Raw genomic sequence first — 53,914 nt, 5'->3', positions numbered from 1 at the left:
GTAAGACAGGAAACCATTAAAATCCTACCAGAGAACACAGGCAGTAACCTCTTTGACATTGGCCATAGCAACTTCTTATTATATAGGTCTGCGAAAGGAAGGCAAACAAAAGCAAAAATAAACTGTTGGAATTTCATCAGAATAAAAAGCTTCTGCACAGTGAAGAAGAAATCAATTAAACTAAAAGGCAACCTATAGGATGGGAGAAGATATTTGCAAATGGCATATCTGATATAGGGTTAGTATCCAAAAATACATAAAGAATTTATCAAACTCAACACCCAAAAAACAAATAATCCAGTTAAAAAAATGGATAGAAGACATGAATACACATATTCCCAAAGAAGACATCCAGATGGCAATAGATACATGAAAAACTGTTCAACATCACTTGTCATCAGGGACATACAAACCGGAACTACAATGAGATATCATCTCACACCTATCAGAATGGCTAAAATGAACATAGGAAATAATAGGTGTTGGCAAGGGTTTGGAGTAAGGAGGACTCTCCTACACTGTTGGTGGGAATGCAAACTGGCACAACCACTCTGGAAAATAGTATGGAGTTTCCTCAAGAAGTCAAAAGTAGGAATAACCTGTGATGTTTACCCAGAAAATATAAGAACACTAATTCAGCAGGAGATACCCAGCCCTATGTTTATTTAAAACAGCCTTATTTACAATAGCCAAATTATGGAAGCAACACAAGTGTCCATCAATAGATGACTAAATAAGGAAATGATATATATGTATGGAATATCATAGACTGTAATGGAATATTATATGTGGTATATATATATACCTGCACATACATATGTGTGTGTGTGTGTATGGAATATCAAGGAATATTACTCAGTCATAAAAAGAATGAAATCTTGCTATTTGCAACAACAGGGAAAGAGCTAGAGACTATTATGCTAAGCAAAATCAAAGAAAGACAAATGGTTGTTTCATTCATATGTAGAATTTAAGAGACAAAACAAATGAGTATTGGGCAGTGGGGGTGTGGTGGGGGTGGTAAAAAGGAAAACCAAGAAACAGACTCTTAACTTTAGAGCACAATTTAATGGTTACCAGAGAAGGGGTGAGCATGGGAATGGGTTAAACGGATGATGGGGATTAAGGAGTACACTTGTGATGAGCACTGGAGATTTTATGTAAGTGTTGAATCACTAAATTCTACACCTGAACTAATATTACACTGTGTGTTAACTAAGTGGAATTTAAGTAAAAACTTGGAAAAAAGATAAATAAAAGATTATCTTGTTTTCCCTCCAATTTCATTAATTTGACCATTAATTTCTAACTAATGTTATGCTAAAATATAGTCTTAAAAGAGGTAGGATTTTGTTGTTTCAGGGTCACACACAGGTAACAACAAAGGGAGCTCAGTCTCCTTTTATAAGTGGGCTTAAATTATATCTGCTTTGCAGTATTATTGTTATCATTAATTGAGACAATACACCATACATCATGGATTTAAACAAATATTGGTTTCCTTTCCTTTCCTTCTAGGTCCTTAGGGATACGGGCTGTGTCTAAATCATTTTTGGGTGCCCACTGTCTAAATCACATTTATAGCTCTAATATTAACCATAATGATGAACACCTGATGCAACCGTTTATTAATTTAACTACTTATTGAAACAGTTTTGCTCCTGTGTTAGCACTTATGCTGAACTGTGAAAGGTGGTGTGGTTTGGAGAAATGAGAAGCATGTGGAGAATCAGTGATGACTCAGTGTGCATCTTTTTTAGTCTAAAGATTATCAGGTAGTATAGAACAAATGAGTTCTATTTTTGTAGCTCAACCCTAAGTCTATTTTACTAGAATTATTTTTACTGTAGTAATTCTATTTTATATTTTACTAGAATAAAAAAATTAACTTCTATGTGTCTTATTTTATCTTGATATAGAAGTAAAACCATATATATCAAGTTAATCTGTAAATTATTAGTAGAGTTACCCGAAACATCAGTGGGTTACTGGAATCAAATTGGCTGCTTAAGTATAATTTATTTTTTTAATTGAAAAAATAAATGTATGTAAGATCCCAAATTGCCAAGTTTGAGACTTGCCTTTACAGAACGAGAAAAGAAAAGTCTTTTTTTGGGATCATGGGTAAGCCTCCCTTCCAGAGGTCATTCAAGAAGCTTATTAATGATTGTAAAGCACTTTGAAAATATGAAGCCTAATATTCACCTAAAATGTGTAAAATTAGATGAGGTACTCAAACACCAGAAATACTCAAGAGCTAATATTCTAAATAAAGAATATTATCCATCAGTTTTTTTTTTTTTTTTTTAAATCTTAAGAGCATTTTACAATGACCTTCTTAGGACCACACCAGGTGGCCTATAATTACTCTGCCAAATCTAATGTATTTGTAATCACAGACTTTTAGAACAAGTGATTTTAGAGATAATTTACACCAACACCTCATTTTATGATGAGGAAAATAAAGCTGATAGAAGTTTACTTGCCCAGTAGCAGAAAGCCAGTCTGTCGTGGAGTCATGACAAGCACGTCTTCTGCTTGTCAGCACCGAATCTCTGTGGATTCCTTCAACAGCAGCCTGGACCAAGTCCTCTGAGCACTAACCGTGCACTCAAACTACACTAGGTGAATGATGTCAACCTCCTGTGAACATTTCAAGCGAGCTCCCGGAGAAATCAAAAACAAGAAGAATCAGAAACTCAGTCAAGTGGAGGCACGTGGGCAATATTTTTATCAGATATTATAGAAACATAATAAATGTATTAAGATGATCTATGGGTCTCCCATGTGTTGATATGGAAATCAATAAACCTTAATTTTTACAACTGAACAAATTATACCTTATGATCTGCAGACCTTGAAGAACTGCTTGCAAGCATATCTACCCCATACTTTTTTAAATATATAATCCTTTATAAACTGACAAGCTTTGGAGTAGTTCTTTCTGCTGGGTTATACCCCCAGTAAGAGGATGAACAGAGCATTTACTAACCTACTTTGAGGTTGGCTTTTCTTCCCAGCTGATACCACCGTTTAACAATCCCCCTCAAGTTATGCAGCCAAGAATGAATGCTGGATCGAAGACTAGAGGTGGGAACATTATCAACTGTTGTTCCCTTTTCTCAGACTCAGACTTGTAACTTTAAGAATGTTACTGGTCCCATAGCGGGTACCGTCCTCCTAATGAGGTCATGAGGTCTCCTTTCAGGTGAGCCTTCTTCCTGTTCTTCAGGAGTGAAACAGAAACCAGTCAAAGGACTTCTCATGCCCTCTCCAAGACAATGCTAAACAACCCGTTGGCCTTTCCTGGAAGAGGTGGTTATTTATTTCCCTGGCAGTCAGGCCTGAGCTGATGTATATTAGGTGACTTTAGACCTGGGCATTAAGGAGTTTGCTGCAGAGTGAAGGTCATTGCTATTGGGAAAACTTAATTAAAACAAAATCTTCTGCTATCCCAATATAGAAGAGAAAGGAAACTGTTTTATTATTGAATAAGAATAAAGCAGAATCCCACGCAATCTGCTAAAGAGATTGGTAAGAGAAATATCACCCTTTTAAACTGGCAAGGAGAAAAAACTCATTCCCTACATGTTCTCAAGGTAAGCAACAGCTAGTCCTTGAGTAGTTCATGCTAAATTCACTTGGCAATTGGAATGACCGTTGTGTTAACCAACTGCCTTTAACCAAAGGACAAATAAACTTCTCAAATCTTTATGACAGGAGGTAGTTTTGCAGTTTGAACTAGGAAACGATCTTCCTTGATGGTTACATTTCAAGGAGATGCCCCTAGGTCCTTGAGAAAGACATTGCTGGGTTGTAAAGGTGGCAGAGCTTTAAAAAAGGATTTACACACATTTCAAGAAAGACTTTATAATGACAAGTTTTCAAAAGTAATGTTCTAAAAAAAGGGGGTCTTTTCCCTTATTTTCAATAGCAAGAATTGTCTCTTACTTTAGTATTCCCACTCGTTAGGGAAGGTGACCAAAAACAATGTGACTACCAATTGACGCATGAGCTGGACCAGGGCACTTTGAAGAATTTTTACCCCCTCCCCTGCCCTTGGAATGTGGGTTTGACTTGCCTTTCCTGCTCTCAGAGGTTGCTCTGAGAACATAGCCTTGAGATGCGAGGTGATGTTGAAAAGGTCTACAAGGTATACACGACTGAGCCAAATTAGGGTCTCTTTATAAACTTTTAAGATTCGGAGGACAGGTGCAGGGATCCATCTGTGTTGCTGTCCATTCGTCTAAGACAAACCCCTTATGTAAGTTTCCCTTGCTATTGTGAAAATTGGCTACCTACCAACGTGGAGTGCCCTCTTCAGTCTCACCCTGCTTCTGTGACAGGGGGCTGGTTTCTGATCCACCATTGAAGTTGGGAAGCTACACCGCTTAGATTACCAGGCTGGCTGCCACTCACCATCCCCCTCCTCAGCCTCCTCCCCTGCGGGCAGAAGTGATCGGGCTTAATTTCATTGAAACACAACTTTATGAACTTATTTTAGACACTTTCTATTAGGAGTCTGTAGAACTCTCTAAGAAAAATATGAAATAGCATTGAGTGTAATTTCTAGACAATGCTTGAGCAAGGCACTTTGTAAGTCTTTCCTTTTTTTTTTTCTTCCATGGGTCGTTTATCTTCTGGGTAATAACCTTGTTGAACTTGGGGCACTCTGGGTGGCTCAGTTGGTTAAGCGTCTGATTTCAGCTCAGGGTCCTGGGATCCCAGGGTCCTGGGATTAAGCCCCCCATCTCCCTCCCTGCTCAGCAGGGAGTCTGCTTCTCCCTCTCCCTCTGCTTCTTCCCCTGCTCATGCTCTCTCTCTCTCAAATAAATAAATAAAATCTTAAAAAAAAAATCCTGTTGAATTTGCTTAATAGTTACGGCCCTGTGGTTCCATTGGAAAACAAACAAACAAACAAACATTATACATTATATAGTGATATCAGGGATTCCCCTTAACTCTGGGTTACCTACTGCTCGGTCTGTAAGTGCAGGACCATAGCAAGCATTTTCTGCTAGTTTGTATGTGCCAGACCCTGTTGCAAGTGCTTTATTATTTTTTTTTAAAGATTTTATTTATTTATTTATTTGACAGAGATCAAAAGTAGGCAGAGAGATTGGAAGGGAAGCAGGCCTCTGGCTGAGCAGAGAGCCTGATGAAGGCTTGATCCCAGGACCCTGAGATCATGACCTGAGCTGAAGGCAGAGGCTTTAACTCACTGAGCCACCCAGGCACCCCGCAAGTGTTTTAAATATATTATTTCGTTTAAACCTGAGAAAAACCTTTTGATGTTAGCACTCTTCATACCTTCACTTCACAGATAAGGAAATGAAAGAAAAAGTTCTTAATTGGTTATGTGACACATCTGTGAGCCTTATAGCCTGAGGCCCGGCAGTCTGACTCCCCTGTCTATGTCCCCCTGACACAGAGAACAATGCAATGGCTGAGAGCTCCAGCCTCAGACCCAGCCTGGGCTGTCTCCAACTCCAGCACTGTTAGCTATTAGCTTTGCAGTTTGCCTAATTGTTCTGTGCCTCAGTTTCTAAATGGGGATAATCATAGTACAAACCACAAATGCCTGTGAGGACTAGGACACATGTAGGGTGAAGAGCACTGCCTGACACACAGAAGAAGGTGAAAAATATTAGCTTTCAGGAGTAATATATCCTCAGGCATTGAATTCGAACCCCATGGCTCCTGCCTAGTTGAAATAACTCCTCACATTTGGAGTGATCTCTTTTTTTCATGCCCCCAGTCTGTTCTTTAGTTGTGCCTAAGAATGCTACAAGTTCTTTTAATTATATTTATGGTACCATCTCTAGAAAATGGCAACAGCAATTTATTTTTCAGTAAAATTTGCAAAAGCAAGATATCCTACCATTAGTGGTAAAAATACTATTTTCATTCCTACCTACTCTCATTCATCTTTGTGCCCTGCACTCTCCTTCCCTCTCAGAATCATGAGAAGGGCCCCAGGTTTTACCAGGCCTTTGGGAAGACCTCTTGGGTTATTCCTTTCCCTTGTTGGCTTGTTCTCTTGAAGTTCAACCCTCTGCCAAGGTACCAAGCTTAGTGCATAAACAGTTAAGCTGAGTGCTCAGTGTCTAGCCTGCCTGAGTGTGTTTTATGGCTCGTCTCCTCTGACTGGTTGTAAAGTGTGGGTCTACCGAAAATGGGACCAATCACCTTTTCTTCCCATGTCTAGTGTAGTGGTTGTGGTGGGAAGAATTTTAAGAGGTTCCCATAACCCCCACCACCTGGTATTCATACCAGATACAATCCCCTCCCCTTGAATATGGATGGGACCTGTGACTTGATTCTAGCCTACAGAATATGGCAAAGGTGAAGGGATTTTGCAGATACAAATAAGGTCCTAAATCAGCTGATTTTTAGTTAATCAAAGGAGATTACGATTATCCTGGGTGAGCCTCACTTAATCAGGTGGTTATCCTGAAAAGAGGGACTGGATCCTCTCTGAGATGAAAAATTCTCCTCGCAAGCTTGATGAAATAAGCAGTTATACTGAGGAAGTTCATATAGAAAAGAATTATAATTGATGTCTAGAAGCTGAGGGTGGCCTCCAGCCAACAGTCAGCAAGCGCTGGGGACCTCAGTCATATGGGTACAAGGAAATGAATTCTGCCAACAACCTGAATGAGCTTGGAAGCAGATTCTTCTCCAGTTGAGTCTCCAGAGGAAAACATGGCCTAGTGGACAACTTGATTGCAGTATTTTGAGAGCCTAGCTTACTTGGATAGTCCTAGAGTCCGCCTAGGACTGTCTAGGACCATATCTAGATTTCTGACCCGTAGAAAAATGTGACATAATGAATATGCATCATTTTAAGACACTAGTGTCATAATATCTCTATGAAAACCAGTTGGATTCCCACCCCACGTTCAGTTTGGATGTCAAGACTGATGATGCCACACACACACACACACACACACGCACACATGAATATAAAAATTTTTATTATTTATGCAGCGAGACTGTTTGGAAGGACAGAGCAGGCTTCCTGAGATGATTTAAATGATTTGAGGGAGAATGTATTATGGGCTAAATTGTGTCCCCTTCAAATTCTTATGTTGAAGTCCTAACCCCCAATACCTTAGAATCTGAGTAATAGATCATCTGTTTTAGAGATAAGGCTTTAAAGAGATAATAAAGTTAAAATGAGCTCATTATGGTGTCCTTTAATCTGATAGGACTGGTGTCCTTATAAGAAGGGGAGCTTTAAACACAGAAATGTAAAGAAAGAAGACCACGTGGAGACAGTGGAAGAAGACACCATCTATGAGTCAAGGAGAGAGGCCTCAGAAGAAACCAATCCCACCAACATCTTGATACCAGATTTCTAGCTTCCAGGTTGTGAAAAAAATAAATTTCTGTTGTTTAAGTCACTTAGTCTATGCTGCTTTACTAAGGCAGGCCTTGAAAATTAATACAGTAAGGAAAAAAGAGTGGCTTGGGATTTTTTATTGCTGTTGGGTGTTGTTTAGGGGTTAGAGTGAGGGTATGCATGTGTGAGAAGGGGTTTGGCTGCAGTGCCAAAGGAGAGAGTATCTGGGCTTTCCTGTCCACTTGCCTAGCTGACCCAAGACACAGGAGAAAGGAAGGGGTGAGGCTTAAAAGCTACCAGCAGTTAAACATCAACAAATGAAGACAGAATTTTGTTACTTGGTGGTAATTTGTTACATTCTAACAGGAAAAAAAAAATACAGTGGTAAAGAGCACAGGCTCTAGGACTAGACTGCTAGAATCACATCCCAGCCCTACCACTTAAAGCCTGTGGATCTTGTGGCAAATTCCTCACCTACTTTGGTATATGTTTTTGGGAATAAGGGAAAAGAATAATAAAAGCCTTATAGGGTTGTAAGAATTAAATGAGATTGGTTGATTGGTTGGTAATGGTGCATCCCGCTCTTAGATCCCGTGGGCCTTACCACTTAAAGGCAGTGCATACACCAACTACAGTGCCAGCATTTCTTTTCTTGAGGTCTTTCACTGAAGCCCTGATGCCAAGCCCATAGGAAAGAAGGGCTGGAGAATCAGTATCTGTGCCTAGCAGTGCTCAGCCATTGAAAAAGAAGTAATGTGTGAAATAAATACTCCAGCTCCCTCATTTCTCAGGTGAGAGTTCTCTGAGGCAAGTCTGTTAGTCCATTCAGACTGCTATAACAAAACACCATAGACTGGGCGACTCATAGCAGAAATTTATTGCTCTTTGTTGCAGAAGCTGGAAGTCTGATGCTTGCATGGTCAACTTCTGATGAGAGCTCTCTTCCAGGTTGCAGACTGCTGACTTCTCCTTGCATCCTCCCATGTCAGAAGTGACGGAGCTAGCTCTCTGGGGCTACTTTTATGAGGATGCTCATCTAATCTCTTCCCAAAGGCCCCACCTCTTAATACCATCACCTTAATAAGTATTCAGTCCATAGCAGCATGTTTTCTCCATTTTCTCCAGAGTGTCTTCTCTGGCATTACCTCTACTTGTCTACAATGTCAGCTAGCTGAATAACTTACCCTGTATTGCCTGCCTCTCTTCCTTACTGGTGATTCCCAAAGTTCCCAAAAGAGTCACTTGCACTGGATCCTTGCTCCCTGATCTGCCTTGGCCTAAGGTGAGAAAGTGAGTTGACACTGTAAGGGCACTGTCAATGCCCTACAGCCAGTCTGCCAGTGACACATCTAGGATTGAACCAATTGGGGTTTTTATGTAGCAAGGAAGGACACACACCATGGTAAACCATGGGGTGTCTAAATAAAAGAAAGGGTGTTAGAAAGAACCTGTTACAGGATTTGGACTTTGGCTGGATGATTAGAGAGATGGTCTAAGGAAGTAGGCGGTTCACTCTAGGTTAGATGCTGTCAGAAAGCAGGGGCAAATCTGTGGAAGCTCTCCGTAAATCTTATCTAGAGGGAAGGGATACCAGAATGAGGTAAAAGCTGTAACTGGTAAAGAAATAGTCACTCGTTTTAGCCAGACAGGTTGTTAGGTATAACAACGGTGGTCTTCTCTTGTGCTTAGACAAAATTATAAAGTTGGCTTGTTTTGTCTCACCTTCTGATCTCGGAGTCAAGTTGTGAGGTTGGTGTTCTGTGAGATGGTTTATATTTGAAAGGAGATTAGCATGGACTACCTGTGAATGGTTCTGAATGTCTGCTGTTCTTTCTCACCACTTTGTTAACTCTGTCACCTACCATCAGGCTGAGCTTGGAGCTTTACATCCATCTTTCAGTTGTCACAATAATGCTGAGTCAGGTATGAAAAGTCACATTTTAGAAGTGAGGAAGAAAATGTGATCTGAGTTTATGCAGCGTGTGAACATACATGACACTAAGACGCAGAATGACGAACTGAAAGTACCCCTTGGCTTCTAACGTGTGTGTTACTCCCTTCGCGAGAAAAGCAAAGGCGGGACCCGAGGTCAAACCGCTTCTGCCTCTCAAAGATAGGGGGAGGCATGTCCTGCGGAAAATTAAAACCGCCCGGAAGTTCCTGCTTTTGTTCCTTCGCCCCCGGACAAGGGAGGCTGAGATTTAAATCCAAGATGTTATTACTCTGATGATGTAAGATCCAGCGCCACACCAACTACGAACTGGACTAGGGGTAGCGGGCGCGGGGCGTCGCAGCGCGGAGAGCAACCCTGGCTCCCCTCTCCTGGCTCCCCTCTCCTGGCTCCCGCCTCCCGCCTCCGGCCCCTCCCCGGCCCCTCCCCGGCCCCACCTCCTCCGCCTCCGCCCCCGCCCCGGCCCCGCCCCGGCCCCGCCCCGGCCCCGCCCCGGCCCCGCCCCCGCCCTCAATCCCCGCCCCGGCCCTGGCTCCCCGCCCAGCTCCGGTTCTGTCCCCCTCCCGCCCCTGCTCCCTACCCCGGCCCCGCCCCCTGACCCCCGCGGGTATCGGGACTGAGTCGTGGAGGTCCAAAATGGCGCTGCTAGGTCGGGTGTTCCTTGTTGGGTACCACGGTCCTCGGCGGGTAAGGCGACGCTGGAGGGACTGAGGGTCCGGCTCGGCTCCAGCGAGCGCCCTGCCCGTGCGGGTCTCCGGGACAGGCTGCCGGGGGCGCGCACAGCGAAGGTCCGGAACCCGGGGTGCGGGGAGCGAGGACAGGGGATTTCGGGGACGCGGGGACGCGCGGGGACGCGCGGTGGGGGGGTGCGGTGGGAGCCGGGGGTTAGGGTTAAGAAGGAGCAAATCATATTCTGCTGTCAGAGAAAGTGTGGTTCTCAGAGTTTGCATGTCCCTGGAAGCTTCAAAACTAATACAAACATATTCACTTAAAAACTTTTATAAAGAAGAAAAAAAACCCCGAAACCCAAGCTACCTAGCCTCCCCTTCCGAGAGCTAAAGCTGGGAGAGGTGTGTCTTGGGCTGGGGGCAACCTCTGTTTCCCGAATGCTTTGGGAGAGACAACTTTTTGTTTTGTCAACTTATGTATGTCCGCCTGACCCAGAGTTCAAATAAAAAATGCAGGTGAAGACAGCTGGAGAGGATAAGAAAAAGAAGGCAGATGTGGAAAAAAGCAGACAGTGCCTTCTCCCAAGCACGTTTTTTTAGTCCAGTAGAAAATGGGCAGCCATGATCTTTTTTGAGAAATGGAGACCGTAGTTCCAAATGTGAACTTGAGGAAATAGTATAAGTCTCTCAAGTAAGAAAACTTTCTTTTAAAAAAGTGGTATTTGTTCAACACTTAAGATTTTTTGGATACGGTTTTCCTTTAAAGATTTTGGTCATTGCAAGAGAAGCCTGTGTTTTCTGGCCTCTTCTGGAACTTGCTCTGTGTACAACAGCTCTGTGAGGTAGAAGAGTCTTCAAAGGTTGTTCCCAGCCCCCCAACAAATCATTAGGACTGTAGTAATAAGGTCACACAGAGCATATCCCAACTCTTTTGACACTATTAGACAATACAGTGTGAGAGGGAGGAAATGAACTCATTTAAAAATTAATTGTAATCTGACAATTTGAAATTGTTTTGCTTAAGAAAAATAGTTTTGAGGATAAGGGTTCAGAGCCAACAGAGACCTCTTGTGGTGTGTTTTGTTTTCCTGGCACATATGCAGCCTTGGGTTTGAACTCCTCTGAGAAATGTCTTCACATCTGTGAAGTGAGAGGTTGTTCCAAGAAACATCATGTTTTTGTTGGCAAATACTAGTTATTACAATTGAATCTCCAAATTTTTGTTACCGAAAGAAATGCTTCATTTGTTCAACAGTCGTACTTATGAAGTGTTACATTAAAATTGTGCTGTTTATGGGTGCCTGGGTGGCTCATTGGGTTAAGCCTCTGCCTTCGGCTCAGGTCATGATCTCAGGGTCCTGGGATTGAGTCCCAGATGGGGCTCTCTGCACAGCGGGGAGCCTGCTTCCTCCTGTCTCTCTGCTTGCCTTTTTGCCTGCTTGTGATCTCTCTCTGTCAAATAAATAAATAAAATCTTAAAAAAAAAATTGTGCTGTTTACCTAGTAGGCCTCAACTCAGTGCAACAAACATTTATTTTGATCACCACAAAGTTCATTATAAAACAGTTTGTAGAACTGGCTGTGTGCCCAGCCTTGGGGTTGCAAAGATGAAAAAAAATGACCTCTGCTCTCAAGTTACTCTCAGGAAAATGTGCAGGCATTCAGTTGCTTATCAGGAAATGCTAAATAAGTGCCTATTAAATGTTGGGCATTCTTTGGCGATACTTGGTTGAAAAGGTATCTGTACTATCATTAAGCCATATATATAATTTTTTCTTTTTTTTTTTTTTTTAGGATTTTTAAAATTTGACAGAGAGAGACAGATTGCGCATGCACGGGAGTGCACAAGCAGGGGGAACAGCAGAGGGACCAGGAAGCAGGGCTCCCCCTGAGCAGAGAGGCCCATGTGGGGCTAGATCCCAGGACTCTGGGATCATGACCTGAGTGGAAGTCAGACACTTAATGACTGAGCCACCCAGGTACCTCAAGCCTCATATATATTTTTCAAGCTATAGATAATCATGCGTAGACATGGAAATCAATTCTGTGGAGCAAAATGAGTTTAAGAAAAATAGAATAGAATATGAAATACCAGAGTTCATCTTAAGTTTACTTTGTGAACTTTTCTTTTTTACTTTACCATTCTTCCTTTTGTGGATTAATTAATTATAAAATGTCTGCGATGCACACTGCCATACTTCTTTTCCTTTTGTTTTTATCAAGAGTAATACTTTAGGATTTTTATAAAAATGATACCTAACTAATATGAATTCAGGTAATATAGTTTTAAAAAGTAGCACAAGACCCTAAACTGGCCACAAGAAATAACCAGGCTTTAAATTTGGTGAACATCATTCTAGGTGTCTGTACTGGTAAAAAGGATGGCTGCATAGACATAAATTTACTTGGATGTATTATGTTTATTTTCCCCTTAGAGCTGAGTTAACATTGTTTTCATTGTCTTCTGACACTGAATATTGTCAGGGAAAAATGGGAGGCCAGTGGATGTTTTTTTTTCCTTGTCTGTTTTGAGTCTTCTTTCCTTCTAAGCTTTCCTATTTGGAAAGCTTAAGAAATCTTTCTGTACCCAACCTAAAATTCCAGAATAGAACCTTCTTGGAGTCAAGGATTTATATCTTGTTTGTTCACTGCTGTATTTCTATGCTTGTAATAGTGCCTAGCATGGAGTAAACAGGTAATAAATATGTTAGATGAATGAATGTGTGTACCGTGTTGCAATATAAAGTGTATTTCTTGCTGTGCTTTATAGAATATATAAATGTCTGAAAAATGGTTGTCTAGTAGGTCACACAGGATGTGAGTAGACTGAAAATGCAGAGGTATGTTACAATACATATGTAAACAAAATGGTGTGTGCCTGGAGGAGGCTTCATGGAGGAGGTGACTCCCAGGGCTGACTTTTAAAGGCAGAGTTGGACTATATGGGGCCTCAAATGTGATGATACCTAAGGAATAGCATATATCAAGAAGTGAGGGAACATAGCCTATTTCTTAAAAAAAAAAAAAAATGTGGCTTAGTGTTGTGGAGTTTAAAATACAGGGTCAGAGGAAAAAAAAAAGTACAGTGACGATGAGACTGGAGAGGTTGCCGGGGTCAGAGTATGGTGGGCTTCACTCACTCATGTGACAGACTGGGCATTTACTATGTGCTAGGCAGTGTACTAGAGATACAAGGATGAGAAAGAGCTGATTTCTTCTCTCTGGAAGTTTATAATCGAATGACATGGTCTTATGTGGTAAGTATTATGATGAGTGTTCTCTATCTCAGAAGAGGTCCAGAAATAAAGCATCTCTCTTCTCCAGTTTGAAAAACAAGAGTAAAGACAGAGGCCAAAGTATCACTTACTACCATTCCCCGTGAGAGCCAGCTGGCCCCGCTAACTGGACTTCCTGAATTAGGCAAACTTGTTGCCTCAAGGACAGTAGAATTGTTCTCTGAAGGCAGCTAAATCTCAGGAGGAAGGCTTAAGAACTACTTAGGCGCAACTATTCTGTCAAAGTCTACCAGTCAGGTAAACTATCTCCGGAGACCAGGAAACTAAGGGTGTGGGAAGAAGCCTAGAGTTACATTAACTGAGCTCCCCTGATGTGAAGGACACATCAGGATTGGGGAAGAAGCCATTTCCCACTCCCAAAGGGAGTTTTATGGAATATATTTTTGGGGTACACATCTAGACTGAGACCTGAAGGATGAATTGGGAGTTATCCAAGGGGAGGAATATGAGTAAGAAGGTTCTATGTGGGAGAGTGGTCTGTGTGAAAAGCCAGGCTAAAGTGTATAGGTAGAGAATAGGGAGACAGGTGGGGCGACTAATGAGCAGAAGCCACTGAGCAGCCAGTGGACCACATTAAAGAGTGAGAGCTTTGGCCTGACAGCATGGGAGTGAAGGTAAAAATAGAGACATGTGGGCGCCTGGGTGGCTCAGTGGGTTAAGCCGCTGCCTTCGGCTCAGATCATGATCTCAGGGTCCTGGGATCGAGTCCCGCATCGGGCTCTCTGCTCAGCAGGGGGCCTGCTTCCCTTCCCCTCTCTGTGCCTGCCTCTCTGCCTACTGTGATCTCTCTCTGTCAAATAAATAAATAAAAATCTTTAAAAAAAAAATAGAGACAGGTAGTCAAATCTAGGTACTCCTCTCTCTGTGGTGGCCTCCCATAGGGAATGGGAATGCAAAGAAACTAAAAGTCAAGGGATACTTAAGAGGAAAATTGAGAGGCCTTGGTGATTGGTTGGTGGTGGGGTGAGGAAGGAAGATTGGGTCATATTGAGGTGCTATAATACCATCACAGTTGTGAGCAGGGAAGTAATAATCAGGTAAGACTTGACATAGGGAGACTAGAAGTCCAAACAAAAATGATAAAGAGTCTGTACTAAGGGCAGCATTAGAGCTATTTAGGGTAGAACAAACTGGACTTTGTGGTTTGGATGTGCGGTATGAGACAAAGCCCAGATTTCTGTCTTTGGCCCTTGAGCTAAGGGCCGTGCCTTTGAGAGAGGGCACTTACCAGGGGGAACTGGTTACAGGAATGGAGATGAGAACGTTAATTCTGTCTGGGAGTGTTAGGAAAGGCCGAAGAACTCTTAGAACTACCTTTGGAATGATGAATGTTGAGTGATATGGGGATCGAATTGGTAGGATAAGGAGGTAGGAAACAATTTATGTTTGGAGAACCCTGAGTATTTTGTTTTCTTGAGTGCAGATTTCAAGGGAGTAAAGCAGAGGGAAAAGAGGCCGGAGAGATGGATAAGAGCCAAGTCACAAGGAATTGCCATGCTGTGTGAAGCAAAGGAATCGAATTTATGCAGCTGCCAGGGAGCCATAGATCAGCCTTAGGGTGAAAAGTACCATGAGCAGGTTTGCAGTATTCTGGAGGGCAGCATCACAGAGAAACTGAAGAGAGGAGACACTGGAGGCCAGAGACAAGAGATGACATAAAGTAGGACCTCTGTATTTGTGGGTGACCTTGGAAGACCTTGGAAGTCAAGCAGTGGATGGAGAGGAAAGATACTGACTGGGAGGTTAAATACTTGGGACTGGAGATGGGTTGGATCTCTCAGGTGAAGAGAAAGAGGCCTTGAAGGGAGTCACTGGAAGGAATCCCATGGATCAGTGGTGGTGTCAGAGTTCAAATATGCATGTGAAGAAATTTCAAAACAAACTTCCTCCCAAAACTATAAAGCTAATTTTAGGATATTAAAAATATACATAGATATCCACAAAAATCATTATAAAAACACATTGAAAGAGGAGGGAATTTCTAAAGTTAGGTTTGCCTACAGTCCATAATAGAAGGCATTCCATCAAGGTTTGGCAACCCTTGGTTTTTAAAGAAAATTCCAGGTAGAAAATGATTAACTGTCTCAGCTATCCTATGCTGTTCTCTTCCTGAGGTGATGATTCACTTTGGAATCAGAAATGCCTGGGTAAATATCAGTAAGTTAAGTAAGGGGACAATTCTTCTTTGGTCTTTCCAGTATGGGGAAACTCCCACACTGCATTGCATCAGTGGTAGAACTGCAGGCTCTCAAAATTCTTGAATAATGTTGCCACTTACATTTAGCCATGAATTATTTTCTGGACTCCAAAACTGTATTTCCAACCACAGGTTAGGTATGTTCACCCGAATGTCCCACAGGTGTTGCAGGTATGGTGTTTCCAATACGGAACTCATTGTCTTCAATCCTCCAACTTGGGTCTTCCCATGTCAATCCTATCCTTTATAGCAGCTTCCAACAAGTAGCCATGTAAGCTAGAGAACTTGCTCATCTTCATCTCTCCCTTTCTTGCTCACCACTTCCAGCTGGTTGGCTTCTGAATTCAGGCTAGACTACATGTTAAATACGTGTGGAAAGTGTTGTCTTTATTTCTGCTGCCCTCGTTACTTCTCCCCTAGACCAACACCTTCTGTTGGACTGATCTCCATTTCCTTCTAGCTCAGAGTTAGATCTTACTTTCTAAAACACAAAGGCAATGCAAAGAGTAATAGAATTCTGAGGTAAAGGGGAGGGAGATGAAGAAGGCTCTCTCAGCTGAATGGGTTTGATCTTTTCAGGAAAGTAGGGGCCCTCTTATCTGCATTTAGTGAAATAGACCAACATATGCTGAGGTTGGGCTTTGAGGCAAGAAATAATTGGACCAGATGATATTAAGTACAGTGATAATTTATTACACCCTTATTTTCTGGGCCCTTCCTACGAGCAAATAATTTCATTTGCTAACTTCCTGCCCCTTCTGGTGATGGCATCCAGGTCTAAGCCATCATCACTTCTTGCCTGGCCAGCTACAGAAGCATCATCCCTGCTTCCAACCTTGCCTCCTACATTGCTTCTCAACATAGGCAGAACAGTATAGAGCAGGCCTCTAAACACCTTTCTCCACAGAGAGTATTAGCTTTTAATATACTATGTAAGTATATATATTATTTATTTATCCCCCTCCCTCTAAAAATAATCTCTCAAGGTAGAAGATTGTATCTGTTTTGCTTAGTGCTAGATGGCCATTTCCTAGAACAGTGCCTACGGCATAGGAGATGCTCCTTAAAAAACTCGTTAAAAATAGATAAATGAGTTAACTCCATACCAAATCATACTGTGTTTATCTCTAATATTTTTTCATATATATATGCAGATTCCCAAATCAAAACAAAACCTTTCCAAGAACAGGGGTTCTATTTTTTGGTTCAAAAAAGGTAGTCATATTAGTTATGACTAGTGTGATGGGCATCAGTGAGGTTATTCAAATGAGAGGTAAGCAGGAGTGAAGACCCCACTTCAAGATTTCAAACTGCCTGCTGATTTGTCTCCTTGATTTCATCTCCCCATCTCCGTGGGGGAAGCATCTGTTTGGTCCACATGTAACTGCAGACAAGTAAGAACTGTAATAAAAACAGGAAGTATATACCATGAAGCTCAGAGCAACTACTTTTTCAGACTCATGTTCATTGCTATAAGGTGTATCATGACTTAAAAATGTAATTTCTGTGTTGCTCCTGGCAACAACTGCATAATTCAGCCTAGCCACTGCAGCTTGGGGTCCAGCTCACTTTCTTTTATGTTTGCTCAGCCTTACCTTCAAGTTGCTGTGGCAACGGGATCCGTGTTCCGCAGAAGCTCAGAATATCAGTGGCCTCTGTTCAGTGCCCTGCTTTAAGTGAAGGAGAGGGTAGAGATACTCAAGCAATCCACGCAGGCACACAGCTTGAGTGCAACAGGGCCTGTGGCAGAATTGGGGCTCTTAAGTTTTTTTTTTTTTTTTTTTTTTACAGTTTGTAGGATTTCTGTTGGTATTCGTGGGTGGGCCAGTTCTTCATTCTGTAGCACTGTTTCTGTGCTGGAGCATTAAGTCGAGCATCTTGCCCAGCTCTCTCTTGTAACTTCGAGATGCTTCTGGCTAAGAGACACCTCCACTATGCTGAAGTGGCAGTGGTCTAGGCAACTAGAAAAAATACTCAGGAAGTAATTTACTAGAGGCTTATTGTGCACGGACTATTGGGTTGCATTGGGAGTGCAAAAATACACATTTCCCGAAGATAACCTTTGAAAAACAAGATTGTCAGGTCTTTACCAAGCTGACATTTTTATATGACAGTCAAGGCCCAATATGCAAAGCTCTTATTCTGTGAATTTGAGTCAGGATAAATTTGCTCTTAAAAAAATATTCGTGTTAAAAAAAAATATTCGTGTTAACCTAAACCAATAGGTACTTAGAACCCCCCCCCCCAAATAAATAGATATGGTCGTGTTTCATTTTCCTTTTAAGTATAGCTCACACTTATGTGTGGAATAAATAGTACTTACACTTTAAGTAACATCCTCAGAACACTGATCATATGCTAGTATTCTTGCTGTAACTTTTCCTTTATATCCTTTTTAGATCATGTGCTTGCAAATATGATTTGATTTTGTGCTATTTTTAAAAAAGATTTATTTACTTATTTTAGAGAGAGTGCACAAGCCGGGGTTGGGGAGCAAAGGGAGAGGCAAAGGGGAAGCAGACTCCTCCCGAGTGGGGAGTCTTATGCTGGGCTCTTTATCACACAACCCCAAGATCATGACCTGAACTGAAAACAAGAGTCAGACACACAACTGACTGAGACATGCAGGTGCCCCTATGTTAACTGTTTTTAGTAAAATTAATTTATGAGCATATCTAACACTCAACAGTACAAAATGATATGCAGTGACTGTATAGAAAGTCCCTCTCCTAAGGGACTGAATAGTTTCTTGTAGATCATTCCAATAATTTTTGTTTATATATCAACATATGTATGGAGATATTTTCATTAAAAAACACCACACAGATGGGAGTATTTTATACATATTTCCCTACTGTGGATTTTTCCTTTAACATGTATTGCCTTGTATTGGTATTCAACAAATATTTGTTGAGTGATTGAATAGCCACATATTGTTATTAGAATAGAATAGAATATTAATAGAATTAATAGAATATTAATAGAATATTGCAAAATACACAGTATCTTGTTGTATGGATGTGCCCTAACTGGTGGGGTATATCCCCTATTGAAATGCTGATAGATTGTTTTCTAGTCTTTTTGATTACAAACAATCTTTCGTATACTATATGTTTGACTATTCTGTATCCCTTGCATTTCTGAGTCTCTAAAAGTGAACTTTGAGATATGCTTATCAACTTCTGCAAAAACCCAACTGGGATTTTGATAGGAATTACATTGAATCTGTAGATCAGTTTGGGGGTATTGTCATTTTAGCAAAATTAAGTTTTCCAATCCGTGAACACAGGATGTCTTTTTATTTAATTAGGGCCTCTTTAATCTCTTATGGTGTTTTATAGTTTTAAATTTATAAATCTTATACTTTTATTAAATATATTAGTAAGCATTTTATTCCTGTTGATGTGATTGTGAAGAGAATTGTTAATTTCATTTTCATCGTAGTGCATATCTTTGAACATAGCTTCTCCCTCCATACCCGAACGAATGAGTGTATCTATCGGATTAATTCCTAAATGTAGAATTGCTGGGTCGAATATTTTGATAAATTTTACCAAATTGGCCTCCAAAGAAGTTGCCCCAACTCATATCAGTAGATTTTAGGAGTGACTTGAATAAGCAATTTTTTTGTATTATGTATTATGAGATTTTGAACCTTACCAATCTTGTGAGAGATAAATGATATCTTGTTTAATTACATTCACTCGGTTATAACAATGGTTGTATTTTTTGCATGTGGACTATCTTTTAAAGCCTTTGCCCAGTTTTTCTTTTTGCAAATAACTTGTTAATATTAATGTATCAATAGGTTTTTTTGGGTTAAACTAATTTTGGGGGTTAAACTACTTTTTGAGATGGCATTATTTAGAATCATGGGAAATGACTATTTCAACTTGATGAAACAAGTGACAGAGAGCTGGGTTTGTATCCATAGCTCCATTAAGACTACTTGTCTGCACTCATGCACTTTTGATGGCATTGGAGCCTGGCCAGTCAGGGTTACCATCAGTGAAACAAGCATTTACTGAATGTTTTAACTGGTGTTAGAAACCTAATTACAGTAATGAATGGCGACTGTTTTGTCTTTCTGGGTGCTCACAGTCTGGTGCTGAAAATGGAGATCCTGTTGGAGGGAGGGATTTGTTTGGCCCATTTGTAACAAAGGCACATGTTCAAAAGGGTCAACAATTTTTGACACTTTGGCTTTGTTTTGAAGTTTGGTTCTGCTAGGTTGACAAATAAAGTGGGTAGTTCAGGAAGACAAGAAATCAGGAGCAAGGCCAAAGGAGAAAGTTATTGGCAGGTTTCAGGAATGTTAAGAGGTTGGTGAGCATAGAGTATACCTCTAAGTGGTAGAAATGGTTAGAAATAGGGCCGGGAAAGGTAGGTTGAGGCCATGTTGTCCAGCTTGAGTATTATGCTAAAGAGTTTAATTTTTGCATTTTTTTACTCTGGAGGATGTCAGTGTTTTTTGTTGTTGTTGTTGTTTTTTGTTTGTTTGTTTTAAATATTTTATTTATTTATTTATTTGAGAGAGAGAAAGAGAGAACCGGAGTGGGGAGGAGAGACAGAGGGAGGGGGAGAAATAGACTCCCTGCTGAGCAGGGAACCTGAGGTCGACCTTGATCCCAGGATCCAGAGATCATGACCCGAGCTGAAGGCAGATGCTTAACCGACTGGCACTCCAGGGACATAAGTGTTTTCGAGGTATGGGATTTTAATGTGGAGGCCCAGCCTCCAATTAGTCATTAGTAATGGTGACAATGATGGTAAGATCTCTAGGAGTTATTTAAATATTACATTCCTTAGCTCCATGAATTCTGTGTGAGGGTCTGTTAATAATGATTTTTACAGATTTGAAACTCAATTTTCTTTATAGTATACCTAGAATATTAAACAATTGTTTTTATATTGGTATTGAAAAAAGGAAAAAAATCATTTCTGCTTTCTAATATGTATTGGATTCTTGGGTTTCATTTAGATAAAGGGTCATGAACTCAAATGCCTTAAGTTCTGGATGGTCCTAGAAATGACAGTGGTAGCCCAGTGAAAAGGATTCACTTTACCTTTGTGTGTGGGGACTGGACAGAGCTCAGGCCTTGTCTCAAGGAGACATTAACTCAGCCTTATCAGAAGCTGGACCTACGTGTTGGTAGAGCTTCTGATTTTTATATGAATTCTCTCGGTATCCAAATATTGGCTCAAAAATTTTCAAACATTGGGCAGGCCTAACAAAACATGTGGTATGAGTCACCAATCTGCCTTTGTTGTAGCTATTTATTCTAGCATTTGAGACCAGCCAAAATACCTAGGTAATTTAAGATGAAATCTCAATAGTATATAGTTTTTCATTCTCTAGAAGGGGACAGTCAAGACTCTTAAAAGAATTGCCATTCTGAGGGATTAGAAGTATGATCACTTTTCATTAGTTTAGATGCTATCATTTAGGACCACATGAAGGAAGAAAATATTGTTTATATGATGAGGGAGAGTTATATGGAGGGGAAGGCAGATGATAGCTGAATTTTTTTGGGAGAGGGAAGATTTTAGAACTTCTAATAAGTAAATTTGTTTGCCAAAATTGAAGATGTTAGAGAGTTTTAAGAATTTTAGATTTTAAAGCTGTCCAGAGAAAGACAAATACTATATGATTTCCCTCATATATGGAATTTAAGAAACAAAACAGATGAACATGGGGGAGAAGAAGGAAAAATAAGATAAAAACAGAGAGAGAACATTTTGAGGAACCTCCATGCTGTTTTCCAGAGTGGCTGCACCAGCTTGCATTCCCACCAACAGTGTAGGAGGGTTCCCCTTTCTCCGCATCCTCGCCAGCATCTGTCATTTCCTGACTTGTTGATTTTAGCCATTCTGACTGGTGTGAGGTGATATCTCATTGTGGTTTTGATTTGTATTTCCCTGATGCCGAGTGATATGGAGCACTTTTTCATGTATCTGTTGGCCATCTGGATGTCTTCTTTGCAGAAATGTCTGTTCATGTCCTCTGCCCATTTCTTGATTGGATTATTTGTTCTTTGGGTGTTGAGTTTGCTAAGAACTGCCCTATGACCCAGCAATTGCACTACTGGGTATTTACCCTAAAGATACAAACGTAGTGATCCAAAGGGGCACGTGCACCCGAATGTTTATAGCAGCAATGTCCACAATAGCCAAACTATGGAAAGAACCTAGATGTCCATCAACAGATGAATGGATCAAGAAGATGTGGTATATATACACAATGGAATACTATGCAGCCATCAAAAGAAATGAAATCTTGCCATTTGCGACAACATGGATGGAACTAGAGCGTATCATGCTTAGCGAAATAGGTCAAGCAGAGAAAGACAACTATCATATGATCTCCCTGGTATGAGGAAGTGGTGATGCAATATGGGGGCTTAAGTTGGTAGGAGAAGAATCAATGAAACAAGATGGGATTGGGAGGGAGACAAACAATAAGTGACTCTTAATCTTACAAAACAAACTGAGGGTTGCTGGGGGTAGAGGGGTTTGGAGAAGGGGTGGTGGGGTTATGGACATTGGGGAGGGTATGTGCTTTGGTGAGTGCTGATTCACAGACCTGTACCCCTGGGGATAAAAATACATGTTTATAAAAAATAAAAAAAAATTAAAAAAATAGAAAAAAAAACAGAGAGAGAGAGGCAAACTGTAAGAGACTCAGCTATAGGGAACAAACTGAGGGTTGCTGGAGAGGAGGGGGTTGGGGGAAATGGGGTAACTGAGTGATGGGCATTAAGGAGGGCACTATCTGATGTAATGAGCACGGGGTGTTACATGCGACTGATGAGTCACTAAGTTCTACCCCTGAAACTAATAATATACTACATGTTAACTAACTTGAATTTACATAAAAAAACAATGTCCTGAGAAATCAATCTTGATACGAAAGGTGTTATATCTATTTTCAGAAGACAACTTATTTCTAGAAAAAACACAAAGCAAGATTTGAAAACTTTACAGTCTGTTTTGTATTCACTTTTTATTACTCAAAAAGAAATGGCCAAAATGCTATCTCAGGTTATTCAGGATCTTCCTTTTTAGAAATAGGAGACTGAATATAACATGATTCTGTGAGGTCTGGTCATCGCTATGGGTCTTAATATTGAAATGAAAAACCTGCTTTTAGGCAAACGGATGGTTTGAATTTAATATTCAATAACATATATGTTATGAATTATCAGAAGGTAATATGATTTAAAATAGATCAATTTCTTCACTTCTGGTTTGGTGGGAAAAATCAGTATTGATTAGGTCAAATAAAATACAACAGATAAGCCTGTGCTATGTAGTAACCTGATACCTTATAGACACTTAGTAGGAATTATTATCAAAGTGATTTATTATTTGGGAGGTTGGAAAATGTTTTAAGATAAATAAAAAAATGTTTGTATATACACAAATATTTTATTTAGTTACTTAATTTATCTTTCATGAAGTACCACATCGTATTCCTTATACAAATCAACACTAAATAAATAAAAATTCATTTTAGAGCCTTTGAAAAATTAGAATACATTTTTTTTCATTATTAATGGGAAGTGACTAACTCACCAGCCTACTTGTGCAAATTTCCTGATTCATCATCTTAATGTAGTAGTCCTGGAGGCGGCGGCAACCTTAAGTAAAACTGCCATTTATGTAGAGAATGATTATTATTGTAGGTCACTTGGATTATTATGCTCTGGCAAAGGGATACAAAAGGAAAATGCTTTGTCAACATGAAGTTAAAGGAAGGAAGTACAACGACCAGCAAGCATGGAGCATAATCAGATTTACAGATTTATCTTCACCAATTACTTTATACATGTTTTCAAATTTTTGTCTTTCAACAGCAGTTTTTGCTGAGTATAAAAGCAAATCATACTTCTGAAAAGATTTTAAAATATGAAACACCAACCAAACAAAAAGCAAAAATAATCATCCATGATCTCATCACCTAGAGATAATAACTGTGTAAGGAAGGTAATGGATGGACCCTGAACTCAGACACATCTTGGATTTGAGTTGGCTCCTTTCAACTGGTTATTTGTCTTTAAAAATTAGTTACTTGACTTTCTATGTTTCAGCTTTTTTTCCTATAATTTGGCGATAATGATAGAATTCACCTTACAGGATTGTTGCAAGGTAATGCATTAAAAGTCTTTAGTAGACCTTGGAACATGGTAAATATTGAATCTACTACTTACTGTTGTTATTTTATAGTCTCTTTTTTTTCTTTTTTTTTTTTTTAAGATTTTATTTTTTTTTATTTGACAGAGAGAGATCACAAGTAGGCGGAGAGGCAGACAGAGAGAGAGAGAGGGAAGTAGGCTCCCTGCTAAGCAGAGAGCCTGATGCAGGACTCAATTCCAGGACCCTGAGATCATGACCTGAGCCAAAGACAGCGGCTCAACCCACTGAGCCAACCAGGTGCCCCTGTAGTCTTTTTTCTAAGCATATATTTTTATTTATAGTTCAGAACATATTGTGTACCTTTTTATTCACTTAACATCGTATCATACGCATTTTCTTGTGTACTTCCTGTTGATAAACAGCCTTCTCTTAAATCATTGACTACATTGCCAGTTATTTCTTTAGTATACATTTCTGGATATCCTTGACCAACTGATGGAAACCCACTTAGCATGCAGGAATATTCTATCAGGAAATGATAAGATTCTGGAGTTTAAATTTCCAGCCATGACCTGGGGAATATCATGTGCCTCTTTGGGGTGATCATTAAGGTCTGTAGAAGTTCAGTGAGTAGTGAGGAAATACACAAGGTGATGATGAGGGAGGGCGCTGGAGTATCAGACCACATTGGTATCTTTGTTCTGTGACTTGGGCAATATAATTAACTTCTCTGGGTCCTTCCTGTACAGTGGGGTAAAAATGGTATCTATTTCATAGCGTGGTGAAGATGAACTGGTTTGATAATTGAAGCCTGACACATGGTAAGCATTTGATGAAATTAACTCTTTATTGTTTGTCATGTTCAACACTTAAAAGTCTGTTTTTAGGGGCGCCTGGGTGGCTCAGTGGGTTAAGCCGCTGCCTTCGGCTCGGGTCATGATCTCAGGGTCCTGGGATTGAGTCCCGCATCGGGCTCTCTGCTCAGCGGGGAGCCTGCTTCCTCCTCTCTCTCTGCCTACTTGTGATCTTTCTCTGTCAAATAATTAAATAAAATTTTTTAAAAAAAGTCTGTTTTTAGAATTAGATGTTAGAGAGTGGCAGTGTTTTTCACAAGTAATGTGAGAATGTGAATTGTAAGACTGATAAGATAGGGCAATACAAATATTTTTAGTGTAAGATATTATTTTCCCCCTATTTCAAATATAACAAATAGTTATCTATTCTAAATTTACTCTCAGGAAGACAACATAGGAAAAGACATTTGATTTAATAAGCCTTATGAGGAAATTTGAATAATTTTTTTCAATGATTCAAAAATGGAATGTTATTTTTATCCAAATTATTCTTGTTAAAAGATGAATGTGCTTTATGTTCTTTCCTTTTTTTTTTTTTTTGCAACTTTTATTTGCATCTTTCAACTAGGATCATTTTTTATTTTTTTATTAGTTTCAGTGGTAGAATTTAGTGATTTATCAGCTGCATATAATACCCAGTGCTCATTACATCGTGTGCCCTTCTTAATGCCCATCACCCAGTTATTCCTTCCCTCCACCCACCTCCCCTCCAGCAATCCTCTGTTTCCTAGATTTCAGTGTCTCTTATGGTTTGCCTCGCTTTTAATTTTCATCTTATTTTTCCTTCCCTTCCCCTGTGTTCATCTATTTTGTTTCTTAAGTTACACATATGAATAAAATCATATGGCATTTGTCTTTCTCTGACTGACTTATTTCACTTAGCATAATATCCTCTACTTCCATCCATGTCATTGCAAATGGTAAGAATTCATTCTTTTTGATGGCTGGGTAATATTCCATTGTGTATGTATACTACTTCTTCTTCATCCATTCATCTGTTGATGGACATCTGGGTTCTTTCCATATTTTTGCTGCTATAAACATTGGGGTACATGTGTCCCTTTTGAGTCACAATTTTTTTTATTCTTTGGATAAATACATAGTAGTGCAATTGCTGGGCCTTAGGGTAGCTCTATTTTTAACCTCCATACTGTTTTGCAGAGTGGTGGAATCAGTTTGCATTCCTACCAACAGTGTAAGAGGGTTACCCTTTCTCCGCATCCTCGCCAACATCTGTTGCTTCTGGAGTTGTTAATTTTAGGCATTCTGACCAGTGTGAGGTGGTATCTCATTGTGGTTTTGATTTGTATTTTCTTGATGTGAAGTGATGTTGAGCACTTTTTCATGTGTCTGTTAGCCATTTGGTTGTCTTCTTTGGAGAAATACCTATTCATGTCTTCTACCCATTTCTTGATTTTTTATTTTTTTGGGTGTTGAATTTCATAAGTTCTTGATAGATTTTGGATTTTTTGCATCTTAGCCTGTTATCTCATAAGACATTTGCAGATATCTTCTTCTGTTAAGTAGGCTGCCTTTTAGTTTTATTGACTGTTTCCTTGCTATGTTAGTGCTTTTTAAAGTTAAATTTAAGCAGAACCCTTGTAAATAATAATACTAGCATTTATAAAGTGCTTGGTATAAACTAAACAATGGTCTTGGTATTTTACTTGTATTTACTCATGTGATGCTTACAATATCCTTTGAGTTAGGTTCTGTTATTGTCTCCATTTATAGAAGAAACTGAGGCACACAGAGGTTGAATCACGTGCTGAAGGTTATGCAACTAATGGGAAAATTCTGTCCTTTGTAGTCTTGCTCCAAAGCCCATGCTTTTAACCATTCCACTATGTTGCTTAACATTTCAGTAAGAAAATCATAATTGATTAAATGCAATACAATATGTTTACAGTGGGTTTGTTAACCCAAGAATTTGATTAATAGTAAATTCAAGAGTAAGTTTTTTGAAAATCATCTATTCTGTGGAAATGCATTTTTGAAAATTTTAATTAATTTTTTTTTCCCTTTCAGTTTTTCAGTTATGGAACAAAAATACTGTATCAAAACAATGAAGCTTTTCAGTCTAAATTCTTCAAACCCATTCAAAAAGCCATGCTACCACCTAATAGTTTTCAAGGAAAAGTGGCGTTTCTTACTGGGGGAGGTACTGGCCTTGGTAAAGGAATGACCACTCTTCTGTCCAGCCTGGGAGCTCAGTGTGTGATAGCCAGCCGGTAAGTCATGCTCAGTGAGTTATCTGGCAAGAGCCTATTATAGAACAGTTCTGTGCCATGATATTGAAAACACTATTTGTCAGAGTTTTGTTTTTCATCTTAATTTTCTATGGCATATCCTTTAGATTATTTAAATAAATCTCCTTGGAAAAACCAGTTATAATTTGTAATGATAGAAATACAGATGGACCATGATTTCCATTGATTCAGTTTAGGATTTTTCGACTTCACAACGGTGTGGAAGTGATACACATTCAGTAGAAATTGTACTTGAAATTTTGGATTTGGAACCTTTCCAAGGCTGATAATATGCAGTAAGATGCTCTTTCTTGATGCCGGCAGTGAAGTGCAACTTCCAGTGAGCCACCGCTCAGTTGTGAGAGTGAACAACCAAGAACACAGTCATTTTATACACATACAGCCCTTCTGTTTTTCACTTTCAGTGTGGTATTCAGTAAGTTTACATGAGAGATTTAACACTTTATTATAAAACAGGCTTTGTGTCAGATGATTTTTCCCAACTCTAGGCTAATTTAAGGTAGGCCAGATGAAGCCATGATGTTGAGTAGCTTAGGTATATTAAAATACATTTTCACATTATGGTATTTTCAACTTACAGTGGGTGTACCAGGGATGTAACTCCATTGTTAGATTGAGGAAGATCAGTAATGATTGATTATGGAACTCCTGGTATATATATTTCTCAAATTCAGTGATAGAATTTTTTTTCTTGTACCTGAAGCTTAAGTTAAAAAGCACTGTATTGAGGCTGTTTTCAGTAGGAGTGATTATAGTTACTGCTTCTAGGGATAATTAACGTTGTATTAGGATAATGGATATAATCCTTCCATTCTCTATAAGATGGGCAGATGTTTTAAAACATCTATTGTGATAAATGTAGGAAGGATAAGGCCATATAGATGGAATTTCTTATTTAGGTCTATCCTGCGATCCTGTAACTGTGTAAGTCTACAACTTCAGAGACTGAACTTTAGAGACCAGAGACTGGTCAAAAAAATCTACACCGTCTTCCTATTTTGCACAGTGTCAGATTTTTACATAGGCTGAATAAGAATCTGAATGACAAGTCATTATGTAAATTACAAAGGGCCAAAGGAATTTCTTTCAGATATTTCCTTTAATGCAAATTAGCAAGAACATTTTAAAAAAATATTATGTTTTTACAAATAATTAAACATTTTTTTTTTAAGATTTTATTTATTTATTTGGCAGACAGAGATCACAAGCAGGCAGAGAGGCAGGCAGAGAGAGGAGGAAGCAGGCTCCCCGCGGAGCGGGGAGCCTGATGCGGGGCCTGATCCCAGGACTCTGGGATCATGACCTGACCCGGAGACAGAGGCTTTAACCCACTGAGCCACCCAGGCACCCCTAATATATTATTTTCTTTATAATACTATATAATATATGTTTATGGTTTATTTTTCATGTTTCTTTCAAGAGTATGAAACAATACATATGATGCTTTTATATTCTTAAATTCGGTCTAAAATCTAACACATTTTATACATAACAGATTTTGAATAGTAGAAGTTTACATTATATCATGAGTATGTTTTCTTTCGAAAGCAGGCTTGGGCAAGGGAACAGAAATTATTGTAATTAGTGAAATAATTTTATTTGTTTTATTTTTGTCAAGTTTCAAGTTTCATTTAAATTCTAGTTAGCTAACATATAGCATAATATTAGTTTGTGGAGTAAAATTTAGTGATCCATTACTTACGTATAACACCCAGTAATCATCACAAGTGCTCTCCTTACTACCCATCATCCATCTAGCCCATTCCCCAACCACTTCCCCTCCTTAATTTGTTCTCTATAGTTAAGGGTCTCTTCTGATTTGCCTCCCTCTTTCTATTTTCCCCTCCCCTATATTCATCTGTTTTGATGCTTAAATTCAACATGAGTGAATTCATATGGTATTTGTCTTTCTTTGACTGACTTACTTCCCTTAGCATAATACTCTCTAGCTCCATCCACACTGCTGCAAATGGTAAGATTTAATTCTTTTTTGATGGCTGAGTAATATTCCATTAAGACACTCCTTTATCCATTCATATATGTATATAGATATCTATCTATCTATATGTATATCTATCCATTCTTTATCCATATAAATATATGTGTGTGTGTGTATTTGTGTATACACACACTGCATTTTCTTTATCATCAGTTGATGGACATTTGGGCTCTTTCTATAATTTGGCTATTGTTGATAATGCTGCTATAAACATCAGGGTGCATGTACCCCTTTGAATCAGTATTTTTGTATTACAGAAATAAGTTTAAATATGTGTGTAGATATAAAACAACTAGTTTAAAAGTAAATAATTCAGTAATTGAGTATTAGATATGCAAAAATTGTACTAATTTAACTTGTAGAAAATGAATTCATTCAAACTGATTTGTTTGTAGATACAGCTTTTGTATTTTGTCAGGATTGCCTCTGTTTAAGCTATAGATGCTCTTTGTTTTTTAATTTATGGAATTAAAAAGAAAAAATAATATGAAGTCATTTCAGAACTCATGTGAAGTACCATGTATTTATTTCTAGGAAGATTGATGTTTTAAAAGAGACTGCAGAAGAAATTTCTTCTCAAACTGGAAATAAGGTATATTAAAAAGAGTTATTTAATTTAGATTTAGGAATTAAAACATGCTTAAGTAACTTATTCATGTTTTTGGTTTAAGAAGTCTAAAAAATTGAGGATTCCTTTTTCTCTCTGATATTTTTCAGGTTCATGCGCTTCAGTGTGATGTGAGGAATCCTGAAATGGTGCAAAACACTGTATCGGAATTGATCAAAGTTGCAGGATATCCTGATGTAAGTGTAATGGTGATGAGGCCTTTGACCATTGATGGGGCCTTTGACATTGATGACACCCACCAAGATGTGCTGAGGATGCACTAAGGAAATAAAATACTGATGTGAGCAAATGCTGTGTTGAGAAGCACCTATTTTCTGTCCCTAGGAAAGATCCAGCTCTGGTCAGAGCAGGGAACAGATTAGGTGAACTGCTACACCATTGCCTTTCGGAAATACTTTAAAAATGCGTTTGCAGTCAAACTTGATTTCACTTTCTTTAATAAGATCATGAAATAAGAAGAGCAGTTATCCAAGAGCACAATATTTAGTTTAAATGATTCATGCTCTTTGCCTTTCCTAATAACTTTTGATTATCTCTATCAGTAGAGGAGAATGATTCAAGTAAAGAAATCTACAAGATACTCCAAATTTTTCTTTTTAAGACTCAAAATGTGCATGGGTATTTTGCTGTTTTTTGGTTCATGTATCAGAAAGAAGTCATTTCCTCTGGTAGTCTCAGAGCACTGTTCTAAGTTAAAGGTATTTTCAGACAGACCAATAATATTAATCTGCTAATAGAACTAGGTAGAATCTTTATTGAATTATAGTGAAGAAACATGTTATCAACCAAGAATTTCATTGGGTAAATTAAGCCAAAATATCACCAGAAATTGAACGACATTTTGAGATTCCTTGAAATACAGTATAGACAGATGGTAGATATGCTTATCTGTATTTGTTTTCATAATGATAGATTTTACCCTGCTATTGACAGGGATTAGGATTCTGAAATTTGGTAAATAACACAGGAGATTTTCACAGGCTCAAAAAAAGTAAAACCAAACCAAATCTGGTGGTATTATTTTATAGCAGACTATCAGCTTTAGCTTTATTGTATTATTTGGAATAATAAGTTTCAGAAGTAAAAACTCTTCAGGGAAAATGTTATTCCTTATCTAAAAATTTGTGTCACTTGCCTTATTCATTTATTAGATTGTGATAAACAATGCGGCAGGGAATTTTATTTCTCCCACCGAAAGACTCTCTCCTAATGCTTGGAAGACCATAACTGACATAGTTCTAAATGGTACTGCCTATGTGACACTAGAAATTGGAAAACAACTAATTAAAGCACAGAAAGGTATGTTTATTAATTTTTCATGTATTTTTCAGGTTCCTACTACACACAGGTTCTGTGTGATAAGTCCTGGGATATTTTCAAACATCAATAAGGCAGTGTCGATAGCTGTACAGCTCATGGTCTAATGGAGAAGAAATTACTTAAATAATTACCACATGCTATGATATGAGCTATAATAAATACTTATTTCATGTATATTGGAAACCAAGGGACAGGAATGACTAATTCTCCCTAAGCATGAGTATAAGGTTGAGGAACAAAATGCAATTTGAGCTGAGTTTTCCCATATCTAGATGTGGAGAAGTGGGGGTGGAAGGAGGGTGGGGACTAAATGTAAATGTCCATGGAAAGAGAAAAACGAGGGGTTAGGGATCGTTGACAAATTTGATGTGGTTAGAGATGCAGAGGGAGAATGGTAGGAAATGACTCTTGGTAGGTGGGTTGGGTGTAATTGGGAATGTTCCCAACACCAAAGTAGAAAGTTGGATTTTAATTCTGAAGGAAATGGGGAGTTATTTCCTTATGGATTTCTCTTGAAGGTGTTTCATGAAGAATGTGACTTGATTAAAAAGGATACTGGCAAAAATGTGGGGATAGAATAGAGTAGGGAGACCATTCCAACTTTTCTTTTGGCATGTAGCTGCATTATGGGAGGGATAAATTAGGAGACACTTAGCAGATAAAATCAGCAGGCCTTTCTGATTAGATGAGAGAGCTTATGCTGAGTGAATAGTTTGGATGATGATGACATCAGTGTGGTTCAGAACACTGCTGAGAGTAGATCTAGAGGGAAATTACTAGAACATTTTTATTTAGTATTGTGTACAAACCTTATAAAAGTTCATATAATATAAGCAGCAAATATACATATATACATATGTTTGTGTGTAAACATATATGTTTGTGTGTATTTCTTTATATGTCTAGAATTAGTGTATATTTGTTCATTTAAGGGACACTTACTTATAACTTTTGTGTAGCAGGTCCTGTGCTGTATGCCCAAATGATAGAGGTGAATGAAACTCTGTCCCTGAACAAGTGGGAAGGGTTTGGACTTAAAAGATAGGGTTATTTCTCAGGGTGGAAAGTATTCTGAGCTAGGAAAAGAAGGAAGAGTCCTTGTTTTCCTTGAAGGATGTCCTTTGGGTTTTCAGGGGAGAAGAGAAGGCATGGAGCTGGCCAGTTTCTGTCCTCTGGTTCAGAAGTTTTTGCCTCATTAGATTCAATTTCTTCTCTTTTTTTTAGTTTTTAAAAAAGATTTTATTTATTTATTAGAGAGAGAGCACAAGCAAGGGGAGCAGCAGACAGAGGGAAAGGGAGAAGCAGATTTTTCACTGAGCTGGGAGCCCAATGCAGGACCTGATCCTAGGACCCTGAGATCATGACCTGAGCTGAAGGAAGAGGCTTAACTGAGTGAGCTACGCAGGTGCCCTATCAATTTCTTCTTCTTTACTGTGTGGATAATTCTGAAGCCAACTGGAAAAAGGATATAGAACAGACAGAAGGCTATTAGAGAGGTGCTAGATGTTTTGGAGTCTGTAGAACTTCCATTCTTTCTCCATGCACTCATTGAAATCGAAGTCCCAGGTCACTCATTCCCCCTACAGCAAAGTGAATATCGATTCCATTTGGAGTTTCCATGATTTTTTGTTTGTTTGTTTGTAATTTTGTGAGTTTTTGCTTATTTGTTTGTGGTTGGTTTTTGTTGTTGTTGTTTTCCAGAAGAGATGGATGATTGGGAAGAGAGAGAAGAATGGGCTCTTCTCTCTTCCTTTTTGTCCAAGGTTCCCTGACTCTGTTTTTCTTCTCTCTCTGCCTGTTACTGTCTGATTTTCTTTCTCCTTATCTGTTACTTATTTCTCTATTTCTTTCTCTGTCTCTCTCTGTCAGCTCTTCACTCTTGATTCCCTATTTTGCTTGGTCCTTCTCCTCTTTGTGTTCCTCTGCCTCATTCTCTTTCTATTCCTTCTGCTGACTCTTGATTTCTGTCTGACTCTTCCTTTTCTCATTATTGTCTTTCATTTTAACAGAATATGATCTATTTTTATTCATCACATTGGATTAAAATTCTATGGGCTTCATTAAAAATATATTAGCTAAGACTTTTTAAAAAATGGAAGCCAGTTTTTATTCTTCCAAGATTCCTGTCAGTTATTGATGCCATAACCTGACAGGGTTTGAAGGACTTATGCCACTGGGCTCTGGAGAGTATAGTGCACAGGGTCTGTTCTGGTATTAGAGCAAGAGTTAAGAAATTCAGGTGCTAATGATCTCTGAAGTAGGTCAAAGAAGTCAGTTCAGGGGGCAGGTAATCTGTGGTAATCTGTGGTCAGAAGTATGTTTGGTGGTCTGGAGTTTAAGAAATCAGTCAAGGTAAGATATCGAGGGAAGTCAGAATACAGAAGATAAGGGTACCCACAACCGAAAGATAGACATTTGCTTGCAGGAGTTGTTGATGACATACACTCAGAGAGGGGATAGCAGATGATTGAGGATGAAGAGAACAGTGGCCATAGCTAGAGAAGCTAAGAATTAGAAGGACATTATTAAACTATGTTTTAAGTAGCATTGATAAAAATTAGTAATTATGAACAAATTAAAGATTTAGGAAACTCTTAAAGACATTAGCCCAATGTGCTTTTATAATCGCAAAAGTCAATAAATATGTGGCTGATCCTTATTGGGAAGGATATTGAAAATATTATGCAGAGGTCCGTTCATCTCTAGGATGTCTTGTATCAATGTAAAAATTAGTGAATAGTATGAAAAAGAAGACCTAATTTTATTGAAGAATCAGAGAACTTGCATTGAGAAGAGATCAAAAGAGAGACTAATATGGGGTTTTATTTAAATCTAGCCACAAAGATAGGATAAATACTAAATTTTTCCATCAAACCCTAGAACACTAGAAACAATAGATACCTCTTAAAACTCTCAAGAGATGATTTTAGGACATGTAAGTTTTTTTTTTTTTAAAGATTTATTTATTTATTATTTTAGAGAAAGAGAGAGAGAGAGCATGGGTGGGGAGGGGAAGAGGAAGAAGAAGGGAGAGAATGTCAGGCAGACTCCCTATGGAGCATGGAACATGACTTGTGGTTCAATCCCAGGATCACGGTCCAAGCTGAAATCAAAAGTCAGATGCCTAACTGAATGAGGCATCCAGGTGCCCCAGGACATATAAGAAATACTTTATCAGACAAATATCATACGATCTCCCTGATAGGAGGAATTTGAGAGATGGAGTGGGAGGTTTGAGGGGTAGGGAAGGAAAAAATGAAACAAGATGGGATTGGGAGGGAGATAAACCATAAGAAACTCTTAATCTCACAAAACAAACTGAGGGTCACTGGGGAGAGGGGGGTTATGGTGAAGGTGGATGGGTTATGGGCATTGGGGAGGGTATGTGATATGGTGGGTGCTTTGAAGTGTGTAAGCCTGACGATTCACAGACCTGTACCCCTGGGGCAAATAATACATTATATGTTAATAAAAATAATTAATAAAAATACTTTATTGAGGTAGCACTAATAATACTTTATACCACTATGGTACTTTTTAATTTACAAAGTACTTTCATATACCAGGATGCAAACAGTATGAAATCAAGATTATTATAAGCTTCTTAAAGAAAAGAGTAAATCAATGCATAACATAACTTGAATGTATTAATTTTAGTTTGCTAAAATTGAGATAAAATTTATATATAGTGAGATCCACAAATTTTATATATTCAGATCAAAGTTTTGCTAAACTTACACATTTAGGTAACTATTGCCCCAACCAAGACATAGAACATTTCCACTGCCACCAAAGGTTCCCTCTTGCTATCTTCTACTTATTCCTCACTATATATACATATATATGTATATATTTTTATAAATATATAATAATAACAACAACAACTAATATTATTATTTTTTGAGAGAGAGAAAGCATGAGAAAGGGGCAGGGCAAGGCAGAAGGAGAGAGAATATTAAGCAGACTCCATGCTGAGTGTGGAGCCAACAAGGGGCTCAATCTCATGACCCTGAGACCATGACTTGAGGCAAAATCAAGAGTTGGATGCTTGGGGTGCCTGGATGGCTCAGTGGGTTAAAGCCTCTGCCTTCAGCTCAGGTCATGATCCCAGAGTTCTGGGATTGAGCCCCACATTGGGCTCTCTGCTCAGCAGGGAGCCTGCTTCCTCCTCTCTCTGCCTGCCTCTCTGCCTACTTGTGATCTCTGTCTGTCAAATAAATAAATAAAATCTTAAAAAAAAAAAGTCGCATGCTTAACCAACTGAGTTACTCAGGCATCCCCACTATCTTAGTTTTTAATCCATTTTTATCTGGTTGTTTGTCTTTTTTATTACTAATTTTTAGAAATTATTTGTTTAGTCTGGACTGTATATTTTGTCAGATATAGCATGTATTTAGAATATTTTCTCCCAATCTGCTGCTTGTCTTTTCATTTCCTTATCACTGTCTTTTAGTGAGTAGAAGAAACTGCATTTTGACAAATCTACCCAACTGTTTTCCAGATTGGCTCTAGGAGTTTGCATTCCCAACAGCAATTTGTAAGATGCATTTGTGCCATATTCTAGCCCACACCGGATTGGTTCTATTACATTTTGGCCTTCCTTAGTTTGTGTAGTGGTCCCTCATTTGTAATATCCCCTTATGTTTCCCTAGTAACTAATGAAGTTGAGCATCTTTTTATGTGATTATTCATCAGTTGTATAAATTCTTTGAAGTGTCTGTTCTAATCTTTTGTCCATTTTCTTGTTAGGTTGTTTGTCTTCTTGGTATTGGATCAAAAAGTTATTTTCCATATTCTGAATATAAATCTTTTATCAGAAACATGTTTTGCAAATACCTTTTCTCAGTCTATGATTTGTCTTTCATGTTCTTAACAATGTCTTCTGAAGATGAAACATTTTTAATTTTGATGTTGTTCAACTTAATGAAATTATTTTTTTATGACTCATGCTTTTTGAATCCTAAGAGATCTTTCCTTAACCCAAAGTAATAATTAATTTCTCTGTTGTTTTCTTCTGGAACTTTTATAGTTTTCATTGTTACATTTAGGTTATCCATTTGGATTTAATGTTTGCATTTGGTCTGAGATAACAGTGTAGGTGATTTTTTTGCCTCCAACTGCCCATCCTTTCCTCAGTAAAATACTTTGGTCCTTTCATGGAAAATCAGTTGGTGATATAAACGTAGGTCAATTTCTGAGCTCTCTATTCTGTTTAACTGATACATCTATCATTATTTGATGACCTAGCTTTGTAATACATACATCTATCCTATATAGCTTACTTTAGCTTTATGTTAGCTTGACATCAGGTATTGTGAGTCACGACCTGAGCCGAAGGAAGATGCTTAATGACTGAGCCACCCAGGCACCCCTGTTTATAGCATTTTCATTATAAATTTAGAATTCAATAATTTTTACAAGAGAGTCTACTGAAATTTTGAAGAGGGTTGTGGTAAATCTATAGATTATATTGGGGAGAAGTCACATTTTGACAATATTATCTTTCAGTCCTTCAGCATGCAGTGTCTTTCCATTTGTTTAGGTCTTTAACTTCTGTCAGCAATGTTTTGCTATTTTTAGTGTGCAAGGTCTTAAATAAATTTTGTTAAATTTCTGCCAAATAATTGTATATTTTTGGTGCTATTTTAAATGATATTCTCATTTTTTAAATTTTTTACTTCTAGTATTTAGAGACACAATGGGTTTGTTTTTGTATATTAGCCTATTTTTTTTGTGAGCTTGCTGAAATTACTTAATAGTTTTTATACCTTTTTCAGTAGACTCTTTAGGATTTTCTATATTCGATAATTGTTTGTGAAAAAAGACAATTTTTCTGTCTTCCTTTTCTAATCTGTATTTCCTTTTCTTGCCTTAAGTTACCATCTGGGACTTCCAGTGTTAAATAGGACAATGTTGAATAGGAGTGGTGAAAGCAAATGTTTCCTCTTGATAGCAAAAGCAAAGCACTCATTTAGTCATCATTAATTAAGAGTTTACCTGTAGGTTTTCATAAATGCTCTTTATCAGTTGTGGAAATTTGCTTCTGTATCTCGTTTACTGAAAATTTAAAAAAAAATTATGAATAGGCATTAAATTGGTCAAATCTTCTATCTTTATTGAGATGCCGATTTTTAAAAACCCGGTAGTATGGTAAATTCCATTGATTAATTTTTGATTTCAAACCAACATTGCATTATGAATAAAAATCTTGCTTAGTTATGATATATTGTCTATTTGTATATTGCTAGATTTTGTTTTGCTAAAATTTTCGTAAGGCTCACTTTTTCAGCTTCCAGATAGTACTCTTAATTGCGTTTCTTAGAGCTGTGACCGTGCTGGTTCAGTTTGGGGATGAGCCACATATTTGAGGTGAATTTATATGCAGATGTTGCTTCCTCCTCCCTACCTGCTCTGGCATTCTCAGCTCTGTTTTTTTGTGAACAGGTGATATGATGTGCTGGCTACAGCCCTACCTTTTGAAATTGATACTATGTTTAACCTACACCCCAAACCATCTCTTAGGCCTCTGTCGAAAACATATTAGAAGAGCGTTCAACATGGCATGATATACGTCCTATTTGGCTGTTTTTCAGAATCTTAAATGACTTGACATCCAAGTGAAAATATTGGCCACCTATCCATGGTTGTCTTTAAAAAACATGTTTGTATTCTATCTCAATAAAACAAATTTTTATTAAATTTTATTATAGGATATACTACCCAGATGTTATACTTGATTTTGGACTAGCTTAGGTAACACGTGGATTACTTCATACCAAGAAGCGAGAATTCCTCCCACATGAGATCATATCAGTATTCTGTAGTCATTACTGCAACTTCTATAATTATTAAATAAAGATAGATGACTGAACAGGTGTTAGAATACTGAACAAGCAAAAAACAAAACATTATTTATAAGGAAATGTTTTAATTTTCTTCCTTTCTCTTTCTCCTTTCCTTTCCTCCTTCTATCTTTCCTTCCTTTTTTAAAATACCGAACATTTATTGAATGCTTATTTATTCTGTATTGGGTTTTGTTCTAAATGCTAAAGATTTATCAACTCACTTAATGTTTGCAAATACTCTAAGATATGACTTACCTTATTCCTGTATAGTTACAGGTGGCTCAGAGTTAGTCTTTTTTTAATATATGAGGTAGATGTTTTAAATTCTCAGTTCTACAGTTAAGAAACTGTGGTTTGTTAAATACCTACTAAGCATCAACTATCATTGTCAGAATTGACAATTGACTTTTTTTTTTTTTAAAGAGATAGAGCACACAAGCTGTGGGGGGTGGGGAAAGTGCAGGTGGAAGGAGAGGGAGAGAGAGAATCATGCTCAGCAAGGAGCCCTACATAGGGCTCAGTCAGTCTCAGGACCCTGAGGTAATGACCCGAGCCAACATTGAGAGTCAGATGCTTAACTAAGTGAGTCACCCAGGTGGGTGCCCCTACAATTGGCATTTTTAAAGTCTAGTGAGAAAAAAGAAGAACTGTAGTTCAGTTTAAGTCATAGTCATCTAGTTTACTCTGATACTTAGACACTTAGGGAGTCATGATATTTTTACCTTTACTCAGCTTTCTCATCTGTAAAACAGATTGTATAATTAATTACTTCTCAAAGGTTTAGTAATAAAACAAACTGATAGCTATAAAAGCTTCATGAAAAATATAAATTGCCTTGCCAATGCACATGTGCTTCTTCATGCATGTGAATAAACATATGCTAGCCTAAATAATATGAAGAATTTGGTGGGTGTCTAAGCAGTGGGAATAGTCAGAAGCAGTCCAGGACAGCTTGAACCATGTGAAGCCTTTATGGGGGAAAGGGAGGGAGTGAAAGGTCACTGTTTAGGCAGATTAATCACATAAAATGAGGGGAAAGAGGAAAGTAACTTAAGAAATGTGTCCAAAGGAAATTGTGGTTAGATGGATGTCATTGGAAGTATTCCTGAGGTAATCTTACCAGCAGCCTTGTGTAGAGGAAGAATAAATTGAACCAATTCACTAACTGAAGAAAGAATAAGAAGAGAGAGCATCCTTTTGGTCAATAGATAGGAGAAATAGTAAATACATGAACTAAGTAAAATATTTTATGTGTTTCATATGCTAAGTTTTAATAAATTATCAGAAAACCCAAGGTTTTTAATGATCTTCCTGTCTTAGACTAGTGTATGAACTGTAAACACAGAAATACATTTTAAAATATTTTAATTTCTAATCCATTGATACTGTCCTTGGCCAGTTCCTTTTCCTTCCCTCTCCATCATCCGGTGCCCTCAGCTTGTCCAGTCTCATCCCTTCCATAACCACCCCATGTTTGGCTGTTTCTCTCTAAGCCGCACAGAATCTTCATGCCCAGCTGTAGTTGCGCAACTCAATGAAAGAAGCCCTTTCAAAGGCCGTTACGGACACCTTTGTATTTCAAAAGACACATGCTACATTTGTTATTACTCCCTGTTGTAACTCTTGTCGCATCCATCAAGATTGGAAATGCTTTCACCCAGCAAGATACACAACTCATATCCCATGTGCAAACCCTTTCAGCCCTGTCTCCAGTCCTCTCTCCACGAATTCCTAACTCATTACTAAGCACAAAGGTGATGCTTTGTTTATGAAATGAAACATTTTTGAGACCCACAAAAACAAGAGAAGTTGAGGGCATATTTAATACTTCTTTCAGTTTTGTCTGTCAGCTTCACTACTAGAATAGAAGATGACCAGTCATTTTGACAAAATCAAGTAGTATGGAAGCAGTGCTCCTTGCTTGACAAGGAAGGAATCGTAGAGCAGTAGAATATGGCTTTCCTATCTTTCAGTAGTATGAGTGCAAGTTAAGTGCTGTTTAGATTTTAAAGTAGAGTAGGACCATATGAGTATCTTTATGTGTATTGTGTCCATGCCTTTCTTAGAATAGTGGGGACATTTAAAGAATGTTAAAAACATTCCTGGTCATCAGTTGGACTTTATTAGGGTAGTGTTAGTATCCTTTTAAAAATTACTGTTTGCTAGAGTTATCTTGCTTAGTTTGATGGAATATTTAAACTTCATTTGTTAAAATTTCTTGTAGCAACCATATATATCTTACTTTGATGTATTATGAAGATAATATAAAGATGGAAGGGGCAGAAATATCAGTTGGAGAAACAAAGACTGAAAATTTTCCCTATTTGGCAAAAACTACAATATGTAGATCCAGGGCGCTCAACAAATCCTAAGCAGGATAAATACAAAGAAAACCATACCAGGGCATATCCTAATCAGTCACTCAAAACTAATGATAAAGAGAAAATTTCTTTTTTCAACAACATGTTATTTTAAGTAATCTCTACACCCAAAGTAGGGCTTGAACTTACAAGCCTGAGATCAAAAATCACCTATTCTACCAGCTGAGCCAGCCAGGCATCCAAAAGAGAAAATCTTAATAGCAATCAGAGGAAACAGAGAACAATATAAAAAAAGAATAGTTAATAAAAATATTCACTGACATCATCAGAAAACAATGTTTGCTAGAGAACAATAAAATGATAACTCGAAGGTGCTGAAAGAGGAAAAAAACAAAAACCTATTAGCCCTGAGTTCAGTACACAGCAAAATATTCTCAAAAATAAAAGTATTTTCTGACAAACAAAAGCTGCAAGAATTCAATGCCAGCAGATGTGTACTACAAGAAATATTGAAAAACGTTCTTCAGGCAAAATAAAAATGATACTAAATAGAAACTCAAATATTCAGATGGAATGATGGCTGTCAGAAACAGTAAATGTAACAGTAAATATTTAAATTTTTTGTTTTCCAAACTGCTTTTGAAAATAACTCACTGTATAAAGCTACATTAAAAAAGACACAAAACTTACAATAATCAACAGTGCTTGGGACACAATAGATTCTCAATAAATTGAAATAGATGAAAGTTTAAAATAATAATCTTTAGCTGCCAAGAAATCATGATTTTCTATTTCTTACTTAGCTGCTACACTAAAAAACATTACAAGTTTAATATTTGCAAAAGGATGAAACTATATATTTTATAAAGCAGTACACATACTTTAAGAATACATACTTCAAGGATACAAGTTTGAAAGATAATAAAAATCGTTTGAAGAATTTTCAGAGACATTTTATTCCTACTCCAAAAATAGTTAGTCTCTCTTCCCCTCTGCATTTTCCAAAGTAGTAACAAAACTCAGCATATCCTGGCCAACATGAGGGGTAAAGGGGGGGCAGGAGTGCCATTCTGAGAGTATGAGAAATAAGAATGGTTGATCATTATGGCAACTCCTTTTGTATATCAAACTCTTCCTCTTTCAGAGTTCTGAAAATACTTTTCTTCCAAAATCACTCTGTGGAAAAGGAGGGATAGAGAACAACCATGTACACAATTAAGGATCATTGACAGCAGATGCTAACTGCGTCACCCTTAGAGCAAAACCATAAAAACTACTTTAAAAAGTGATACTTACTTACATAAAGCAAATGCTGCAGTAGAAAGTGCTCTAACTTCTGATTCAGATTTAACAAATTTTATTCAGGTGTGGGAGAGGAAGAATTAAATCATTTTATATAATTCAGAAACTGAAGATGAAAGATACTGTCCTCCTCTTTCTCCCTTTAGGTGTTATTTTCTCAGCCTTGAAGAGCTGGGTTGCCCACTGCTTAGAATGAGATAGCGCTGCCCCTGAATGTAAGGAGGAGGCAAAATTCTACTGTACTATCCTAATTGGGTTAATGCTGCAGAGTAGAACAATACAGCTGGACTCTAAAGAGTGAACAGTGGTGGAGTGCCTGTGTGTCTCAACTGGTTAACTGACTCTTGATTTTGGCTCTGGTCATGATCCTGGGACAAAGCCCCATGTCGGGCTCCATGCTCAGTGTGGAGTTTGCTTGAGCATTTCTCTCTCTCTGCTTCTGCCCCTGCCCCACTCATGCACACTCTCTAAAATAAATGAGTAATTCTTAAAAAAAAAAAAAAAATTAACAGTGGTGCTAAAAACTCGAAAATAAAAAATTTTCAGATTACCAGGGTTAGTTATTGATACATTTTTCTTTTTGCAGAAAGGCCAATTCTTTAATTTTTTAATGTTTTTATTTTTTAAATATTTTATTTATTTGTCAGAGGGAGAAAGAAAGAGCACAAGCAGGGGGAGCAGCAGGCAGAGGGAGAAGAAGGCTCCCCACTAAGCAAGGAGCCTGATGCACGATTTGATCTCACGACCTTGGGATCATGACCTGAGCCACAGGCAGACGCTTAACTGACTGAGCCACCCAGGTATCCCAAGGCCAACTCTTTAAACTAGAATAACTTCTTATAGAAGAAGTTTGGAAATGACAGATTTCTAACCTCCCAGTGCAGACAAGCAGAAATGAATCTGTTATTTATTGAGGTCAAGTAAATGAAGAAAGGGAGCAATAGCTTGTCATTTTTTTTGTTGTTGTTGTTAGAAAATGGTTTATCAATTCCATTTTTGTATAAAACACACAGATTGTGTTTTATACAAAACCTAGCAAATTGACATTAAGTGCTGCCACATGGAAAGGTACTTTATCAAACGTTGAGCCTAAGAATGTACAAGTGTCTTTTATATGCCCACACTAATTGTCTATGCTTTTCTGTCTGCCTCTTACAAAAATTCCACGCTCCCCATTATTTCTTCTGTCCCAGTTACAATGCAATGACAGGGAGGAAGGGGATGGGTTAAAACAATGCTCTAAGGGTCTCTGCTGCCCTTCTTTCCAATCAGAGAGACTTGTGGATGTGCGGGATCACACCACCCCTGGTGATGGGGCCTTCGTAAGAGAAACGAACTCTGTCATCCCAGATTGCAAGCTACAAGTGGCTTCATTACTTCAAAATGGGAAAAAATAATAACAAGGAAACACTAAAAGTCACAGTCTAGAGGCAGAATCGGTGGAGCATGTGACTCTTGATGTCCCCATTAAGTTCAAGCACCACACTGGGTGTAGAGATTACCTAAAAATAAAATCTTCATTTAAATGTAAGATTAGATAGAATGTAAGATTATGTCCAGTTTCAAAAGACTCAAATGTTCTAAAATCTAGTTTCAATCCAAGCTATGAAAACTAAAATAATAAACAATTTTAGTTCCCATAACCAACAGAGGTAGAATAGTATAAAGATATCTAGGCCTGAATATCGAGTCTACTTTTTAGTAGTTGGACAGCTGCTGACCTTGACCAAGTCACTTCCCTGCTCTGGGTTGAGGATCAAACATCTGTAAAATAGGAAAATAGGGTGTCCAACAAAAGTCATTAGATCAGCTCGAGCATTTCAGTGTTCATTTTTAGCTTTATTTGGGTACATCTAGAGTAGCCTTTATTTTTGAGCTAATTTAGCTCTCCTAATAAGGCATGGCCTTTCTGAATTCTCCACTGAAAATCCTAGATGTTCAGTGAAGCTGCCTAGAACTCACTTATCTGCCCGTCCATGTGAGCTCTAGGAACTGCTTAGCGTACAGCTGTCTGACGGTTCTTTGCCTGGTCTAATGAAATCTCCCCCTAAACATGTATAACTTGATTTTGGCCAAAGACTCGAGGAGATACTATGCAGATTTCTGGAACTCTGTCTCTGTGTCCTTCCCTCCTTGGGAGAACTCTCCGTACAAATTCCGACTTCCTCAGTCTCCCCAAACTCTGAAATCCGTTTCCTCAACTCAGTGAGAATGCTATGTTTTACTTGTATTTCTCCTCCTGTTTAGTGTACAGTTCGTGTGTGTGAGTGTGTGTGTGTGTGTGTATAATGTGTATATTTGTAGTATACACCATAGTATATTGTATAGTATATTGTGTATGTGTGTATATATATATACACACACACATATATATATATACTCACACATATATATATATATACACACACATATATATATATACACACACACATACAGTACCTTTAGGCAAAAATCTGGGGTGACCTTAGGGCTCATTTCATTTGTCTTCTCTCAGGAGTCCTTGTATTTCCCTGCTTGCTATACAGTATCCGAAAATAGTTGTATCATGTAATTATGTATCTTATACAGTTTTCTTGCTATTTACAGGGAGAGGGCAAGTCCCTCATGACTGGAAGTCAAGTCCTTGCTAATATAGTTTTGATTCTATTTGCTCTTATTTTTTAAAAAGATTTTTATTTATTTATTTGTTAGAGTGAGTGAACACAAGTGAGGGGAGCAACAGAGGGAGAGGGAGAAGCTCGCTTTCTGGTGAACAGGGAGACTGACAAGGGGCTCAACCCCAGGACCCTGGGATCATGATCTGAGCTGAAGGCAGATGCTTAACCAACTGAGCCACCCAAGTGTCCCTGATTTATTCTTATTTAAGTGGGTGCTTAGTTAATGGAAAGCCCATCCAGCTGATTATGCAGGGGGTTATACGGCCATGCCTCTGAGTTTTGGGTCACCGTCGTGTCACCGTCGTGACTCACCTGCCATAGAATTTCCAGTAAGCACAGACTGGGTCATCTTGCATGACAGCAAGAGTACTAGCAAGTTGTAGCAATTCCATTAGATTACTTTGTCATTAATTTAGGGCTACTGAAGTTTAAAAGATGCTGCATTTTTGTTATGTCCTCTTGAATCAGATCCCAGTCTTTTAAATCATGTTTTCTTGATGTGAAATGACTTAGCTGTATTGTTAATTACTGTATCCTTTTCAAATTTCAGGAGCAGTATTTCTTTCTATTACAACCATCTATGCTGAAAGTGGGTCAGGTTTTGTAGTACCAAGTGCTTCTGCCAAAGCAGGAGTGGAAGCCATGAGCAAGTGAGTACTACTATGTTAATCCCATCAGCTCGTAATTCTGTTAAGACACGAAGTTGCTACTTCCCTAGCAGTTTGGAGCAGGTGCACTACAAGCACATGCCAAGGGGAGGTATGGTCATGAATTCTGTCAAAAGCGTCACTCAGAAGCAGTTTTGATGTATGATTTGCCTGAAAGAGGTGCAGTCCACCCATTCTCTAAAATTCACCCGGTGGGCTAAGATAGATTAGCAGATTGTAGTTGGAGCACTTGCCCCCCTATCCTGTCGAATGAGTTTTGCTGAATTGGCCTTTGAAGTGATCTTGTCAGAATGTATTAACTGATATCTTACAGTTTCATAAGACTTATCTCTTTGTATCTATTGCAAGGACACCGTACTGTGTTGCTGTATTACACATTTTTCATTTTAGAAGTCTTCTTGAAAGAAATGCTTTTCTGATTTTTTTTTTTTTAATCAAGCACAATTGTGCTTTTCCTGAGAAATTAACTTGCCTTTCCATTATGGGCTCTGCAAAGTGTATAATTGATTAGGGCTTCTTGGAAAGAGTGGATGCAAATTTGTGACCAACCTATTGTGATTGTATAGAATGCCACAAAACATTTAGGTATTAGCTCCTTTTTGTTTTTTTTTTTAATCTTTCCTTACCCATTTTTCAATTCCTTTCTCCTTCCTTGGTTCCTTCTTTTTTCTGTCTCTCTTTCCTTTCAACGATTTTATCTTCCTCATTTGCATTGTATTTTTTAAAAGTCATTACCGTAAGTCATTTTTTAAAGCTAGACTCAGTATATATACACAGAGATGTACATATAACTGTAAAGTCGTAGAACGAGTTTAGAAAGTGAAAGTTAGACCTATCAAGTAGGCTTTTAAAACAGATTGCTTCAAGTTTCCATGTTTGCTATTATTATGTTTTGCTTCATGACATTTAGTAAGATTTTGTTAGATTCCTATTTCCCTTTGAGTGTAGTGCAGCAATTGTATTAAAGCCTCATTAAACATGGATGTGGTTAATATTTTATAACTATGTAATCCATCTCTTCCTTAAAAGTACTCATAATGTTGCAAACATTATAATTCAATGTACTATATATAAGTAGTACATGTTGCACTGAACTCCAGAAAGTGTGGCGGAGGGTCATGATTCTCTCACCTCTTTATGCTGAATTATGATACTTGCTCTAATAATGTATTTTGATATTGGACTTAGTTCTAAATCTAAGGAGTAGGTAGTACAGCATTGTGATTAAGAACACTAAAATGCAAATGGTAGATATTATAGTGGAGTGATTAAAGGCACAAACCTGGAGGCAGACCGCTTGAGGTTTTCACTAGCCATATGACTCAGAGCAAGTGATTTAATCTCTCTATGCCTCAGTTTCCTTGTCTGTAACACGAGGAATGATAATAGTACCTACTTGTTGGGGTTGTGGTCTCTGGCATATAGTAAACATGCAATGAGTCTGGATTATTATTTTTAACATATAGTATAATATTTTAGAATATTAAAATATTTTAAAATTTTAGGTCTCTTGCAGCTGAATGGGGTAAATATGGACTGCGATTTAATGTGATTCAACCAGGGCCTATAAAAACAAAAGTAAGTTTTAGTTTGCCTATTATCTCCTGTATGATTAAGGAATGAAACATTGATAGGAATATTCTGATTGTTGTATGCAGGACTTGTCAGGGATGCCTGACTTTGGAGCCATGGTGGTAGGGAAGAGGGGTTTGCCATTATCCAATATAAATAAGGAGGTGGGCAGGAATACAACAGCTGTGTAACTTCTTGATAAGAACTGTTTCAACATCTTAATCTGGGATCTTTTATGCCATCCATTTTGGTATTTCATCTGATTTGCTTCAGTAATCTGATATTAACCTATATTTCTTAATCCTCACCATATTTTATGGACTCTTAACTTTGATTGACATCTCTTTATTTAGTTCATGGAAGTGTAAGTATATTTTTATTTTAAGAGATGTTCTGGGAAGTTATCATAGAGGCTTGGTCTTTCTATAGGTAGCATTTTCTTTGACTCATGTCTGTGCCTTTCATGTGTAAACACTCCATTATGTATGTTATATAATCCCATGTCTCTCTGATTACAAATCTTTCTGATGACAGGCATTTCTCCTGTAATAAAAAATGCTTACAGATACTCATTGCGACTCACAATGACTACTAATACAGTTACGGCCAGAAGGCCCACAGGTTCTGTGTTCTCTCACATTGCCCCAGATAACTTCACTCTCACTCTTTGTTTCTGTGTAAAGCAAGAATTTACAATCCCAACTGACCTGTAGCTCCAAAGGCCTACGTGAAGTATGATAGCTTGTTCTGGTTGTATAAATACATTAGAAAACAGTATTCAGGAACATTTTGGATTATAGGTAGTTCTGGGTACTAAATGTCAATACAGACATGGCTGCATAGTTTATTTAGTTATTCAAAGGGCAGAAAATAGAAAGGAGAACTAGTTGAGTGAATGAAACTTGATTATCATGTTTGACACTCTAGTAATAAAGAATCTAATACAATTAATGGAAAAATAACTCAAAAGCATACATTAAAACACATAATTCAGGGCAGCCCTGTGCTGAACACTCTTTGAAGAGAAACCTGGAGTCACAGAAGCTTCTTTTTAGGACCTCAACCCCTAGGAAAGGTCACCTGCATTTTATTTATTTATTTAAAATATATTTGAGTGACTACTATGTGCAAAGGTACTGAGCAAGATAGCAAACATTTGTGATAGAGGATTTGCCATCAAGGAGTTTACAGTGTAGCAGTAGAAGTATCAGTTGTACACAAGGAACAAGTATGTAGCTTTAAAGAGATGAAAAGAAAACAGAGTATAGAAACTCCAACAGCAATCCCTACAGAGCCAGAATTGGGATCTGTTGCTGCCCTTTGCCTCTGCTGGGTTATACCTGCCCAGGGACGGCAAAAGGGCTGGAGGGCTCACAAGGAGCCTCCTGAGAGCAACTTTGCTCTGTCTCTCACCGGTTTTATTGAAGAAAACTGTCACCTAGACTTCCAAGCACTGATACAGAGAAATTCAATCTTCTTTTTAAAAAAAATCACTGCCATGCATACTTCATCTTGGTCTGCACTTTTGCATCATTAGTAGAAGCCAGACATTGGTTGGCAAATTTAGTTACAGGGTTTTTTTTTTCCCCTCTAGGAGCTACTTCAGTTTAATATTCCTACATACTTGTTTTCTTCCTTTCCAGTTATTTTGAGAAGAATGAAGAAAAGGAATTTCCTTTTAAAGGTTTCCCACTTGAGTCACTCTTCTGTGATTATTCAATCAAACACAGTACCATGGCATCCCCCACACTAAGCTTATACAGATTTCAGAGTACTTTCATATACATTTTCTCATTTGATGCTTACAACAGTTTTTCTCCTCATTTTATAGATGGGGGTAAAAAGGTTATATTTTCTGGTGATATTTATAGGTCAGTATTAGATAAAATGACCTGTTTTGAGCTGAAGAGACTTTGGAAGAATTTGACAAAATTCTTTGTTGTTTACAAGGCCTGAGGTATAAACAGGCTCCCATCGTAATATTCCATTTTGTCTAAACTAGTTCTTAAATTCTTTTTAATGCAGCAAAACTATTTTCTCAATTTCTAAGGGTGCCTTTAGTCGTCTTGACCCAATGGGAACATTTGAGAAGGATATGATTGCTAGAATTCCTTGTGGTCGGCTAGGAACTGTGGAAGAACTTGCAAATCTTGCTGCTTACCTTTGCAGTGATTATGCTTCTTGGATTAATGGGGCAGTAAGTATTGTTTTCTCTTGACTTTTTGGGGTGGTGTATTTGGGGTGGGAAGGCATATTGTGGAACCATTCCTGACAATATTGAATATAAATGTGACTTAAAAACAGTGAATCTTGGAACACTGAAAAAATAAAATTAAGTTAAAAAAGAAAATATTTATTTAGCTGTAGATAATATTAAAATATTAATGTAGGTGTTTAGCCTATGGAGTTTGTTCATTGATAAATTAGTTTTATTAAATGCCAATTACTCTGGTAGATATGCCTTTAAGGTGATCTTTAATATTGGGTAGAATTTGAAATTGTTGAGATGGGGGAAAGAGGTTCTAAAATTAGTAAATCAGATTGGGTTTAATCATGACTTTTGTCTTCAGACTTTGGGTTTTGATTGAAAGTGCCAAGGAGATGTTACATCCAGTTAAGATGGGAAAATGGCTAACTCAGAAACTTTCAAAAGGAGTTAGTTTCAGAGTTTTTGTTATTTTTTTTCAGGTCATTAGATTTGATGGTGGAGAGGAAGTATTTATTTCAGGGGAATTCAACAGTCTGAGGAAGGTAATGCCATTTTGTGAATATAATATATTAGCAGCTAAGATACCAAGCTTTAAAAATATGCAAGAACCACATAAAATTGCCTTTTTCTGTTTGTATTAGGTTACCAACGAGGAGTGGGACAGAATAGAAGGACTCATCAGGAAGACAAAAGGCTCCTAAGACCACTCTTGCCTTCATCTTGGTTATAAGGGAAATGCTATAGTTTATGATACTTGGAATTATTTTCAAGTCTAATAAATTGTTAATCAACAAACCAGGACTGAGTGTATATCATGTGCCAGGCCAGTGGTAGGTAGATATTGTACATTAACAGATATGTAAGATGGGATATTTTCCCTCCAGAATTTTTTTTTAATAATTAATAAAAAGGCAAGTAAGAGAAGGCTATGGTAGAGGTAAAATGCTTGGAAGTACAGTGAATGAAACAAATATTATAGCCTGGAAAAATCAGGAGAATCTTAATGGTCGAAGTAGCATTTGAGTTATGTATTAAACCATGCCTGTGATGATGGGGCCTTAAAGAAAGAAAGTGATGGTATACAATAAATTTAATGGACTCTGATTTATTGGACTCTGCCTTTCCATTAGATTTCCTTTTCACTGGACTTGTGAATTATCTTCTTTAGATAGCTCAATATTAATTCAAACAAACTTTTTCCAGGACCTGTCTTACAGTCTGCCATTTTATTTGGCACTGAGGATACAACATGAACCATCTACAGCCTTTGCCTTCTTGAAACATTATCTAGAAGGGTAGAGAGACCTATAAATAATTATTTGTGGATGCAGTGTGATAAATATTATTCTAGCAGTGTAAAAGTATGGAGGAGGAAGTAATGCATTCTGTCTCCAAAATGTAGAGAAAGTGACACCTAGGAGATAACATTCCATCTCAGCTTTAAAAGAAAACTAGATTTCTCTAGGTAGAAATGATGAACAAGCTTATAAAATATTTTTGTGTGTCATTTCATTTCGTTTCATATGTGGTTTGACTAATTTGTCATCCTGAGAATCAAATAATAAACCCACAGTCTCAAATGTATATAGCTGTAATTTTGAGCTTATATTAAAAAAAGGTCTATTTTGTTTTCAGACGAGTTACTCATAAACATGATCTCTGTAAACTGTCTCCATTGTTCAAATTACCAAGAGAAAGAACTAACTTCCATCTTAGCTCCTCTGAATACATCTGTCAAGGAATCTAGTTTTCCTGTTTGAATATATATGCTGTAAGTCTCACATGGAAACACTTACCACATTCACAGTTAATTGTGTACATAATTTACATTAAATTGTGTACATAAATGGGTAACATTGTAGATTTGGAATAAGTGGCCTTGACATTCTCAATCATACTGAGCTTTTCTTCACACTCTCACAGTGCAGGCACATTCTGCATTTTATCCTTAATGCTAACCCTCATTTTCTTCTTGTCTGCCTACATCTTCTTTTTCAAATTATTAATACCTCTTATAGTGTAGGGGAAAAAAAGATGCCAGTAAGTATATAAATGAGCTTGTATGAGTTTCATTGCTTTTTATTTTCCTCCTTATAAAATTCAGGATTTTAATATCTGCTTCCTGCGGTTCTCATGAGGAATAAGGGAGGCAAAAAAGTGAAAACACTGTAAAATGTAAAATGCACAAATGAAAGGTGGGCCTTTCTGTCATTCTATCCCTTCACTTTAAGACTTGGTTATTACAGAAAACTTGAGAATTGAATAGAAAACATTTAAGACTGACTTCCTAAAGATGTTTCTGTTAATACTTTGGTATATTTATTTTCAGTCTTTGGCTTTTTTTTTTTGTTTTAAAGATTTTATTTATTTATCAGAGAGAGATGGGGGGAGAGAGCAAGCACAGGCAGACAGAATGGCAGGCAGAGGCAAAGGGTGAAGTAGGCTCCCTGCCGAGCAAGGAACCCGATGTGGGACTCGATCCCAGGAGGCTGGGATCATGACCTGAGCCGAAGGCAGCTGCTTAACCAACTGAGCCACACAGGCGTCCCTGGCTTTTTTTTATTTAATTTTATACTTTATGAAGATAATTTGTTTATATAATTTGCACAGAAAGAGCATCACCTTAATTCTCCCTCCAAGCTCACTTTCCATATAGTAGTCTTTTCAGCTTTTTTGAGTTCATTTTTTTCCCCCCAAAATATACTCTTTCCTTCTACTAAGTCTACCTATAAAACCATATCCTTAATTTTGGTTCAATTAATATTCAATGTTTATATTTTTATAACTTCATATTTTTCCCAGTGTTTTTTCAACTTTCCTCTTTTTAAAAACAGTTTAGATTGTATGACAAATCAGATACTGTGTTTTTCATAAATTTTTTTTGTATTTCATGGTTTACATATATCATACTTTATTTAATTATTCTCAGAATTAGGCTTTTATTTTCAGTATATTAAAAACCTGTGATGAACATCTTTGGGTGTGAAACCTTTTAGAATTTGGAATTTTTTCCTTCTTACAGATTTCTGGAAGTAATATTATTAATCAAAGGTTATGAAGCTTTTAAAGATCCCTGAAACACAGTTTCAAATTGTTATTCCTAAGATTTGTATGGGTTTAGAACACCCTAAGCTGTGTATGATAGTGTCAGTTTCACCAAATAGCTACCAGCATGGAGTATTCTCATTTTCAAACTATTTACTAACTTCATAAGTAAAAAATGATAGCTTCTCTTCAAGCATGTGTTTATTTACTGGGGCTCTAGAATACTTTTCTATACTTGTGAACTTCCTGTTTGCTTTTTTTACCTATTGGTGTCTTAATTGGGTCTTGTAAAAAATTTTGTCTAAGTTTTTAAACGCATTTTTCTTCTATTATTAGAGTTTGCATCAGTATTTTTTATATATATAATATAGATAATACATATTATATATAATATAGTTTACATTCCATTGCATGAATATACAACAGTTTATATATTAGTTTGGCTCTTGGAGGACATTTGGGTTTCTAGTTTGCAGCTATGCCAAATATGATGCTAGATGCAACTGTAAACCTTCTTTTCTTTTGGTGACTATACAGACCTTTTTCTGTCGGGTTGATAAAACCTAAAAGTGAAATTGCTGGGTTATAAGGTGTCTGTATATATTCAAATTTGGTAGGTACTGCCAAAGACCTTTCCAGAATTATCTCGATTTAACTTTCTACCCAGCAGTAAGAATTTCCACTGTGCTACAACCTCACTAATACTTAGCTTTAACTTTTCTGATGAGTGCATAGCAGTATCCCAATTGTTTTAATTTGTATTTCTCCTGAGTACTAATAAACTTGATTGCTTTTATTTATTTTGGCTATTTAGAGGTCTTTTTTTTTTTATTTGTAAAATGTCTGTTTAAATTTCTCACACATCTTTTGGGTTATGCTTTTTAAGATTTATTTTTAGAGTAATGTTTATATATTTCTGCGTATGTACCTTTGTCAATTATGTGTTACAAATTGATGTGGGAGATCATCAAGAGGACATGACCACTGGTTGACCCAAGAGCTGTACCTGCAATCAGAGGTTTCTCACCCATCCCCCATCCTTGGAATGTTGGTTCCACGTGTTCTCGACTCCGTTTCAGGCTGGAGCGGTTTTCAAGGTCGCAGCGTGGAGACAGCAATGCCTTGTTGAAACCACCTGGACCACATACTACATGACTGAAGCCAATTAAGGCCTCTATATAAGCTTTAAGATTCGGGTGGGTGGTGTGGGCATTTACTGGTTGTGGGGCTGCCCAGGACAAACCTCCTAAGTAAGTTTCCTGGCTTATTAATCTGGTACCTGTAATTTGGAGTGGCCTGCTTCTTCAGTCTCTCATTGCCCTATAGCTATGGTGAAAAATTTCAGATTTCACCTGGAAAACTCCCGAGATTTTGAGCCAAACCAAGTATCTTCTCACACTCTCATATTTGATTTTTCACTTTCTTAATAGTGACTCTTTCTGGAATAGAGTTCTTAGGTTTTTCCAATCTGTTTTTTTCAAAATTAGTTGTTAAGGAATCCAATTTTTCAATCTGTTTTTTTTCATTATTGGTTGTTAAGGAATCTTCCTATGCATGAGGAGTGGGAGATATCCTAATAGGTTGTTGTCTGTGTACCTTTTGCATTTGGATTGATAAAACACCTGGAATGAATTTTGTCTGTGATATGAGATAGGTGTGTATGAGCTATTTTACATTTGTCCTGTCAGAGTCGTTTTCCACTTTTCTGTTTTCTGCTCCAGGAGGCAGGCCTGTCACTTACAGGTAAAGGTGACTGATTTAGCTGAGTTATAAGAATTTCTTTCCCTGACAGTGCTCAGATGTTAAAGTTCACCATAACAGGAGGGGTGCTGGATTCATGACTATTATTATTGTTATTAGCTTTTTAGGAAGTCCCCCCCCCCACCCCAGATTATACTCCTATCAGACTTCCTGTGGCTGTTGTTTTTCCTTCTTTCGGTGCTGCTTATTTTGGTGTACCTGCTCTTTATTTTGGTGTACACTTCATAATGAATAGCCATTTCATCTGTAATGAACAGATGACTGTAGAAAATCTGTATATCCCTCCTATTTCTGTCAAGGAAATCTTTCACCAAGAACTATTTGATCATGTCAGTTGGGCAAAGGACTCCCAAATACTTGGATTTTTGGGATTTCTTTGTAAATCTTGATGTCAGAGGCTCCTTTAAGAGCAGATGTATTCCACTGAATCAGGCAGACTGACATTTATTTTTATTTCTTAGGCCATAATAACTTGAGTATCCTACATTTTCACCTGGATTGATTACCAATTACATGTCAACTGAATTTTTTGAGGTAGAAACAAAAATACAAGAGATTAAAGTTATTTTCCTCTTTATTTATTCTTAGTTGTTAAATTCAACCTAAGGTCAGTGCTTCCATGTACATACTAGAAGCAAAGCCAATCTAACACGTCATTTGTTAAATTTTATTTTTTGGCAAGTCTCTTTTCTGTTCATCCTTGGGGGAAAGAGATACTTCACTTTTATTTTGTTTGTGATTTCTATGAATTGAGAAAAGTAGTGCTGAATTTATAGAGTTGGAGACATTTAAACTGACCCACAGCCATTAACTCTTTGGCGGTAACTTTATAAATTTCATACAGACATATGTCTCTTAGCTCTTTGCTTC

The 53,914-nt window shown here is 37.7% G+C and overlaps 1 protein-coding gene across 4 annotated transcripts; it reads left to right on the top strand.

Annotated features, from left to right (window-relative positions):
* The first annotated feature begins 9,859 nt into the window (after positions 1–9,859).
* Positions 9,860–49,342, top strand: DECR1 (2,4-dienoyl-CoA reductase 1). Of its 4 annotated transcripts, none has more exons than XM_004766980.3 (10): positions 9,860–9,983; positions 26,476–26,678; positions 29,251–29,308; positions 29,434–29,520; positions 30,496–30,643; positions 44,340–44,439; positions 45,963–46,035; positions 48,080–48,226; positions 48,718–48,780; positions 48,880–49,342. In XM_004766980.3, exons 1-10 carry the CDS (start codon positions 9,933–9,935, stop codon positions 48,937–48,939), a joined length of 990 nt encoding a protein of 329 aa, XP_004767037.1. In that variant the 5' UTR covers positions 9,860–9,932; the 3' UTR covers positions 48,940–49,342. The 4 variants fall into 4 exon arrangements, with proteins under 4 accessions (XP_004767037.1, XP_004767038.1, XP_044919076.1 ...); XM_004766981.3 differs by having other exon boundaries at positions 9,883–9,945; XM_045063141.1 differs by having other exon boundaries at positions 9,892–10,084.
* Positions 49,343–53,914: the final 4,572 nt, after the last annotated feature.

This window comes from Mustela putorius, unplaced genomic scaffold (genome assembly GCF_011764305.1).
Source record: "Mustela putorius furo isolate JIRA1106 unplaced genomic scaffold, ASM1176430v1.1 tig00003846_pilon_pilon_pilon, whole genome shotgun sequence".
Lineage (NCBI taxonomy): Eukaryota > Metazoa > Chordata > Mammalia > Carnivora > Mustelidae > Mustela > Mustela putorius.
Note: the sequence above shows the minus strand (reverse complement) of the source record. Positions and strands in the feature narration are given on the sequence as shown.

Bases quoted from the DNA above. Each gene is read 5' to 3' on its own strand.
- DECR1 (XM_004766980.3), top strand. From the start codon at position 9,933: ATGGCGCTGCTAGGTCGGGTGTTCCTTGTTGGGTACCACGGTCCTCGG. The intron at 29,309-29,433 runs GTATATTAAAAA...GATATTTTTCAG, and splicing joins CTTCTCAAACTGGAAATAAG to GTTCATGCGCTTCAGTGTGA. The intron at 48,227-48,717 runs GTAAGTATTGTT...ATTTTTTTTCAG, and splicing joins CTTCTTGGATTAATGGGGCA to GTCATTAGATTTGATGGTGG.